This window comes from Centrocercus urophasianus, unplaced genomic scaffold, assembly GCF_019232065.1.
Source record: "Centrocercus urophasianus isolate 14NV4802_14NV808 unplaced genomic scaffold, USGS_Curo_1.0 seq_1364, whole genome shotgun sequence".
Lineage (NCBI taxonomy): Eukaryota > Metazoa > Chordata > Aves > Galliformes > Phasianidae > Centrocercus > Centrocercus urophasianus.
This window is the reverse complement of record NW_024884547.1, coordinates 1-56037: the sequence shown is the minus strand read 5'-3', so window position 1 is coordinate 56037 and position 56037 is coordinate 1. Positions and strand designations below refer to the sequence as shown.

Below are 56037 nucleotides of genomic sequence, written 5' to 3'. Positions count from 1 at the left end.
CCCTTTCCCTTTCCCTTTTCCTTTCCCTTCCCCTACCATAGCTACCATAGCTACCATAGCTTGCACACTCAGGACAGGACATACCAGTGGCAATTTCAGTTTCATAACAACTGATGTCAAGCCATCCAACCATAGACCCACCCTGGTCTAGACACAGCCACACTTCTACCAGAGCCTCAAATAGTCTTCGCAGATTTGTGGTTTTATTCGTGTTCTATGCTGCCCAAAGAAAGACCAATCGCAGAAATCCTGTCAATACAAAGCTAATGTATCAAAATTTTGTAGAGGAAATTAAATAAACAGGTGAATAACTTTTGAAATGTGGCTGGATCACTAGAAATCTTACAGCTTATTAAAATGCATTCTGGTGGAAATATCCACCTAGTACATCTCTTTAAGTCACAGTGCCTGAGTGTTACCATGGAATCTTCCATGTAACCTGTGCAGCTCCATTAGAACTGTCTTCTGAACGGGCAAGTAAGGTTCATGGTTATCTCAGATTATAGACTTCCAAAAAGTGGGTGAGTTAAATGGTGTTAAAATCTGGTAACTTTAAAATGATACTTAACTTGATATCAGTTTGGGTGAAATGCCAATAAATACAACATAAAAATATATATAACATACGACAAATAAGTTGAAAAGATATGGCAGAAAAAAAACACAAATAAAACATTTTAAACTGCCTTACATTTTAAAGCACTCCCTGAATGAGCCAGCTCGCTCTTTAGCAGACAGGTCAGTCTTCTGGATTCCTTTCTTAATGCTAGCTTTATGTCTCATGTTATATTCATCAGAGAATACCTCTTCACTGTAGGACTCTATCCTCAGGAAGCATCCCTCCTTCAGTAAAGCATGTTAGATGTTAAAATCCATTTCCCCTTCTAATCTTCCAACTGACCCAGACAAATCTATAATTTATTATTTTTCCTGCTCTCTAGGAAATAAGCTTGTCACGACTCCAGGTGAGGCCTCACAATCAAATAGTTACCCTCCGCCAGAAAGACTGTTTCCACTCTGTCTCATTTGATCTTTGATAGAGCCAATTTGTAAAGCTAACCTACAAAAATAACCATTTTTCTTCCTAAATTAGTTGTCTGATGTTTTTCTTGCTTAACTGGCTTATTAGATATTGTCAAGAGTGCAGCACATTACCAGCACCAGGGAGAGAACAAGAATGCTTCTTTCACCAGCTGCTTGCCAGTTGAACTTGCAAAGCTGAAATGAAGTCTTGTCCTCAGTAATGAAAATGAAGAAAATGAAGATGCCTCCTCATTAGCCTAATTTGACAGCTATTAATTCCTTGTCCCAACTGCTCTGTCCTCTCCTATTATAGTTATTTGAGAAAGTCATTGTATTTCAAATGAAAAATATTCTGTGCTGGGACTTTTTGTATTAACAAATGCACTTGCTACAGTCATCATAAACTGAACAACACTAGGTGCAACAAAACACAGACATTATGAGGTGAGAAGAAAGAGATTTAGGGTGACCCTTCTCCTAAGCATCCCATAACTGCAAGTAGTGCTGGATCATCAAATCCTTTGCATCTATTCTGGAGTGCGTACCAATTTTTTAAAACACTAAAATACTAAACATCTACATGTATATTTGAATACGAAAGTACGGCAATTTTCTTTTCAAAAACGCTTTCCACTTTCTCTTATTGGAGTAAAAGGTAAGTTGAGCCACTTAGGCATCTCAGTATGGATTAAAGGTCCTAAATTTAACCTCCCAAATTTGTGAATCCTGGCCATAAGCCACTCTATACCTGCTTAGATATATTACTGACCCTTCAAGGTCAATAATATATCTGTCCATCATGTTTCTCAGACAGCTGCAACTACTCCAAAGAAAGGTCACCTCAATTTACAGTTCAGAGCCTTCTCTCCTTCACCAGAGCAAATTCTAGTGTGCATAACACACATTGTGAACATAAACAAGGAAGATCATATTAACTTTCATTTATATTGCTTTTTTTCCTCATGCAGCTGGCAAATGTCCTTTGACTCTGTGTGGTTACATTTTCAGATGAATGATTTTCAAGGAGGTTGTATTGAAATTGAATGTGCCACAATTTCAAATGTACATCAGCTTTATAGTCCATTATTTAGTTTGAGCTGGTAACTTCAAAGCAACACCATCAAAAGATGGCACGTACGAGACCCAAGCAACTACTGCTGCCATCCCTTCCCACCCCATGCTCTTTTCCTAATATGGCAGTTATTTAAAAAAAAAAAAAAAAAAAAAAATCTTATTATATAGTATCAAAGCAGAAGGATCTTCAACTATTTTACAACATACGTTGTTAAGGCACATCAAAGCAAAGCGTCTGCGTTTTATGCCAGCTTGATACTAATGTAAATAAATATTTTAATATATTTGAAAATTTTGAGCGTTAACTGACCCTGTTCCAAACTCATTTGTTATATATAATATAAAAAGATATATAGAACTGGTTTTTTTTAAAAAAAAATTATACTATACAATTTCTGAAGGATTGAGGACAAAAATGCCATTAGCCATGTTCAGACTAAGGCCACAGCAAAGTTCCAGTCATGTTACAGTATACAGATATGTATGTTGAGCCACTCCAATTGACATCTGTCGAATGACAGATGTATAAATGGCACATATTGCTCATAATGCTGAGATTTCTTTTTTCCTCCCTCCCTTCTTTCCTTCTCTCTCTCTCTCTCTCTTTCTTTCATTCTTTCTTTCCTTCTTTCTTTCTTTCTTTCTTTCTAACCATCAATTTATATTCCAGATCAGAATCTTACAGTACATAATACTGGCATATTGATTAAATATGTTCCCAGTTTTATTTCTTATATATATCTACAGCAAAGCTTTGCTATGCTTTTCTGGCAACTGGACAAATCTTACAAAGCCAGAGAAAGCTCGTTATCCAAGCCAAAACTCAATACCTCCCTTTTGCTAAATATTGGGATTCCTCTGAAACTCTTACTTGCTACTGCAGATAGGAACATGAACAGCTGAATAAAAAACAAGTTCACAGCAGTCATACGCTGTGAACATGAATATGGGAGCAGTCTGACATAAATGTTGCCAGATGCCAGTTTCTCTAAAGGAGCCAAAAACAGCAGCTCGGGATTCATAGGTTGAAGGCAGCTCCACCTCCACCATTCCTAAGAAGCTGCAGTTGCTGAAAAGACAGCATTCCAGAAAAAAAGTGTAAGCTCTCACTAAAAAAATCAGTTTGCACTTTGTCTTGTGGCTGGATATACTGCACACAGCTTTATTGATCAGACAGGCAAACACAACTACATATCTGTAAAAGAACTAGAACTTGTGTAGAGAAGAAGGAAATGGGCATTAAAACTTCCTTGTTTTAAACAGGGAAGTGAAAAATAAGATATGGTCCAGAAAGAGGACAGCAAATGATCTCTCTGATTGAAATATGTAGCGTGTAAACAAGTACAGCCATCATGCTGCAACAGGTATGGCTCCTTCCTATGTCCTTCATCATTTCCTCTAGAAATTTTGTGCATTCCTTCACTTACTTTAATTACAAACTTTATATGTACTATGCATAGAACTACTTGAAGGAGAGAGTAACTTTCACTTGAGCAAAGTTCATGGAGATCATAAAGGAATGGAAGGAAAGGGAAACAATCTAAAATGACACTGAAGTCAAATATTTTCCTTTAGAGGACCTACATCAAAGCAGGATCTGCACCACAGCCAAATGCTCAGCTCTCAGAAGTAGGAGGCTATATCCTACCCATTTCCCATGCTCATATAAAACACTTAATCTGGCTTTGCAAGGAGAATAAATCACTGACAGTTTTAGACTTTTTAGGTAGTGACCGAGTTTTCCTGCTGGCAGTTCCAGTTAATTTTACTCTTACTGGAATTTCTAGAAGGGAGTAAAGCCCTGTCACAGCTGCCAGCTCACATCAGCTGCAAGTGCTGTGACTCCACAGCATTGCAACCATCTTTCCAGGCATGCACTGTGTCCCAGAGTTCAGCTAATGCCACAGTATGTGCAGCTGCTAGTGGAGGCAATTCTGCTCCTCACATCCTGCAAAGCACACCCAGAGTGCAGAAATAAAAGCAAAGTAGGGCATGTAGTACAGCAAGATTTCTGAAGTATGCTGTCTATATCCCACCTCTGTCCTCAAAGCCCACCTCAGCAGTGCTTATCCTTCTCAAAATTAGGATTAAGCAGTGAAAAGGCTAAGGGGAGTACAAGGGAGGGGGAAATGTCTGCAATGGAAACAGGAGTTAAAAAGAGGATTTGTCTGTCAGCAGAGCAAGAAAAGGGGAGGAGCTGGTGAAGGGACTGCCATCACTCACGGCCTAGCAAAAGGCAAGGAGAGCAAGACTGCAAAGAACTGGAGCCAATGCATAAGCTTAGCACCTGAGAAAAGGACACGTGGGACATTCCAGCAACCTTGCTGAGCCTGGGTGAGCACTTCTGGCACAAATCAGCATTTTTCTGAAATGTGACATGCAGAACGAGGCTCTCCTGAGGAACTGTGCCTCCCTCTATGAGGGGGTTTTGTACAAGCTGACCACAATCCCTCGGTTTTATAAGCTGATATGCAGATTTGTTACCAATGTGCATTAAAAGAAATAACATCCTAAAAATTGTACCACAAGATCAAGGATTATATTTTAATTAATATATAATTATAATATAATTTATATTATAATTATCAGAATTGTCATAGCCCCTGTACACAAATCCATTATTAGACTATTGCCTAGTTCAAGATGGCTTGCATGTATTAGAAAACTGACTAACTGAGAAATAAGAATACAGAATTCATGCAAAGAAAGATATTTTTTCTATTTCGCTAATGATTTTTGAAACAAGGGTATTCAGTGCTACTCTCACAGGTACTACTGTTTCCCCTGAGTGGTGAACTCATCACACAAAGGCAGCCAGGAGCTGCTGCCCATCAGACAGAAGTCACTGAAAGAAGCAGGCTCTCCCATACCTATTATGCTCACTGTCTTTTGGTTTTCAAATGTTACAGGCATGACAATTCTCTGGTCTTTGCCAGGACATCCTTACTTGAATGTCCTGTAAACTCTCATTTCTGAAATGAAGTTTCAATATCAATGCATGATACAGGTGCATGAGAAGCTGAAACCTCTCTATCCACATATGCAAAAGCGTAAGTATTGTAGAAAACATGGAAAAACAAATTTTGAAGCATTATATTTCATCAACAGAACAGAGACGTACAGAGCAATGAATGGACCAGTCTGTCTATGGCAAAAAATAACTATGGTATAAAAGCAAATAAAAAGCTTAGTTTTCATTGCTATCCAGAACAACACTTTTTGTTCTTTGAGTCACATTCTTTTCTGTATAACGAAAAAGAGATCTGAAACAGGCTCCTTTTTTCTTTTTGATATTAATATTCAGGATATTATATTATAATATAAAATATATATTATTTATTCATTACTGAGAAAAGCAGTAACAACAAAATTATGACCTGGCGAATCAGTCACCCAGTTGCAGTTAAGCTGAAATGTATCTGCTGCTTCATTCAGCTAACATTCAAGATAAAGTATCAGCTTATCTTCAAATTTAACAACTATCTAGTTTCGCCAGAAAACATCAAATTTTAAAAGTATTTCTCCTTTCTCCCTTGAATTAAAAAAAATCTACTAGAGTATAATTCCAGTCCATTATTTCAGTAAAACATTACAACAAATCTCATTTAAGTTGTTTTTTTTTTTCCTCATTCATTCTTCCTTTGTAACTCTTCTCTTGTCAGTAATTCATCCTTATTCTCTGATGTATTCAGTGTAATATTTCATCATGCACAGTTTCTTATCAGTAGATCACTAATAGCACAACTGGCTATGGAGGAAAAAAAAAAAAAAAAGAAGAAAAAAAAAAGTATGAGTAAAATAAATTTTAAAAGTTAAATTTACCAGCCCTTCTGGCTGTGATCTTGGAGCCATGCCGCAGCAATCGAATGCACACTTCCTTGTTACAGTGGTTAACCATCCGCAAATGAATGCTTCTCTTGGTTTGGATTTTTACAAGGCATTTCACCATTTTGGCTATGAATCCCTCTTCTCAAAGTCTTGTAGAGACTCTACTCATACTGCCTTCAACCTTTCATTGAACTTCCTCCGTGTTTCAAAAGACCAATGCAAGTCCCTCTCAATGAATCAAATGACAGGCTTCTAACATGGCCAACAAAAATATCCCAGCAGGGAACAGAACGAGGGGTTATTTTTAAACACTTCTAAATACAACTTGTAACGTACAATACAAACTTCCACAGAGTCCATCTCAGTTAGCAGTTGCTGGTGTAACAGCTGAATCACACACACAAGTATAAAAATATCCAAGGCATCAAAACATTTTGCAAAGAAACAAAGGGCCAGCATTTAGGGTCTGTTTTCATAGAACAAAATGACACTGCAGCCATTATTTTTTCTAAAAGCTTTAATTTGGCAGCTGGTGTCAATTCCTCACTGCTGCCTGGAAAGTACTTGCAGAAAATATATAGTTAGAAAGGGAAAAAAAGAGCTGTGCTTACAGGCCTTAGTTTTAGGGGAACTGATGTGACGAAAACAAGGCTAGCACCAAAGCTGACCTCTCCGTGAATAAACAAAAAGAGAAAAATCCTAAACTTAGGGAAAACATTACTCTCTGCATGTGTGCTTCGGTTCTCCGTTGTGGGCAACTACCGAACTCTGCATATTCACCAGCTATATGCAGTGCTTCAGAAGGCTGGCAATTTCTGTGTCCTGTGCAGCATACGTGGGTTCCTAAAAAAGGCATGACACATAGATGATCACTGCTGACCATTCGCTCCAGCTGGAAGCTGGAATGCAACCACACACACATCATCACACTGTCCTCATGGGAGAGGGGCTCTGACTGGATTCATCAGCACCACAGAGAGGACTGTATGACAGGACATAGTCTCTCGCTTTTTAGAATACCTGTCTCTAATATTTACGACATGTGCTGCCCAAGCCTGTGATCTGGCATTCCTGTTCTCTCTGCACTACAAAATCAATGACATGCTTGCAAATATGTGGGAAAGAAAGGGGGAAAGGGAAACATCTTACAGTAAGCACCTTAAACTATGCAAATTTATAAATATGTTACAAAAGAAAGATGGCAGAGCTAATTATCTGTTGTACAGAATAGGAATTGTTGGCTTGAAACAAAAGTTTCACTTGTGAAAAAGCTGGTTTTGGACCTGTAAGGGCTAAACTGCATGGCCAGAGAACTGTAAATCCAAGTTAGTTTGTTGACCGTAGATATAATGACGAATGTGCTCATCCCCTGCTCTACAGGCATAGTGTGAACAGATAGTTAAAATTATTTTTATTCTACGAGCATATTTTAAGATTTATGGGGACTATTGCATTAGGGACTATTTTTTCATGTGCTCTGGTACACAGAATTAACACACCCAGACAACCATGCATACACAGCTGCTGTGTGCTCATTCCCATACACGTTTATCAGATGCAACAAAAACTCCATTTTTTCAAAATCAGATATTTTTGATGCCAGACAATTGCCACCAATTCAGTATCTCTTGCACTCCAATGATACAACAGTAACTTCAGTAAAAACATGTAGTAGCTGTACGTTTTAAAGTAGCAGTGAGTATCAGTGACATATTCCTTTTTGACAGACAGCTACTAGTACAGAATAAAGGAAAGGATAAGGGCTATTCACACACAGTACAGATGCCCACTGACATATAACTTTCATATGAAAATAGAATCTTTTAAAAAATCACCCAGCTCAGTGAGCATATCTTAAAAAGTGTGGAAACATCTGGGGAAGAAAATACTAAGGAGTGTGGATTTTAAATAGAAGGAATTTAGAATGAGTCTCTCCCATCAGTTGTCTTTTTTCAGAAACACAGCAGAAGGTACACCAACCAGCAGAATGACTGGATGACATTACTTTACTTTGATTGCTTCCATAGCAAAAGTCATTAAGAAAACAATTTATGTATGAAACCTGAGCACATACGTATCAAATGGCTTAGAAGCTTTCATCGGTTAGCAAAACCAGACATCTGAGAGATGGAGAAATTAACGTGTAATGGAGATATTAATTACTTTATTTTTTTTACTCAGATAGGCAAGTCTTGCTTGCATCTGATGCCAGGGAATCTGAAGAAAACAACCACCCCCTGCAAAATAATTGCCAAGTCATCAGGACAGGAACTAATCTGCATTACCAGATCAGACAGCGAAAGAAGGTATCCACACAACTGCTATAGCAATTAGCAAAAGAAATCTAACATGTTCAACTGCATGTGAAAAAAAATTCTACAGGGAAAGGACCATAGGATGTAATAAGAGCGTTCAGAACGGCTGAATTTGGCTTTCTATGACAAAGATAAATTCCAGAAACACACTTCTAAATACTGCAAAACCAGTATAATGAACTGACTTTAGAAGAAGATCTTCAAAATTTAAAAGGTAGAAATGACCTCCATAAGCATATCTGATTGTCATTCACATAAAATTTGGTTCCATGCAACACGCTTCTATGCAGGACGGTCATTCTATGATTAATCATGGTCCCTCTTTCCTCCTTCTGAGTCAGACAGGACATTAGCACAAGAGTAATGGAAAAAGATGAAGAATTTTAAGTGGTATACACAAAAAACAGAATAGACCTGCAAAACTCATGTCTTGAGAACTTCAGATTAGTTTTCTGAAGACAGACATACCAAACTGGAGAAGGGAAGAATGTGCTGCAAGGGTCACACAGAAGAATAGAAAAACTAGTGGAAAATGTTCAGGATATACCCAGGAACACATGCACACAGAAAAGAAAAAGAAAAAAAAAAGAACTATTACTATTCTTTCTGTAGAGAGTTCGTTATCTTACAATGCCTAACCAAATGTCCATTAGAATCTACTGGAACTAGGTTAAAGAGGACAGGATGTAATTATGATAACGTAAAATATTTGTAGTCATTATCGGAACGTAAACTATGAAAATATTCATCTGTAGAAATCCCATTTTGCTTTAGTTTCTCTCCCAAATCCAAAGAAATCTTGAGAAAATCATGACATAGAAGTGATGCTTGTGATGCATAAGTAGGGAAAATGCATTAGCTCTCATTTATTTCAGCAGCAAGTCTAGCCTGCAAACTACCACCAACATACTTTTTTAAACAAATCCCTTTATTTTTTCAGGGATGTCAGTGAAAACAGTTTTATTGACTTACAAATTACAAACTTCCAGTTAGTTCCCAGTAATGTAAAAATGAGGTAAAAAAAAAACTGACATGGGCAGAAGTCTTCTGTTTGTGCATGACATACATCATCCTCACTCTTGTAGCTCTTCTTAAACCCACTAGCTAAGACACCCCAATTTGGATGAGCTTGTCATCTGACAGTGACTGTAACTTCAGTGAGACATCAACTCCCGCTCCTGAATCCTATCTCTGAAACACACTGACATTTGGGTGCCAGTTTCTCTCACAGAAGCCAAATGCCACTTATAACATAACTACCAGCTACTTACATCTAAAAGGCAGATACTCGGAGCTTTCACCAGTTTTCCACTGGCACACTTGCTGTCTAAGTTGATAAGTACTGGATTGACTGGTGGTCAATCTATCAGGTAACTCATCTAAATAACTATACTTTTAAAGAGCAAAAAAATACTTTTAAGTTCAAATAAAAAATACCTAGTTCAAATCTGGAAGTTAAATTTGTAATTGGACACCTGTATACAGCCCTTAAGGGCTGGGTGAAGAATTAGATCTTGAGGAATGAGGTAAAAACAGGAAAACTCATTTTTGCTGCCATTCTAACAAATTTCTGTTTTCAAATCCCCTTGTCTAAATGTCAAGTGCTAAAATAAATACTAAACTGTTATCACAGACACCCTTTACTTTAATTCCCATGAATAGTAGTCATTTATGAACATGATTAGTCAGCATACGTTTTTTTACCCGAAGATGAAATTTCATATGGGAGAATAGATAGGCTGTTGTTGTGGTTTTTTTCATATTTGGTTGCAATATGGGTTTTTACATTTGAAAAGATTATGCTAAGGCTGTTTAAAATCCCCTACAGACTGCTAGCACAATCTCTGATTGCTTTGTTCCTTAGCAACATGAATAATTGACAAAAAAAATTCCCTCTCACCTGGCAGTTTCTATTAGTTCAGTTTTGAACCTCTCCAACAGCTTTAGGAAGAAAAGGTGCTTTCTCAAGCCAGCAATTAAAAAGGATAACACTATGATCACCATTTTTTCTGGCCACATATTTTGCTTGCAATATCCAAAGCTGACATAAAATTAAGAATAAGCAAGTTTTGCTCAGTTAGAAGAGAAAAATTGTATTGTTCCGAGTCTGTCCAAGGCATGAACTGCCAGAGCACTGTGGGCAGCCTTCCTGATGAGTTGCCTGCCCCTGCATACACAGCGTTAGTGCAGCAACACATGAAGGTCTTGGCAATCAGCAGCTTGAATGTAGGTTTAGCATCAGACCTTGCAGAGGTACGAGTGTGGGTCCTGGAGGCTGCATAAGCCAGCCTATACAGCCTGGAGACGGCTGACCTGCCCTATAGCCAGCTCTGACATGGCTACTCTGTGCTCAGCAGCATCTACAAGCACTTTGGAAAAGAGACTATCAGATTGTCTGCCCCCACTTCAGGCCCCACCATCCAAAGAGTTGCCAAGGTTGTTTGACATGTGTTATGCACTAAAAACAGTTTGCCAGTGCAGTTATGTCAGCCCCAGAGCTGGCCGCCCTTTCTCTCCCAGCCTATAAGATCCTGCTCCTCCCTTGCCTTTGGCACAGCACCTTGCCTGGACCACTCTGATGAATTTCTTAAAGGCTGAGCCAGCAAGAATTGGGACACTGAACTGTTATCATTAACTTTTTAACTCCTTGTACTAATTCACTCCAAGGTGATTAGTGCTGGTGAAAGGGAGATGGTGGAACACACAGCAAAAAGATGCACACGAACACTGTGTGTCGAGAGGAGAGCTGGTGTATATGTCTGAGCTGCAAGATCAGCTTAGACTGGAATTTGATATGCCCCAAGCCTTCTGCAGGAATATACTGTACAAGAGCTGAGTACCATTACTTGGCAGCTAGTAGTATTAGACTATACATATTACATTTACAGGAAATCCATGAACAAATATTTCTTTTGAACTGTAATAATAACAACAATCTGCTCATCTAAAAGGAAACATGACTGTCTAGCATATGTAACGTATGTGTTTGAAGCATATCTGCACTCTCCAGTGAGCATATAGTAGTAAATGTAGTCAGCAGTTTCCAAAAACGGATTGCATTGCTTAGAGTAATAAGTAAAGCAGCAGGCTGTTGTAACTCTGCAATAGTGGGAACTGAACAGCAGGAAGGGAGGCGCTAGTTGATTTGTGGCTGCCAGAAAGTTAATGCCTGTAAGAAACAGGTATTTCACAGCAGAGGTAAATAAATAGTTGATAAAATTAGCTACCTGCCACACAGCTATTACTACTAATTATTATAATCTAAGTATACAGACAATTAAGTCATGCTATTTATACAACATTCTGTGCATAAACACCAAACAACAAAGAAAACAGGATTTCACGACACATATACAATGACATTCAAAACGTACTCCCAAGAAAATGAATACAGTTACAAAAGATCAGCTGTTCCCTGTTTCCTGTTAATTAAGTACAACAAATTAGCAATAAAGGTTTCATTTCCCAGCTTCTGATTCTATTAGCTCGCTACGTCTTAAATAAGAAACATTTTTGTTTAGTTGGCTACCTTTTTATGATGAACAATCAATTATCCTCATTTAAACTGACCAAGATGTTCACATCATTATTTGTAACGACTGCATCTCAGAAAGATAGGTATTTAATGCAATTACTTAATTTACATTCTTCTGTTTCATAATTCCAAGAAAAAAAAAAAGATAAATAGAACATTTAATGGTAGTAACTTTCCTCAGAAAGTATTCTGCACAAGGCTTGTGGACAGTTCTTTGAGCTAGTGATCATTCCTCAACGAAATATACAGAGCTTCAATGGTGCATTCCTAGTAGAAATCATTAAAATTTTTCCTAAGTCAGTAACAAACCAAGATGTTTTTCTGTGTATTTTCTAATAAATATTGGTAATGTTTGCCAGGAATCAGGAAACTGTCTCACCTTCATCTAAAGGAACCTCCTCCTCCTCACATGGAGAAGGAATAAGGGGCTGCAAAGGTTCCATATTAATTATGAGTTGCTTGTTCAGAGAGGGAGAGCTGCGACTCTGCGTAACGCTGGTTCTAAAAGAACAGGGAGAATAGGGTCAGTTTATTCACAAGAAAAAACAACTAGAGTCAAACAAATGTATGTCATTTCAAAATAATTTTGCAAAAATTATGGTAGGGCTTGAGATAACATAACAAGCTCTTCACAATGAACGCTGCTTTGGCCCATCTTATGTTGCACCCTTTGCAGACAAACTTTCCAACATCAGAAGCATAAGAAATGTTTTCGAGCTCTGTGCAGCCATGTTGCTCCTCTCTGCACCACATGGCAGATATGAGTATTTGGCTTCAAGGAAGGCAGAGAGGATATAAATCATTTTGCTGATATCGTTACGTTGCCTCTGGGACTGAGTGAAGGACTTCTTATGGACTGAGCACTGCAAACTAAAGAATACAGCAACAACTCCTTGTAGTTAACATATAAACAGAGATTTCATTCTTAAGCACTGCAAACACTGCCTCTAGACCATGTCTTCAGCTGCGCAGCTGGGTTTTCTTTCTTGTTTTACTTGCCTCTAACAGATTTTCCTAATAGCGAGTGTTGAACTTACTCAGGAAATTTTAAGGAATTTTGTTGATTTGCTTCAGCCACATAGTTCACTACTATAACACCACATCACTGAGAAAATAAAATGATCCTTCAGAATAAATTATCTAGGGCCTACATGTTACAGGCCTGAACCAAGAGCTGAGGCATTACGTTTTAAAACATTTATTTTTGACAGAAGCAAAGATGAAATTAAAGAGAATTCTCTCGAATCTTTGACTTCAAATGGTATATAGATTTGCATTTAGCATAGCCTAGTAATACTGTTCATGTTGTGTTCTCTCCATCCATTCTCAGTTTTCTCTAAATTAGGTTCTGACTCAAAACTGCAGGTGAAAGTTAAGGGAGCAAACCCAAGAGCAGAGCTGAAGTTTCATAAGTACATTTCAAGTTCAAAAAAGACAACTTAAAATGATACACAGATGAACAAACTGAGTAAAACATGTATGGGAAACAAAGAGAAGGGACTGCATGTCACTGAGAGTTTTTGCAAACTAAGGACACAGATGTCCTGTTTTAAGTCACATTACATGTCACTAAATATTCTGTGTGGATAAAAAAGACTTCTTGTTCAATTACTATGATTTTCCTCTCATTAACATACACCCAAAGCAATATTTGTCCTCAATTGCATTACAAAGAGCAGTCTTTAAGAACTACTTAATCTAAATTTTCACTATCCAGAGAAGTTTTCCACTGACATGACTGTTACCTATAATCACTGCAGCCCATACACCTCTGCAGGCTTGTTATCTATCTACTTGATCTTTGTGCTTGTTGAAACAAGCTATGAATCAATTCCGAAAATGGGAACTGTGCCTGCTAACACTTATAAAGTTCCTATTCAGTGCTTATTCACAGAGATTCCTCCTTCAAGAATGCCCTGAAGGCAAATCCTACTACTACTACTACTACTGCTGCTAATAATAATAATAATAATAATAAATTGAAATTAAATTGTTCAGTGTGTATTTGTCAGAAAAAAAAAACTGCCACTGTATTAATGCTTTATGACTACACGTTCCAGCAGACTTTCAGTCTACAATTTTTAAATGTAATATCCAAATACAACATTCTACAGGAGCCACCTAAAATTTCTTTCTCTCTAGACATGAAAAGAGGGAGGGAGACATAAAGAGAGAAAGAGAGACAACATAAAGGAAGAAAAAAATTATTTCTTTATACCTACAATCACACAATTTCCTCCAGCTGTTTTGCATCTAAAAAAAAGTCATTTTCAGGCTCAAAATCCAAACTTTTTTTTTTTTTTTTTGGTGAACTGAAACTATTATAGTCTATGATTTTACTTCTCTATTAAAAGGTCAAGCTATACATCGTTCTTCCCCATTTCAAGACCTGCATCATAAAAAAACTTCACATCACTAGGCTTTTTCTTATTCAGTCTAAAAAGCTGAATTTGAAGGTACCATAATATTCTAAATGCAATCAATTGTAGGATGATAATCATAAGAAAATACACGCTCATATTTGTGGGTGTTAAGTCTGTGTGGCATTGCACTGTAACTATTCCCAGTCTGATTTGTTTCTTTCTTTACATTGGAAGTTTCAACAATGCACTCCTTATAACACTGAAAGCAAATAAAAATGTAAGATAAAAATAATTTTACTTTAAAATCTTTTTATCCTACACAAAAAAAAGATCCTGCAGAAAGTAGGCAACAAGGTACTTCCTTATCTGAGTAGCTAATTTAATTTAAAATTCATTTTCGTGTGCACATATTCTATCCCAAGGTTGGACTTGTATTCTGATATTCTGCTTTCTGTGTTCCCAGATAACACTGTCTAGGATATCATCTACAGGTTTTTTAAATGTGATCTGCAAAAACATATATAAAACATATCTGCATGGGCTTAATATTTGTTCCATATTAGGGCTAGGCAGCATATTATATCTTCTGCAAACATACTTCTATACTTCAACAAAAACAATCCACTTTCCTCTCAAGTGTACATGGAGCTTCCATATTCAAATGTATTTTTAAAAGGCCTCCCCAAACCCTGACAAAAAAAAAAACCACAAACACAGTCAAAATAAGGATATAGCTGCAGAATATTCAGAAAATTAAGAATTTTAAAAAGTTTTTAAATAGCATTATAGTCTCTTTTCTCCTGTGACATATGATAGAAAATGACAAAATGGTTTTAAGCAGCACCAGGAGAGGTTTAGGAAGGGTTTCTTCACAGAAATGTTTTGCCAAGCTCCTTTCCACCATCTCCTGGTTATCTGGAGAGGTCCCAGAGGATTGGAGGCTTGCCAGCGTGACTCCTATCTACAAGAAGGGCTGTAAGGAGGATCTGGGGAACTACAGGCCTGTCAGCCTGACCTCGGTACAAGGGAAAGTTACGAAGCAAATCATCTTGGGTGAGATTGCACAGCATGTGTATGGCATCCAGGGGATCAGGTCCATGAAAGGGTTCATGAAAGAAAGGTCCTGCTTGACCAACCTCATCTCCTTCTACAACTGGGTGATAAGGGAAACCAACTGGTAGATAAGGGAAAGGCTGTTGATGTAGTCTACCCAAATTTCAGCAAAGCCTTTGATATGGTCTCTCACAGTATTCTCGTGGGGAAACTGGCTGTCTGTGGCCTGGACAAGTATATCATTGTTTTGGTAAGGAACTGCCTAGAGGGCCGTGTTCAGTAGGTAGTAATTAATGGAGTTAAATCCACCTGGTGACCCATTACAAGTGGTGTCCCCCAGGAGTCAATACTGGTACCCATCTTATTTAATATCTTTATTGATGACCTGGATAAGGGCATTCAGTGCACCCTCAGTAAATCTGCAGATGACACCAAGTTGGGAGGTAGTGTCGATGTGCCTGAGGGTAGGAAGGCCTTAAGGGGGATATGGACAGGCTAGATAGCTGAGCTGAGCCCAGTGGAGTGAAGTTCAACAAGTGCCATGTCCTGCATTTTGGCCACAATAACCCCATGCAGTCCTATAGTCTTGGGGATGAGCGGGTGGATGACTGTAAAGAGGAAAAGGACCTGGGGGTGTTGGTTGACGCTCAGCTGAACATGAGTTGACAGTGTGTGCAGGTGGCCAAGAGGGCCAATGCCACCCTGGCCTGCATTAGAAATAGTGTGGCCAGCAGGAGCAGGGAGGTGATCATCCCCTGTACTCAGCGCTGGTGAGGGTGCACCTCAAGTATTGTGTTCAGTTTTAGGCCCCTCACTACAAGAAAGACATTGAGGCCCTGGAACGTGTCCAGAGAAGGGCAACGAAACTGGTGAGGGGTCTGGAGCACAAGTCTTATGAGGAGCGGCTGAGGGAGCTGGGATTGTTCAGTCTGGAGAAGAGGAGGCTCAGGGGAGATCTCATCATTCTCCAGCTTCCGGAAGGGAAGCTGTGGTGAGAAGGGGGTCACCTTCTTCTCCCAGGCAACAAATAGGACCTGAGGAAATGTCCACAAGTTGTGCCGGGGGAGATTTAGATTAGATATAAGGAAACGCATTTTCTCTCCAAGAGTAGTCAGGCACTGGAATGGTGGTGGAGTCACCGTCCCCGGCAGTGTTCAAGATGCATCTGAATGAGGTGCTATGAGATATGGTTTAGTAGCTAAGCAGGTAGGAATGGTGATAGGAGGACAGCTGGACTAGCTGATCTTGTAGAACCTTTCCAGCCTTGTGATTCTGTGATTCTGTGATCAAGGTACTGGAACAGGCTTTCCATTTATGTGGTGTTCCTGAAGAGATTTTAAGAGATATGTGGATGTGGAACTACCATGTCATGAGATTCACTAGGTAAAGATCGTTGGACTTGATGATCTTGAAGGTCTTTTCCAACCTAGATGATTCTATGAAATCTGATTTTCTTGCTAGCCTCTTCTCTTCAGAAAGAATTTGTTATCTTTAATTAGGTTTTGACTATTTACATTGTCAGGGCAATAAGTGATGAACACTAAAAAGAATTAGTTTGCTCATAAAGTCCAGATGATTACTTCTAACAAATCAACTTTTCTTTTCTTAAAGAATGAACATTCTTTAAGCTTACTGGACTATGAAAGAGCTATTAAGTATACCTTTAAATATTCCCATATGTGTAAACGAAACAGAATCTTTTGAAACTGGAAAAGAATGGGGAAATAAATGACATTGTACTTATCTGTCAAAATCATGTAAGAAGATTCCATGTCCAAACACAGAAAATAATACAAGCTAATTATCTAGCCAATTAAAGCTAGCTTCAAAGCAGCACAAATTAGCTTCCCTTGTGTAGGAGACAATACACAACTGTCAAAATTTTCTGTCACAGCCAACACTCATTTCCAAATGTCTCAGCATGGAGGTTCAGAATAACAGTCACTACACCCCACAGAAGAGAAAAGAGAATGTCTCTGCAGAGTGCAGAAATTCTCTTTTGTCCTCAAACTGTAATATTAAATGTCTAGACATACCTGTGAACTTCCGGAGGTTCCCTCTGGATTTTAGAGCTTGCCTCCACCACCTCTTTGGCTACTTTTCCACTGCATTAAAATATGTATTATATATTCAAGCAAATAAATACTAAGATGAGCTCATTATATGACAAGAACTATACATGCATGAATAATTTACGTATTTTTTAAAAAAGAAAATGAAAAAAAAAAAAATGTCTAAAATTGAAAATTCTGCTGATAAATTATCTGTAAAGCTACTGAAGAAAAAGTAGCCTCTTGTAATTGAATGTTATGTGTTACTTAGACCAATCCAGTAATACAGCCCTTTTCCAAAGCTGTCCAGCAACACTGCTCTATATTGAACATGATCTATGATAGCCATGCATCCTTGTTTCTTAGAAGCTACACCAAAACAGGGACCCCATTACGGTGGAACTGCTCTTTGACAAGTCAATACAAACTAATTTTAATCCTGGCCTGAAGTAGGTTTGAAAAGGTCCTCAGGAAGAAAAAGTTTTCAATTTGCCAAAAGTAATAACTGTATTTTTGTTTGTTTTTTAACTTTCTAAAATAGTTTAACAAGAAAAAGAAATAGGAAGCACCCACCTGTAACGAAATCTGCTGCCTTTAAAAAATATTTTGCTGCTGGACATGGTCTTAATCTGGCTGGATTTTGCATACCTTGATGAAAAAGAACAAAGACTGTTATATTTTCAGCACTGAAGAAACTGGATATGCAAAACTGAACAAGTTCATTTACAATTTGTGCTATTTTTATATAACAAAGTAGTACGCAATAATTTGACTTACCAACATTTTTTAGACCTATAAATGGATTTGTATATGAAGTGCCACACAAAACAATTCAAACAGTGCAGAATAACTGAACATAAAGTGAGAGATTACCTGGGTAGGAAAACATAAAAATGAAATGCAAACGCTGCATCTCTGAGGACTCATTCTTAAGACAAAAGAAAGACTGCAATAAGCCAACAACCCCTAGGCCAATTTTACTCTAAGAGAAGACAATATGGCTATCATTTCCACTTTTCCACTGATCAAACAAATAAAGAATGCAGAAGCAGTATATTTGTCTCTAAAAACAGGTGCATTTATGGTGTCTCTATGCTGTCAACTTTAAGGAGTTTGCGCTCTTCCATAACCATAAAGTATGTAGCAAACTTTTATCTCAACAATCAGAGACCTACAACAATCACGGAAGAGTAGAACCTCAGGCATGCTATTTCTTTGATGTACGGTGGCTTCAAAATGGCAAACTGATTTCGTTTTAGTCTCTCATTCTCAGATCCCAGAGGACAATATTCTATGGCTTGTAAGTAGTTGAAAATAATCACAACCATTAACTGAGAGCCTGGACTGAGTCATAACTAAAACAATTTTTCGTCGTAGAGATGAATTAGCAGCTTTATTGTAGTACCTCATATTTCTGGCATTCCCACTGAATATATTAATTGAATTAGAAGGATACATTATCAGTATCAAAATATAAGAAGGAATCTCCTCCAAAATAAAGCAAGTTATTAACGTTCATGGTAGAAGATACATTCTTCCTGTGCAGTTATGGGTAAGAGTAAGGATACACCCTTACACCATCCTCTTTGTGTTACTATGTCCCTTACAAAGAAAGTTTTTTAATAAAAATAATAATGCAATAGTATAAGAAGAGACTAAGTGGCAGAAAAAACTACCCACCCAAAAGGAAGCGTTTCTAAACAAAAGTTCAATACCATATCCACCCAACATCACCTTTCAGTTTCTAAACACTTTGTAATACTGGCTTCTAATAAACATGCATTTTAATAATAAAATTCTCTAACAAGCATTCTCAGAACATGCATATTTTTTGTTTTCATTTTGAATTCTGATAATGAAACAGAACATTTCATTTTGAATAATCTTCTAGTGATGCACATATTCTTTTCATTTTAGCATAGATGAAGACTGCAGTTTTACTTACTTATAAAAAGCCTGGTTCTCCACCCCACACTTCCAAAGATGCTTGCAGGCTGCTGGTGTTGAGGTATGGAATGTCAGTACAGCCTTTTTCTATATGCAAGAAAAAGAAGACAAATAAAACAAACAAACTTTTGAAATCTGAAAAAAATGAAGCATTCATACCTAATGGCTATCAGGAATAATCAGATAAACTGAAGACCAAGTTTTCCTGTGTATCCTCCATCTATAGTTCACTAAAAGAAATATATACCATATGTGGCTGGTAATCAAACTACTTGGGCAAATTTTTCAGAAATAAAAAGGAACGCTCTGAAGTGGTAGAGAAGAACATATATATAGGTGACTTCTGAGATAAATCTCTCCTGACAGCCGTCAGCCCAAAATCAAAGTCTTTCTGTTTAATATTCCACTATTATACAGTTGCTGCACTGCTTAACCACCTACTTCTCCCCTGTTCACTATGTCCTATCACCAAATCCTTCTTGCTACCATTCAAACAGCTCCTGCTACTTCAGGTATTGCTTCCTTCCACCATTTTCTTCACTCAGACTGCATCCAAAGCCATAATACTGGGCTAAATCACTCTGCCCATGGGAAAGCACTGGTTAGAGCATGTTGCAGGGAAAATTGCCACAATTTTAATTGTAAGAGTCCAATGATAGTACTCTAATTAAGAAAGATTTCATCCTATCTAGCTGAGCAAAATTTGAGAAAGTGATCCTAAAAAGATGAAAATATTTTTCTCTGATCCAGGATTCAATACCCATGAGGGTTCATGCTTTAGAGTAGGCAGGTAGAGCTTTAGTGTTATAAAACCCATTAAAACTTGGCTACACAGACAATCAAAACCAGCCACAATCAACTCAGCACTGCCTGCAGGTTAAGTAAGAAACATCTCAATCCCTTGCAAATAAGACACTCTTCTGACAATCAACAATATTCACATTCATTTGCATTCCATTTTAGAAAATATATATTTATAATTATCATCATTCTTCATAGAAGTTTAAGTTTGGTTAAGAATGATATTTAAGTCGACTCTAAATCAAATACAGAATTCCTGTAAAAATATTAAACCTGACCTCTTTCTGAGCTCCAAACACATAAAAAGTCTTCCCTTCAAATTTCAGCTTATAGACATCACACCTAGAAAGAGAAAAATGATTTACTGTAGACAACAAACTGAACTGCAGGTAAGAAAATTTGCACGCAGGCCTCACTGATTCACAAACATCAAGGAGGCTTTAAATAGACAAAAGCTTCAGGAGAGGCCTTTAGCATAAAATCTTCACCATAAAACATTCAGCATAAAAGTATGTAATATACTGATTTCTTGTAGAGTAGGGAAAATAAGCAAAGTATTTGTTTTACAACCCTGTGCACCTGCAAAAAATTCATTTGGGATGTTGGAAAAGAAACAGGGTTGACAGCACTTATTTCTGGATCTTGTGTGTTGCTATCCTGTGTTATAATTTAACCCAGGTTCAAAGCACTAGATATGGAATAATGCTGCACTGCATTAAGACAATACAATTATCTCTGAATTAAATTGCAACTGAAATTTTATCATTACCAGAGCAGAGATGAAAACACTGTAGCTTCTCAAACTTCCCTGAAGACTTTGGATGATGCAGAATTGAAATGGGAATGACTCTGGAGGTAAGGAGGATGCTATTCCAGAAATTTTCTAAAAAGTATTTTACTTTAACATTTATCAATAGCAACAAAAAAGTCCAATTTCAGTAGAAGGATAGAAAGATTCAACACCAATGTAATTTGGCAGGCAGGTTACAAAGATGCAATATGCTTTAGAACCTTATACAGAAATCAGTCAGATCCTGAATTGAAAATTGTGCATGAAATAAACATCTGTAAGCAAAAATAAGACAGTAAGTCAAAGGCAAACCAGGAATCCAAAGACACTTTTGTTGAGCCAGTGCACTAATACAATATATTACCAATACCTTACTGTGACAATAATTTACAGAACCAATCTCTTTTCAAAAACCCAGCACAAACTAAAGCATACAGTATATTTTGCTACTTTTTATTATCATACTCTTTTGGCATGTCTACCATAAATAATGTCCTCTGTAATGAATAGTTGTCAGTCTTCAAAATCTATTGAGATTTTTGGAACAAGATCAGTAAGATCAGAAGACAAGGAAATATCAAATATGAATTTGGATTTTTACTGAGTGGTGTGAACATCCGCTAATACCAGTGAAAGCTACTGAGCTCTAGGTTTTATAAACGAAAAGTACAAGCATCACACTGTATCTAGATCAATCCCAACAGATCAACCTTCCAATAGGCAGCATAACATTGAGACAACTTCATGAATTTTCATCTATCAATATTTTATTTTGTTTCCATGCCAATGGGCTAAATGAATACACAAAAATCTTCAAAAAGTCACCTTCCCTTGCATGGAAACAAGAAAAATAAAGCACTCAAGCTCAATTCTCATGATGGATATAAGCCTCGCAAAAGATACTCTCTCCTTCTGTCATAGAATGGCACTACAGATATCAGGACACGATGCCAAAAGCACATGCCACTTAAACATTCTTACTAGAGCAACCTGATAGTAACCCTAGGGAAACTACAACATGAATCCAGGGTCGCAAATGCTGAGTATTTGACAAACATCTCCAGAGCTGCATAGAGAAATGTGTGTTACATGTACAACTACACTGACTTTAAACCCCTGAGGATTTATTATTATTCAGCTCTCAGGGAGATTTCTATAGGTGTAGGAGAGCCCATCTTTATGTAAACAGCTGCCTCACCATTTCCTCATCTCCCTCCCATCTCCTTCCCACAAGAAAGGCTGAGAGTGCTTCTAAGTTTCTGATGTTGGCACCAGTTTAGCAACTGGACCAAAATGAGATTCATGAACTTCTCAGCATGCCTGTACACACTCTGCACCACACTGCTGAGAGTACAGACATCTCCTGTTGCCTCGTTTGGAGAAGCTCAGTTTTCTCTCTCCCTTAAACACGGCTGAGGCTGCAAAACTAAGTCAAATATGTTAAAGGAAAGAGGTGGGGGACTGGGGGAGAAGAAGTGAAAAGGAGGAAAAAGAAGGGGGAAAAAAGACCCTCCCTTAAGGAAAGAAAAAAAAAAAAAAAAATTAAAAAAAGAGGGAAGGACAAAGCAAAAAGAGAAAGTCCAGTTCTGGGGCCTCCAGTGCAAGAAGAAGAACATCGAGCTGCTGGAGCACATCCAGAGGAGGGCCATGAAGATGATCAGAGGGCTGGAGCACATCCCCTGTCAGGACAGGCTGAGAGAGCTGGGGCTTTTCAGCCTAAAGAGAAGACTGCAGAGGGACTTTATAGCAGCCTTCCAGTACCTGAAAGGGGCCTACAGGAAAGCTGGGGAGGGACTTTTTACAAGAGCATGTAGTACAGGATGAGGGGAAATAATTTTAAACTAGAAGAGGGTAGATTGAGACTACATATCTGCTTATCAAGTACTGTTTTTGAATTGAAGGAAGTTAATTGAATGAGGAAACAATCAGATTTTTAAGAGCATATAAAAACCATATAAAAGCACAGGTGGACTTTTGTAAACTTTTCCAGACATCTCTGTCAATATGCTTCACTGGTGATTTACAGCAGAGCTGAAAAATCAGCTTACTCATTTTAGCATTTTTACATTACGTTGACTAATGTGCTGTGTTAAATCATTTTCATTGGAGGAAGAACAAAATCAAATTATTCTGCTTTTTATTAGAGGTCCTCTAAAAAAGGAAACATGATGAGGCAAGAGAAGAAATATCCAAGTGGTTCACCTTAAATATACAGGTGAAAATAATGGAAAGAAAGGAAGACACAGGTGAAAAGAAGAATCTTCCATATTAATGCACTCTTACATGCTTACCATTTTAACAAATGAATGCGTTTGTTCCCCTGGAAAACTACAAATCCTGCAGCTGTGAATCCTAAAAACGTAGTTGTTCCTGTTGAGTCCTTGAAAGAGAAAAAAGAAATATAATTTGCCTTTATCCAGTGAGACATCTGTTACTAATGCAGAAGTTATAATTACATTATAGGCTACCTGTATTTTATTTTCCTTTTCAAAATAAAATGTCTTCCAAGTCGTACACTTCAAAGCAACAAATACTTAATAAAAATAGAGGTGAAACAAGTCTCATATATGCCTACATGTTTAACAGACTAACAGAATTTCTCATGTGATGGTACTTTTAAAAAACAACATTTATTAAAGTAAGCAAGTACTCTCGAATATAAACCAGAATATTTAGTAGCCTTTAAGTTTATGAAATGCCATTAAAAAAAAAAAAAAATTACTTACATAATAGAAGTTCTGCCCTATCTTTTCTGAGCGAAGAATCGAGTAAGTTTGGTATTAACTCGAGTTTCTGCCCATCCCAAGTCCCAGACCCTTACCTTGTTAAAGTATATTGGGTTTATTGTGCCTTATGCTCAATCAATCAGGAAGATAAGAATAATCAGAAACTAATTTGTTTCTTGAGAAAGAGCTGAACAACTGCAAGGAACATCTTGCAAGGGGCCACCGTGCATTGTATCTTTCTTCCAGAAGTCTAAAAACTTTTCCATCACTTCAGGCCATGAACTCCTGCATGTTCCCACTTTATAAGTCCTGCTACATAGAGAGAAGGTGCTGAATGAATTCTCATTCTGTCCTAAGTGCCAGCATGAGGCATCCTCTGAAAACTACAGCTTTGAACTAAAGTTTACAATGTCACTGACTTCACTCATCTCTGAATCAGACCTGTATTTCACACAAGAACAACACTCCAAGCATAGTATATATGAAATCTGAAGCAGCTTTATGTTAGAGGTAACTGCTTGAGGGCACTCATCATCAAAGCAGCCAAATGGGCAGCAGTGCACATTTCTGCTCCTTAACCAAATTAGACAGTATACAAGGTGGACTACAATCAAAGACAGCAATTAAAAAATGAAGCAGCAAACATTAAAAATTAACAGACTGTAGAGTATGCGGATAAAACCAAGTAATTAAAAATGTAGGTGTAAGGGACGATCAGAACTGGAAGTCGCCTTCCATAAAGAACCACAAAACAATCACTTAATTTGCTGTTCTTCGTAAGACTTACATATTTCGATGGTATTTGAAAAACTATTCTGACAAGGTCTAATAACTTGCTTCAACTTCTGGACAACAGTAAGCCTGAATCTTGTAATTCCTGGCAAGCAAGTATTTAATACCTGAGCATCTATGAAACCTTTGCAGTAAGTGCAAAGAAACTATCAAGCATAGTCATAGTTTCTGACTTGACACTACTATATCGTCCTGCCAGTCGGGTTCTTCTGCAGAGACCTTTTCTTTCGTTGTTGCATGGATTCAAATGTACTTCGGCTTAAATGCAGTACTAGGGATAAGTTATTTTATAACTGACTCCCTGTTTATATCTAAAAAAATAAATAAAAATATATAGATCTAAATAAATTCAATTAATGGCTTTTTATTAAATGTTATTAGTTTAAAAAAAAAAAAAAAAAAAAAAAAAAAAACAAAAAAAACTTGTTACCTTGCAAGGATGAGGATCAACACCATAAGTTTCTAATGAATGTGCTTTCAGGAGCAGCTTAAATTCAGAAACAGCTGGGCTCTGACCTCTGGAAAGAAAAACTCTTTATCAAATACAATTTCAACAACGTTCAGTTTATAATGTAAAGATATAAAACTTCAATGTCACTTCTGGAACTGACCTACCCAATCCTTCATCTTTTCAGGAAAATTCTCTTAACACTTGTTGGATACAAGCACATTATGCAGTTAACCAGACTCATCCAACATCTTGCAGATATCTCTTGTTTTTTGATACACATCAAAAGAAGCACATCACTCTGAATATTAAGGAAGCTTCAGCATCTTTTTTCCACAAACTTTTTCTCCCAAACTTGTCTAAAAGGACTGTCCAGATTAACAAACATTCCTTCCAGCACAGGGCATAAACACAGCAATCATATTACGGTTCACTCAGCACACCTAATTATAGCAGTGCTTGTTACCACCGTGATAGTTTAGAATCTGTCAGCATTTCCATTATATGCCCCTATTTTTAGGATATCTAGAAGCAATTGTCAAAGCCTCAAACATGGCATGCAAACTTGATTTATGAAGTTTTATTGTTTTGTTTTAGTTCCTCTAAGTCATGTTACTCTCAGCCCAAGTGCTGTTATGACAGTGAGCCGTTCTGAGCATTATTCTGTTCAGATATTTGTATGACTAAAGAACTTGACTCTGACAGATATACAGTTTTATGACAAGCACTGCTCAGGACCTTTAGAAAGCTAGGCCTCATAAATCCTTCTCATACGCATTATCCCAGAAATGGAGCACTGACAATCCTTCAAGAAACACAAGAATGGTCATACTTAATCGTACCTCTCCACTTTGACTCCCATTCTCACTCTTTTTCCTGTGCCACAAAGGAATGAGCACAGACAAACATTCAGTGCAATGATGTAGAATAATTTCCCTTGTAGCAGTTTCTGCCATCCCTAGAACAACTGAAAATTAAAAGACTCTGACATACAAGTTTCAGCAACCAGCCCAAAATTCATCTGAACTCTGAAGATGATTCCAGCATACTTACGGATATCAAATCCTATTTTGAATCTACCACATTAACGCCCTGTGGCGATATCAGTATAATCAACTTTTGTTGTTAAAAGGTTTTAACTCATTCTCATCTGGACTCCACTGTCTTTTAATTCCCAATACGGCTTTTGGACCTACTTGATACTACAATACTTGCATTTTATTTATTTATTTAGTTATATTAAAAAACCACCAAAATTAAAGAATTGCATTTCTCCTTCCTTCACCAATATCTAATAGAGAAGAGCATGTATCAAAGGGAACATGAAAAACTGGAAATGTGCATATGTACAGCTACATATTTAAAATAACAGCATGAAAGTAACAAACAAAATCAAACACGCTTATTTTGCCCAATTACCTTTTTGATGGTTCCATTAGACATTTCCTGTTCCTTTTCAATACCAATAAATCATAATTGTTGAGCGCTGATAGAGCAAGTTTTTTCATGTACCTACCAACTGCAAAGAATGGAAGTAATTAACTAAATCTAATTTACTTAAATTGCTTGTGCTGCATAGGGAGAAGTCAAACAAATGAAAGACCTGATTGCTGATCAGAAGCTAAGCCTTACAGAAAAATAATACCTTATAAAACCAATTTTTTCATAACTTCCTTTACTGACACAAAGGAAAGTAGTCATGATAAATGTACAAGGAAAGTAGAAGTGATAAATAATTAGAAATACTGTGATTTGTGCATTTGAGTTGTTTGGATCTGGCATTTCCAGAAGTGAAAAAAGCACTACTACCTTGCAATCATTATTACAGCAAGAAGACACACTAATAAACAGAATTATCATGCTCTCACCTAGTCTTCGGAACTATGCTATCTTTCTGCATGTCAGGTGGAAAGAGCTGCAGAGCTGTGTTACTTGAAAAAAAGGAGACAAAATTTACAAGTTTGATGCTATCAGATTACAGGCAAATAAAATGGCTATTGTGGGCAGCTTTAAGAGAACAGCACAAAGCAGAAGAGATCTGTGAAATATGAAATGAAAAATAAATTCCTGGCTCATCTTTTACCAAGGGAATAATATTCAACCTTCATAATATGCTTTTCACTTGTAACTTAGTAATGAAACTTTCTTTAATAAATAAAAAGCTATCTGTAGCAAATGCTATCAGCAAACAAAAGCCAGCCTTTAATGTTAATCACTAATTTCACAATAGATACACCTTTTATTGGCTTTGCTAAAAAGCCTTTAAAGTTTCTATTCAAAACAAACAACCTCTCACATTAAAAACCAGGGTCCTGCGGGAGTGGCCTCTGTGAAAGCAGAGCCCAGCAGATGCCCCATGTTAGAATAGAGCCAGCTCCAGTTGCTCCCAAAGACACCCACTACTGCCAGAGCTGAGCCATGACTGATGCTTGGGTGTGCCTCTGGGAAAGGAGATTTAAGGAAAGGAAAAACTGCTGCAACACAGCAGCTGGAAAAGAGAATGAGAAATGTGAGGCAAAAGCCCTACAGCCCCAGGGTCAGTGCAGGGGAAGGGTAAGAGGAGCCCCAGGCTCCTTGCAGCCCAGGAGAGGCCCACAGAGGAGCAGTTTGTTCCCTGCAGCCCATAGGCACTATGTGGAGCAGATCTCCACATGCAGACATAGAGGAGCCCGCGGGACAGCAGTCAGTGCAGCCTGTATGAGGGGATGCAGCCCATGATGTAAAGGAAAGGAAAAGTAAAGGAAAGTAAAGTCACTCCTTTTGACCTTATGTGATTACCTCAGCTTAGTCAATATATATTCAATACTGAACTGAAGATGAATCCCATTTTTGTATGTCACAACCATTCTAGAAGCCAGCTCCCTCAAGGCAAAGTTTTTCAGCAGGACCAGTAACATATTACAAAGAAAATCTTCAGTAGAAATGAATAAATAATAAATAAGAAAAATAAAGAAATAAAATAAGAAATATCTGTAAAATTAGTCCTCCACAGCTATTAGCAATGAATTAATTATTCATGCCAGGAATCAATCAATCAATCAAAGAGTTCCTAATAAAATTTTTATCAAACAATTTAGTAAGACTGAGAAGTCTGCAGCAGGCTTTATTTTTAACTTTAGGCTCATGAGGATTGCACACAAGAGGATGCACAATATCTGTTTATTCCCCAGAGAGCCCCCAGCCCTGAAGCATTTCAAAGACCAGGATGCACACCAGGGAATACTTTCAAGATTGTCAAATGATATATTTGCTTTGTTGACTGATTCTAGAATTTTCTCCCCTTAATATCTTTCATTTGAGGTGACCTGATGCCCATGATCAAGCATCAATTCCTTTCAATAAATGGAGATTATATAGCAATAACAGCAAAAAGCATTTTCAATGTCATTCTCAGTGCCATTTTGACTGACCCTTGTTGAGTCATTTTATTTGTGTTCTGTGATTTCTCTTACTGATTTATGAAGTGCTTTGAAACGCTGTTAACCTACTTTAATACATCACTGTTAATAAAAAGTAAAACTGTTCTGCACCCTTTGTTTCATTTCTTGTTTATCAAAGTTACCAGCTGGAGAATACAGTGGATTCACAGTACTTGTGCATGCCCCATGAAGAAACCATTTCTGGATGTTTATGGTTTGAAGGGTTTTGAAAGGTAATTAATTCACAGAATTAAATCTGTACATAACAATTTAGCTTCAAGAAATGCTTCCTATACCTCTCTTTACAAACTTGGAAAAAAACAAAGAAAAAACCTAAAGTCATAAAACTTTAAATAACTTGGTTCAGCCTCCACCAAATATCCTTTGCCTTGCCTCAGAATATCCTTCACTGCAGTCTCAGGAGAGACAACACTGACTATTTAAGTGATGATGCCCACCTATGAAATCCTGTCCTTGCTATATCCCAGATCCTGCACAAAGCATCCTCCAGCAGAACAAGGGCTGGATTTCCTTTAGAGAAGCCTGAATTTTGCATAAAGAAATTATGCTTTTAGTTATGTCATATACTGATTTCAGAGCTACCTACCACAAGGCGAAGATTTTCTGTTACTTTAAACCTACAAGTGATTGAGCCTCTAACAGTTATAGAATTATAGCGCTAAAAATCCTGAGTAGTTCTACTTTTGATCTATGCTCAGAAGATTTTAGCAGACATCAGAGATGCTTTTCATACAGTCTGTCTGCTAATACTTTGGACACAGTGAAGATGCTAAGAACTGACTGGTATTAAAACATGACTTAAATTTACTAAAATTCACCTATGCAACCTGGCTCTACCCCTTTTTGACCTCATTTTAAGGGCTGACAGCCACTGAGGAAGGATCTTTTGCTGGAGAGCCCTCCTTCGTGCAGTCTTCCTGTGAGCCTAGATTTCTGAATTTGGGTGAGCATCTTTCTGTCTCTCTCTTTTTTTTTTTTTTTTTTTCTTTTTTTTTTTTTTTTTTTATGTAACACCTTCTCACTGTGCATATCCAAGACTGATCCTGCTGCCTTCACACCCAGATAAAGAAGTTGTGGAGAGGCAGGTCAGAAGCGGATGAAGAAATTCCTATAGTTTGGGAATTCCTATGTACAGCTGAATACATGAGTAGGCTAAATGTGGAATCTGAATCAAAATCTCACCATGAGAATGGAAAGAACTAGCTTAGTAAAGAAAACAACAACACTGGTGGAGCAGAGTTATGACTGCTATTTCCAAGAGAAAAATAAAAAGAGGAGGGAGAAGCACCTACACGATACCGGTATTACAGTAATACGAACTACGTTTTTCAATTAAAATAAACTATACCTCCTATTGAATTTCTGGAATTCTCACCAAAAACAGAAAAATGACATGGATTGATCATGTTTTGTTTTTTCACTGACTCAGAAAGACCTTTAGGAAGAGATAAGAGAGGAAAAATATATCTGGTTTGTCTGTGAAGAATCACCCTTTAGATTACTTCTGTGACTACATCTTCCAAAAGGTGTAAACTTGCTCCTCACCATAATGCTTCTGGAAATATTCTCTATGCCATGAAAACACCAAGGTGAAAAGCAGTATCTCACTCCTACCAGTGCGTCCAGAACACAGGTAATGCTTGTTAATCTTAGTTGTTTTTAACCACATTTTGATAATTAAAGAGAACAGTTTTGAGAAGCAAAGCTCTGAGGAATGCAGCATACACATCATTCTTCAGGACAAGGACTAGGTAATCAGAGGAGCATGATGTTTACAGCTTCTAAACAATGATCAATAAGTATCAAAATACTTCTAATCAATATCACATTCATTGCCTGAATCTGTGGGCAGGGCTTAGAGGAGCAAAATCCCTCCCACTGTGAGAGAAATGCAAAGTCAAGATCACCTGATGAGACTGAATACGTCTATGGGACCAGATTACAGACACTTCAGAGTCCTGAAGAATCACAGAATCACTGAAGTTAGAAAAGACTTCTAAGATCATCCAGTCCAACTGTCCAGTATTTCCCACTAAATCATGTCCCTCAGTACAACATCAAAATGTTTCTGACCTCCAGGGTCAGTGATTCCACCACCTCTCTGTGCAGCCTGTTTCAGCGTCTGACCACTCTCTTGGAGAAACATTTACTAACATCCAACCCAAATCTCCCCTCATGCAACTTGATGCCATTCCCTCTAATCTTATCACTAGTTACGTGGGAGAAGTGGCCAACACCCACCTTCAGGTAGTTGTAGAAAGCGATAAGGTCTCCCCAGAGCCTCCTCTTCTACAGACTGAACAATCCCTGCTCCCTTAGCTGCTCCACATCAGGCTTGTGCTCCAGACCCCTCACTAGCATTGTTGCCATTCCCTGGACATGCTCCAGGGCCTCAGGGTCTTTCTTGTATTAAAGGGCCCAAAAGTGAACACAGTACTCAAGGTACAGCCTCAACAGTTCTGAGTACAGAGGGATGATGACTTCCCTGCTCCTGCTGGCAACACTATTTCTGATATAAGCCAGAATACCATTGGTGTTCTTGACCACCTGGACACACTTCTGGCTCATGCTCAGCCACATGTCCGCCAGTTCCCCCAAGTTCGTCTCCTCTACACAGTCTTCCAAGCACTCTGCTCCAGGCCTGTAGCGTTGCCTGGGGTTTTGGTGGCCAAAGTACAGGATCCGGCACTTGGTCTTGTTGAACTTCACTCCACTGGCCTCAGCCCAGCTATCCAGCCTGTCTAGATCACTCTGTAGAGTCTTCCTGCCCCAAGGCAGATCAACACTTCCTCCCAACTTGGTGTCATCTGCAGATTTACTGAGGGTGCACTTAATGCTGTCATCCAGGTCATCAATAAAGATGTTGAAGATGATAGGCCCCAGCACCAACCCCCCAGGAACACTACTTCTGATCAGTTGCCATTCACCACCATTCTCTGGGCCTGGCTGTCCAGCCGGCTCTTCACCCAGCAAAGTGTATCTGTCTAAAGCCACAGGCTGCCAGCTTCTCCAGAAAAATAGTGTGGGGGACGGTGTCAGAGGCTCCGCTGAAGTCTAGGTAGACTATATCAATGGCCCTTCCCTCATCCACCAGTCAGGTCACTAGATCATAGAAGGAGAACAGATTGGTCAAGCAGGACCTGCCTTTCTTGAACGCACGCTGTCTGGGCCTGATCCCCCAGTTATCCCACAAGTGCCATGTGATCTTCCTTAAGATGATCTGCTCCACAATCTTCCCTGGCACTGAGGTCAGGCTGACAGGCCTATCGTTCCCCAGATCCTCCTTACAATCCTTCTTGTAGATGGGAGTCATAATGGCAAACCTCCAATCCTCTGAGACCTTTCCAGTTTACCAGGAACACTGATCGATGATGGAAAGAAGCTCGACTATTACCTCTGCCAGCTCCCTAAACACCCTCGGGTGGTTCCCATCTGGCCCAATAGGACTTGTGGAAGTTCAGTTGGAGTAGTATGTCTCTACTGTTTCCACTTGAATAGTAAGGGATTTATTCTGCTTCTTATTCGAGACTTCCAGGTCAAGGGATAGAGTACCCTGAGGATAACTGGTCTGAATTTTAAAGACAGATATAAAGAAGGCATTGAGAAACTCAGCCTTTTCCTTATCCTCAGTGGCCATGGTCCCTGCCCATCCAGTAAAGAATGGAGATTCTCCTTAGCCCTCCTTTTACTGTTAGTACATATGCTAAACAGCAAGTCTCGCGAGGCACCTCCCCTGGTAGGCTCTCTTATCAGCTGCAGAAGGAAATTATTTTCTATACACTCTAGAAATATCCCAGACTGCTTCTTCCGTGCTGCATTGTAATTCCAGCATATATCAAGCAAGTTGAAGTCTCCCATGAGAACAAGGGCTGGCGATTGCGCAGATTCTTCTGGCTGCTAATAAAATGCCTCATCTGTCTCTTCATCCTGTTTAGGTGAACTACAACTGATGCCTACCAGGTTGTCTGCCTTGTTGGTCCTCCTCCTCATAATCCTTACCTGTAGACATTCAACTTAATCATTCCCTGCCACAAGCACAACAATGCCAAAACACTCTCTAATCTAAAGAGCGATGTCACCATCCCTCCTTCCTTTCTTACCCCTTCTAAAGAGCTTCTATACATTTATTGTAGTACTCCAGTCTTGGGAGTGATTCCACCATGTTTCCATAACTGCAAGTCATAGCCTGGCACACACTGGTGTTCAGCTCCTCCTCTTTGTTGCCTATGTTGTGCACATTGGTGTAGATGCATAAGCTGAGCCCCTTGCCTCACCCCTAGTCATGTCACTATTCTCTTAGGCTCACCTCTAGCAGGCCTAGTTTTATCCCCTTCCCCCTTTATATCTAGTTTTAAAGCCCTCTCAACAAACCCTGCCAGCTCCTGGGCTAGGGTCCATTTCCCAATTTGAGGCAGGTGAGACCCATCAGCAGACATCAGGCCTGGCATCCAGTAAACTGTCCCACAGTTTAAAAAAAAAAAAAAAAAAAATACAATTCTTGTATTAAATTACCTCCTCCTGCTCAGTGATGGCATAGAGGGGGTCCACCACCGTTTGCAAAGTATCAACAATGCTGTCTTTCTTGCAAATTTGGGAGAGAGTTTCTCCACCAATCTATCTCCTGGTTGCACTCTCTGATACTCCTTAATCTCTACACCTCCCCCTTGAGCTCCATTACTAAACTGAGCAGATGATCTACCTGCCCACACTTTATGCAGGTGGAATCCCTGCCACCCTTCACCAGCACCAACAGGCTCAGGCACTCACTGCAGCCAGAGACTTGATCCACCACGCTTTTACGCAGGCACTCCATCTCAGTTGCCACATTCTTTCTTGCCAGAGCTTTCTGCCTAGTGGAGACCATGGTCTGATTTGTTGTCCATGATGCAGCCAGGTCTCCTGAGAGGACAGTGATGCTCTGCCTCCTCACCTGTCCTGTTCAGACTGCCCACGCAAACTGCCATGCCACACTCTTCTGACGCGCCATGTCATTTATGCCTGTCCTGTATGCTCCGGTCCCCAATGGCAGTTTTATACAGACAGAGTGATCCTGCCACTGCTCCTGCCTCCACCCCTGTAATTTCAGAATGCCACTGCCATGCAGAGGACATTAGCACCCAGCACTGAATGAAATGGTCAGTGTAATTGCTAAACCACTCTCCAACATATTCAAAAAGTCATGGCTGTCAGGCAAAGCCCACAGTGATTGGAAAAGAGAAAGGCTGATCAATACTTCTATTTCTAGCTGGAGGCTCATGACAAGTGGTGTCCCAAAAGGGGGTCAGTGTTGGGAATGGTGCCTGTCATCATCTTTATCAACAGCCTAGAGAATGAGATCAAGCGCAGTCTCAGCACTCTACAGTTGATGCACCAGAAGGATGGGTTGCCATTCGGAGGGATCTGGACAAGCTTGAAAAGTGGGCATGTGACACCCTAATGAGATTCAACAGCACCAAGTACAAGGTGTTGAACTGGAGTTGGGACAACCCGATGTGTACACACTGGGAGAAGAATGTTCCTTTACTCTCACAATCCATTCCATGCAACTTGACAAATCAAGTGCACTTTCTTGGAGTTCAGGTTCTAAACTGTCAAGACATACAAATGCAATACATTGGCATACACATCCATTCTTTTCCAATAACTCATTAATATGCTAATGTCCCTTTGGGCATGTGCAGAAGATAGCTTTGGGGGTCTTTACTCCCTTACTTCATCCTCATTTTTCTGTCATCAGCTTCCTCTCTGTGCCTCTTGGCTGACCTTTTAGCTGTTTTCCCCCAGATTAGCAAATTTCCATCACTTGTTATGCAATAATGAGCAGCTTTCTATCTTGGTACACTATAACTCAAAACAGTTTATATGAAGAAGTCATCCCTGCAAATAGTGAATGCAAAGATGAAAGAATTATGTTGTGACTTCAGTACTTCATTGAAGTAAGGCTCATTCTGAAAAATGTGACCGTCCACATACCAAGCAAAGATAACTGGAAAGTTTTAGAAGTAGCACACATTAATTCCTCTTTGCTATATTAATATATTGGTCCGTAAGCTAATATATCAATCCTTATTGCTACATCAATCCTTCCTTTTCTTTTGAGTACTTAAAACAGGAGAAGCAAACAGGAGAGAGACCGACTTTTCAAACAGGCAGACAGTAATAGGGCAAGGAGGAATGATTTTGAAGAAGAGTTTTAGATTAGATGTCAAAGGGAATTTTTTTACTCAGATATTAAGGAGGCACTGGAACAGGTTACACAGAGAAGCTGCGGTTGCCCCATACATGCAAGCATTCAAGGCCAGGTTGAACGGGGCCCTGGCAGCCTGATCTAGTGACTAGCAACCTTGCCTATGGCTGGGAGTTGTAACTGGATACTCTTCAAGGTCCCTTCCAACCCAAGCCATCCTATGAAAATTCTATGTATCTATGAAACACACATTCTGGCCATCTCTCTAATTCAGTCAAATTACCACTGCTAAGAATTATGGAGTGGAAAAAACACCAGGAAAATGCAGCTAAACAGAAACAATGTTTTCTACCCACTAAAACATAAAGAATAGCATGTTAAAACCAGACTGCTACATTAGAAAGAACCCGATAATTTTGTATTTGCTGTAGCATGTGCCAATATATATAGCCTGATGATGAATACAAGTGCATACACTAGGAAATAAAGCGAGCTACCACAGGGTATCAAGGCTGAATCTGAAATGGCATTCAGAATAGCCCCAGCTGTAATGTAGGTGGACCTTGAGCTGGCATGACAATCTGTGAACTCTGTCTACCTATCCTCCTCCCCCTCCTCAACTCTCTCAAGTCCTTGATTACACTTTGCATAGATGAGAACTACAAAGATTTTGGCTACTTGAGCATGTAAGTCAGCTGCTCCTAAGCCCAAATACTCTTCTTTCCCAGAATCCTTCCCCATCTATGTAAATGGCAACAGATTCCAATTTCCCAGATAACTGGCTTCTATCTTCTGTGGTATGGCAGCAAGTACTGGTGCATTACATATGTCATTTTGATTGGATTCCTCTCATCCGTATGAGGCCACTGGATACAAATGTGATTAGGATGGTACAAGAAGCTAAATGTAATGTGTCGATGAGTGTGGTAGCAGCACTAAACACATAAAGGCAGATAATATGTACTTCTAATTGAAAGAAGCTTTTAAATGTCATATAAAATCCACTTTGGTCCAGATGTACTAAACAGGAATTCAGTTTTAGGTCTTTTTTAATATATTTAATAATATGCAAAAAGTTGCTTTAATCTTGGATTAAGCAATATTAGCACTTACAAAGAAAATCATTTTCTAGCAATCCTTGGCAAGTTTCCTAAGACAAGCTCCCAGGATACACTCCGTAGTAATAATTGTAGTTAAGCTTGCCAATAACTCCACTGGCAGCTCCATGTCTGCATGAGAGCTGGAGAGCAGATGAGTGCAGATCAGGAAACTCTATGAATGGTTTCAAGCTATGGCAGGGGAGATTCAGGCTGGACATTGGGAAGTATTACTTTTCAGAAAGGGTGGTCAGGCACTGGAATGGACTGCCCAGGGAGGTGGTGGAGTCACCGAGCCTGGGTGTGTTCAAGGAAAGACTGGATGTTGTGTTGAGGGACATGGTTTAGTGAGAGCTATTGGGAATAGGTGAACGGTTGGACTGGATGATCTTTCAGGTCTTTTCCAACCTTGGTGATTCTATGATTCTATGATAATCTTCATACCAGTATGAGCACCAAAGGTAACTGATGCGATGATGAATGGAATAAAAAAAGAATTAGAGCAGACAAGTTAAGTTAAAAATCCTTAAGTCAGCAATGTGTAGTCACAATATAGATTATGTAGATATTACACACCTTTCAAAACAAATTTAAACAAAACTTTTCATTTATCTTTCATCAAAAGCAAGCATTAGTTTGTTAATCTGGTTTTCATGAAAATATTACCCTTTAGTTTAAAAGTTTAAATTTCTTATATAGGAAGATACTTAAAGATAGTAAGGATAGTTATTAACAAAACATGTCAGTGATTTCATGCCCTCAGAGGAAATCTCTTCCTCTTCCAAAAGATTTTCTTCCACATAAAACTTTTGCAGAATCTAGAAAATGTCACACATTGGAGTGAATAGCCAAGTAGCGGTCAAGTACCCTGAGCCTGTATTAACATCAGCAACTCCAAGTAATGATAAACTATTTGAATTTACCTATGAAACTGGCCTGAGAAATAGCTACTTGAATTGGTTCATAATTTAATTGGCAAAATTATGTGTCCTTAGGGCTTCTTACATAATACACTCATTTAAGTTACATGACTTTGTATTTCACATCAGAAGCAGTTATCAGGTGGGATACAAAAAAAATCTTCAGTCTCAACTTCTAAGTACTTTCATCACATACCTTTCATATGAAAAGAGGAGAAAATAAACATAATTTCAACAAACAGATGTTCCCTTCTGCAGATTATATATGAATCTTGTCTTTGGAATTATCTGGATTTCAGGTCTGATCTCAGGAAACTATGGTTGATAGGTACTCTTCAAAAGACAGGGAATTTATCAGAGTTATAAATACTCTATTTTAAGACAGAAGATTTGGGACAGAATAAATTTGTATCTTGGAGAAGAGAGAAGGCACTGTAAATGTAGTAAAAACATCTGAAGTTTTTATCCATCTTTTAAAACAAATGACGCACTTGTAACAACACTGAAGTACATGTGGAAGAAGAAACTGACAACAGGTATGTGATATATATATGACCTCCATTTACTTGTAAGAGAAGCCTGTAAAATCCACTAGCAAGAATCAAAACAGTGCCAGGAACTAAATTTGCTTAAGCAACTTTGTGGAAAAAGTACAACTGTTTTGGGCACAGTCATAAAATTATTAATATGCTAAAAACAGCTCTGAAATTCCAGAGATCAAGACTGCCTGAGTGATCTTCTCAAATTAAAATAAATAAATAAATAAAAATCTTAGTATCCCTGCTTTAGGCTTGAAGAAATGATCTTTGGCTTAACATCTCTCTCCTCTATCAAAAAAATTTCATGATTCTGCCCAAGTTCACTTGATGGGTTACATTTTTTTGTGGTTTCATTTTTTTCCCTCCTAGATCTACACAGTATTCTTTATCATAATTTTGTCAAGGTGGGATTTTTTTGGTCATCAGAAATAAAGTACAGCTTTATACACTGAAGATTGTACAGTGTGTAAAATATCTCTAATACTGTAAAATACTCTAATACTTAGAACTGCATGTGTAATTCCATGTACTTTTCTTTGAAAGACAAGCAAAAAATAAAAGATGTTTTTTATTTGGATTGTTTCAGTGATGTGATTTACAATGCAGCCTCATAAATACTTGCACTAGTCTAGCTAAAATATTAAATGAGTAAACTGGAGACATTCATAAGCATCTGCTTCACTTGAAATATATATTGATCTACTCATTGAATATCTTGTTTTTATGGCCAAAATCTCTTCCAATCTGTTAAAACTGATGGGCGAGCAGAAATGCAAGTAGCTATGAATTCTGTAGCTGCACTGTTATATCCATACCCAAACATATAGCAATCAAATCAACTTCAAATCCTTCAAGAATAAGTGCCCACTTCTCATCCTAATGTGAACATATACTCATCATTCTAAGCTGCTATGCCATAAGACCATTATCTCTCTTTCTCTCAGCAGTACATCGTGTTTCAAAAGAGGCCTTACTTGGAATGAGAATATGACATCATGGCACTTGTTTGCCCATTCACTGTAAAGATCAATTAAATTATTACTGTTCCTCTCCTTTTCTCAATGAGAATAACTAATTACAACTCACAAGACAAAGAATCACAGCACAATAAATTTTTTTCACACATTTGTTTATCCATCATGTTTATAATTTTTGCAACCAGGTGAAGAAGATGGTCATAAGAAAGCCTGCATTTTGCTAAAATCTAGTGATGTTTTCATAGGCAAACAGAGCATGAAATAAAAGTACCATGTCATACATCTGTCATACATCTTTTTAGCTAATAAGAACAAGACTTCTAAGTGACACCAAAAAGTCATAAGTAATTGGCAGCTGTCACAGCATTACTGGCTGTTTCCCAGACATTCCTCTCACTATTCTCATGTGACTTTCAAAAGGCAAATTCTTTCAGCATGTAGTAAGACCTTGAGAATGAGGATGCTGAGATAGGATTCAATTAAGAACTGGCACCCTCCAAGCCACAGGGCTTTGGTTACACAGAAGAGATGGATTCCATAGTTTTTGCTTACATGTGTGAAAAAAATGAAAGGACAGATTCATCTGCAGTGATGTCACTCAGAAATAACTCTTTCAAAGTTAGCTAAATGGAAACTGGATTAAAATGGCTTTGTCTCTTCTGTTCTCCCATTCCTTAACATGTGACTTAAGTGCCTTTTAAATATAAGGCCTGTGAACCTCCTTCAGCATTTCTAACAATACTCACTGAGAAGCAAAATACTAATTTCATTAAAAAAATTCTACTGAATGCAATGAAACACATGTGCTGATAAACAAGAAATAGAAGCTTGACAACTCAGTGTTTTTTCTAATAATCTTTTTATAGTTAAGATACTAGAATCTGATTATCTAGCACTAGATCTTTCTATATATAGTTCATTATATGACAGATATGTTTTATTCATTTGTAATCCTAGAATAGAGATCCAAGGAATTAAATATTATGAAAAAGGTAAAACTTTTATGTGACAGCTGAGTGCTTGATGTAAGAAAGGGTTATCAATTTTTGGAATACAGAGCTAAAGATGCAAATTGCCAGGACCAAGCAGCAGCTATGCACACAGCCCTCAAACTGTCTTTGCAGCCAGGCAAATATATAAAGAACACTGTGAGCTGATAATAAGAAAAAAAAATGGTCAGGAAGGAGAGGAAGTGAGAAGAAAACTGCTTCTGGCATCTAGAAAGAGCTGTAAGCCACTAAGTCTAACATTAATAGTGTACAGATTGGCAAAACCTACTACAGAGAATTACCAACACAGACAGAAATGAGATGTAAGGTGAGTTCTGCTATAAATCAAAGTTCTGCCTCAAACACTTCCTCTTTGAAGAAATCAGCAGGAAACTGAACTGATACAATTTGCCTGAATTTCCAAAAGGCTATAATTAATGGTGTTCCTTGCCAAGACTAATGAAATTCAAGGGATATTCTCACAAGCAGCAACAGGGGGACCAGAGCGCAGGAATGGACCACAGCAGAATCCTAGACAGACCTGAGTGAAGGCTTGTAATGATCACTGTCACAGGATGAGGAATACTATTCTAATCAGAACAGGGGATTTATAAATGAGCTAAAAGTGAGCCTGATTATTCATGATAGAGTGACCAGCAGGTAAATTTATGATGCATGGGCAGAATTATGTACAAGAGAAAAACACAGCTGAAAAAAATACATCTCTTCCCAAGGCTGCTAAATACAAAAGCCATCAGCTCCCTCTAACAAGTCTTCTTTTCTCTCTCCTAACTTTAAATAAAAGACTAGACTATTCCTGCCAAATGGATCAAAATATTCCCAATTGCACCATGGCTGAAATGATGAAATACCTTGGTTTTTAAAAGTTGAATTCAGCATTTGGAAACCTCCAGCTATCATGTGGACTAGTGCTTAAAGTAAGATAAATTGGTTTTGTTTTTAAACAGTATTTCTCTGGATCTGTGTAAACTTCAGCCTAAACTAATCTAAAAATATCCCCATAGCTGCACTATTTAAAATATTGTTTAAAATATTGTTATATAAAATATAAAAGAAATATAAACAAAACACATAAGTTTAAGAAAGAAAAAAGGGGAAGCACATTAATTCTGGCACACTCATCAGTAATTTTACCTTATGATTGAACAACATATATATGATAGACTTCTGAAAAAAACAAACGCTTTTCATTTTCAACTCCTCTGAAAATAGGGGATATTTTCCCTTTTTTTGTTGGGGAGGGAGACTTGATGATTCACAATCTTCTTTTTGTTAAACAAGATAGGCATGTTTCAAGGAAGTGCAATGAACTTCATCATCTTTGAATAAAAATTATCCTCTTAATTTAATTGTTTGATTTTATTTAATTTTCTGCACTTCCTATTCTTCTCATGGTTCTCAGAGGAATATTCTCCACCATGCAAAATGATGAGTAATTTCTGACACTGTCACCATGCATGCTATTCACTGACAATCCTGACCTGGGGACAGTTGCACAAAGCACTGCTACTACTCTTCTGCAATACAATACTTGTGGGATATATTCAACTTTGAAACCTAGAGAGAGATCAACCCATCTTTATTCCTTCCTCCTTCTCACACAATTGAGAGTTTAGGACAGAAAAAGTTGGTGTATACTGAATCTAAAATCTAACCTCCTTTTTTTTTTTTTTTTTTTTTTTTTTTTGCACAAAACTATTTTAAACACATTTCTGTATAAATCATATCTTTGTTAACAAAACCTACAGTTCCATTGCAATCAATATCAATCCTGAATTCTGTAATGCATTACATTTAGATATTTCACACCCAAAGACGAGACAGTCTTCCACGTACTTCTGATCCCAAACTGAAAAATGTCATTCTGTTAATCAACTACAGCACACATGATGTGAGCTACTCCCATAACCAGACCCCTCTTTCAAGCAAATGCAGTCTAAATTACCACCACACATGTGGGAAACAGCTAGGATTAATGGAGGTTATTAGAAAAAGAAAACCCACTAAGCAGAAACTGAATTTTCAAATTCAGCATATTAAACAGGAAGAAAGAAACCCTCCTGGGTTAATACACGCAATGTAGAAACAGATAAAATAATCCTTAGCTGACTTTACAGAGCAGCACTCTAAATTACCTGAATTCGGTTTTATGTATTTCAGCTATTTTCTTCTCAAGCTTATGTGACTGTTTGGGAAAAATCTTGAAGTCATTCATATAATTCTCTGGGTGTTCATCAGGATCGTAATCACCAAGTTCAGCTAAATAGATTCAAAACACAAAATAGAACAGAAAAATTAAATTGCAAAGTTAGAAGAGAAAGTCTATAAATAGTGTAATTCAGGGACTGTAAGAATGAAGCATCTCTGAAGAAATGCTACTTTGAAGAACTTGTAGCTAGCTGAAACTACAATCACCGAGTTTCAAGCAAATTTCATGTTTTATTTATTGCAGCAGTAATTAGCAATCTTAAAATACCATCTTTGGCAGAACATAGGGTCGTTAAAGAAGATATAGGAAACCCTCCCTGTTTTACTACTTACCATTCTCCTACTAGGCAGAACAAAAACAGTGTATTCCAGACCATGCTGTTTTCTTCGCCAATTTATCCCCACTTGTCTGTACCATTATTTAAAGGTGACCCTTTAAATAATAGACAGTATCCGATTCTCCTTCTAAAAGATGATCACTTAGATATTTAAGTGAGACATTTGGTTTCTGTTTTTCTAGATAAGTCTCTTTTAATACGGTCTAGACTTGATCTTGTTTTGGATAAGCAGCTTCATGATGAATGAAAAGATTCATTCAGATTAAGGTAGAATGAAGGGCACTTGCACACGTATGAAGTCCCTAATTAGGCATGTAGCTAACTACCTTATTTAGTGCATTCCAAGATATATATATATCAATTCTGTCTTTGGTAACTGAAAAGGAGAAAGTAAGAGATTAAAAAAAAAAAAAAAAAAAAAAGGAGGTCTTTCTCCTTGAATTGTGTCTACTCCTTTGTCAAGGATTTCACAAATCAGTTGCAAGGGACCTCTGGAGATCATCTAGTCCAACCCCCTGCTAAAGCAGGTTTTCTACAGGCGAATTTTGACTATCTCCAGAGAAGATGACTCCATGACTTCACTAGGTAGCCTTCTACAGTGCTCTGGCACCCTTAAAGAAGTTTTTTTTTCCTCATGTTTTCTCATCCCAGCATTACACAAATGAAATGACAGTCTTTTCCACAAGAAAATACACTGAATAGAAACTTTTCCTGCTTAGTTCCACTAGTATAGACTATGTTTACATTCAGGATAGCAAAAGAACAGAATTTTGCTTTCTTTGTAATGGCAGTCTAATACCAATGACATACTTTCTAACTCTAACTCTAAGGCAATCAGCTAGTGGGGTTTCAAGTTTGTTTGTTTGTTTTGTTTTGCTTTTTGTAGTTTTTGTGTGTGGTTCGTTAGTTAGTTTTGTTGGTGCTTTGTTGTTGTTGTTGTCATAAGTCCTGTGTGTCATAAGCTGGCTACAAGCTGAATTACTTAAACATTTTAAAACCGACACAAATGCAGAGAAAAAAAAAAAATACAGGTTAAAAAAAAAAAAAAAGTTATTGCTATTCTCATCACCAATCTCACACAATTTTGCATTTCTCTTTATATTGATTACTTGTAAGAGTTATGAATTATTTCTCACAAATCTTCTGCTTGTACTTACCTTGGACTATACAGGCACCCAGGTAGGCAGCATCAGAAAAACAACACAGCAAACGGCCATGGAAAATATCCCTTTTTATTTGCTGGTTTATAATGTATCTTAAATTTTTAAAAAAAAAAAAAAAAAAAAAAAAAGCAAATAATGTTGTATTTTTCTATAGCAGATTAAACTGAAACCATCTGTGCAGCTATTCTGAATCGTTCTCTTGCAACTTGAAATGTCAGGAAAAGGTAATGAGAAACCACGGGCAAAACTAGGTCTTAAACAAAAGATTTTTTCTCATGAAAAATGAAATAATGGCAGCCGAAGTAACAAATTCCCACTAACAGAAAGCATGAAGAGTATTTGATTAGAAATGTACAGCTCAAATGTACTGCAATGCTCATTAGCAATGTGAAATAAATTACACTATTTCAGATTTTCTTGAGCAAACCCTCTCTCATTAAATACAGCTTCACACACCATATTGGCCACGATGGGAACAATTACTTCCTCTGCCTTTCTTAAACCTGTGAGGGATCCTCACAGACATTTTGAGGCACCACACTCCCTGGGCAGTGCACGGAGCCGCAGAGACCTGCCTGAGGGAAACTGCCAGTTCCCTTCCTCTTAGGACTTGCTCCTCATAGAGCAGTACTGATGAGAGGAAATGGCTCATTCCAGTTGTCCCCTCTCTCCTGCCACAGGGCAGGATGATTTAGAACAGCAATAGGAGAGGTGTGGCTGGCAGGCCTTCTCTTTCCCTTCTGCTTTCCATCCTCCAGAGCAATCTCCCAGGCCTGCTTGGCAGAGGCCCAGCATGCAGCCTAGCTGTGCACCCACAGCCACTTCCCCACTCACGTCCCTAATTACAGCTGCACCACATAGCAGTTTCACCCCATGGAAAACACAACATGTGAGTGTTGTTTTAGCCAGAAAAAGTCAAACAACTCTATGGTTTTAGCAGTGTCAGTGGATTCAGCTTATCCTCAGCAGGTCCGCTGATGCAGGGAGTCCTGTCCAAGTTTAAGCTATGGCATAGCCACTAAAAATGCACTTTACAAATAACACTGATCTCAAGAACATTTCAACCAAGTTGCTTGGTTCTGTGTGTACTATGAATTCCTGTACCATGCAGCTTAGGTGAAGACAGGAAAGGCGAGATAAATTTGCCTCCTTTCCTTAGACTGTTACTAAATGCTACATAAAAACAGGACTATCGCAAAGAAAAGCAACTTGTTTTCAATGTGAACACATCCTTTCACTGTACTAAAGCATTACAAACTTCTGCTGAAAACTTGCTCTTCAAGGCTCTTTACTGCAACACCTGTTTTTCCCCTGTAGTCTCCACTCAGTAGCTAACCTGTTTTACTTCCATAATTTGGCACAGCTTGATTGTACATAGTTCTGAAGAGAATATACTTGCAACATGGTGAACCAATGGCATCAGTGAGATGCAGTAAAAATTTTTGATTCGCAAGGAGAGTTTACTGAAAAACACTGAAACATACACTCATTTAGATACCAAACAGAACCTTAGCAAATGAGTGTCTCTATATTCTTGTTCTAAATTTCTTCTAAGTTTTGCCAAGGTGAGTCATCAAGTTGCAGTTCTCTAAAGAGCTACCATTAACTTGAGGCCAAACTGTATTTCCCCTTTTAAGAAATGCTGAAAAAGCCACCTAGGATTTCACAGCATGTCTTGCTAGTCTGTCATAAGGTCAACAGGTATCCAAAGACACTACACATTGATGGTTTCTGAGTTTAAAAATTACTACAAAGAGTTAAGAAAGCAAGCAGGATTGTGGAAAAGCATATTAACCTGTTTCTTCCAATTCACACATTCAGACATAAAGCTGAGATAAGAACTGTGAATCTGAATCTCAGAATTGCACCAGGTACATCTCTCCTGCAGGATGGATGGTAAGAAATACCATCAAAAATAAGTATTTTGTAATTTAAAAGAAGAAAAATTAAGCTTTCCAAGAAATTATTTCCTCTGTAACAGGATCATGTACCAATACAGTCAAATTTGAGCCATCCATCACCATTATCTTCAAAGCTAAGGGAGAATGGAAAATCCTTCGGAATTTACTCAAAGCACGTATTCAAGAGTCAAAACTCGCTCTCAATTCCTCCATTTAATACAATGCAACAAAATAAGTTAGATTCCTGAACTGAGATGACAGGAATTCCCTCTCTCCCCCATAGACAGCAGTTTTATTTCCAAAATACACATACATTAATTTAGTGTAATTTAAAACAAGTTTCTTTAATACAAGGAGTTTGAGTCACTGTGATATTACACTGGCACTTAGGATGAAAGATGAGAGCAGCAGCAACAGAAACCCCACAGAAAGAGGCCAAAAAACTCATTTCTATGCATTCCACTAAAATTCCATGAAGATGAACATGGGTGTTTGGGTGGGAGTGTGCATACATGTGGCATTTATAAGAAAACAGAATAAAAAAATCACTGACTATTGCAAATTGGGCGGGATCATCAGAATCATCAGGAACAACTTCTAGCTCCATATGGAACCTCACAGTATTCAAACCCTGTGCCTGAGAACACTGTCCAAACACTTTATTTGACTCCAACAGACTTGGTGCCATGACCACTGCTCTGAGAAGCCCATTTCAGTGCCCAACTTGCTCCTCAAGTGAGGAGTGGCACAGCTGACACAGCTCCATGCTGTTCCCTTGGTCCCTGTCGCTGTTACAGAGAGCAGAGCTCAGCGCTGCCCTGTGAGGAGCTGCAGCCATCATCAAGCCTCCCTTCAGCCTGCACTGCTCTGGGCTGAACACACCCAAGGACCTCAGCTGTTCCTCACACACTTTGCCCTCAGACTCTTCACCATCTTTGTAGCCTTCCTATGGATGCTCTCTCATAGTTTTATGCCCTTCTCCTATTTTGGCACTCAAAGCTGCACCCAGTGCTGTAGGTGAGGCTGCATAGCACAGAGCAGAGCAGACAGCCCCTCCCCATCCCCGATGGCAGTGCAGGACCTGCTGCACCCCAGGTAGTTGGCCATTTGGGCTGCCAGGGCACACTGCTGCCTCATGTGCAACTTGCCAGAACACCCAGATCCTCATTCCACAGCAGTGCTTACTCTCACTCTGTAAATACATCCAGGGTTATGCCACCTCTGGTGCAGAATTCAGCATCTGCACTTTTTAAATTCCATCCATGGTGATTGCTCAGCCTTCTGATCTGTCAAGAACTCTCTGCAATGCCTCTCTAGCCTCAAGGGACTAAACAGCTCCTTGTGAGAATACAAGAAAAACTATTCAGAACAGCAGCTGTGGAGCAAGATAAACAGCAGCTCCTCACAATCCGGTGTCATACACAAACTTACTTACTTACTTCAACTCTTGCACCCTAATCATTTATAAAAATATTGAAGAGAATTGTCCCTAAAATGGAGCCCTTGTAGATTACCACAAGTGTATGGCCACCAGCCTGATGGAATCCCATTCACTATAAACATTGTGAACATTATAAACAGACACTGAGTCTGACCCACCAGCCAATTGTTTACCTACCATGTTATGTTTTTGTCTAGCTCTACAGTGGACATTTTGTCCACAAGAAGACCATGAGAGACAGTATCAAAAGCTTTGCTGAAATTCAAAAAGATTACATCAACCAGTTTGCCTTGGTGAACTATATCAGTAATCTTGTGTAAAAAGAAACTAAGTTCATTAAACAGGACTTTCCTCCTGTGAACCCATATTGGCTGTGACAAAAGACTGCACTGCCTTTCAGGTGTTTTTTAACAGCTTCCAGTTTAATCTTCTCCATACTTTTGCAGAGGCTAAAGTGAGACACATAAGGCTTAACTTTAGGGAAAGGAACATGGGCCTCAGAACTAATTCTTCCCTGTCCTGGGATTATAGAGCTGAACTCAAACAGTCGTGTAGGCTAGCTTCTGTCACAGAAGTGGTCCATAAATCCTATTGATCTGTTTTTAAAATGTGTAATTCCTAGCACTTGCTTGTCTGAAGAAGTAGCTCTGTTTATATTTTCCCATAAATGAAAGGGGGTTTGTTTTTGCAATGTTTCAATTGTTTTGGAACCAGGATCTGTTAAATTGTTCACTTGTCTTCCTACTTCATTTCACACACATTCTCACTACATGAAGAATTTTTAAAACAAGAATACTACATTTTTTTCTGCCACTAAATTTCCATGCTACTGTGCTGTTGCATGCTTTTGACCACTAAAATCCAGGTAAAAAAACTAGTTGTGCCCTGACATTTTTCAGAAACTTTAATCAAATGGTTCTATACTGCACTTTCAGAGAATGATTTGACTCCTAGAACAAAAGCCATTTAAAAGACAGAAGGTAGCAGTCAAAGGGAAAAAGCAGCACAGATCGCAGTTCCCAATAAAGACTGGAAAAATTGTTGGCTGGGACACCGGGAAAGCATCTGAGCTCAGAAAAAGGGCAGGGAAAAATACTAATGTCCATGCAGATTATAAATGCCTTTTTTTTCAGAGATCACCCACAGAGCAAACTGCAATGGATACTGTTCATCTTCTTCGGGCATAGCAGCTAGGACAGTTTAGAACAAAACCTAGACATTGTGGAGTTCTCCTGAAAGGCAATAAATGCACTTTGGACTGAAAGTCAAAGTTGTGAGCTTTGCAAGAATTTGTCTCAACCTCAGACGTTTTCTATAATCTTCATAAAGTAATATATGTCCAAGGTCAGCAAACAGCTAACTACTTACTTCAGTAAGGCTTATGTACGTATTTAAAATTGCCTACACTCAACAGATTCAAATAACTTACAGATTCAATCTGTTTTTTGCTGCTTCTTGTCTTTCCACCACTATGTTTTTGCAAGCTTTAGCACAATTTATAGCCTAATTTACAGTCCTGACTAAGAACTAAGGCTTACCAGCAAGCCAATAAACTTATGCTTCTAGAATTTATGTTCACAATCGTCTATCATCCAATAACCTCACTTCCATCTATTATCTGTTTGCAATAAATATGACTCAACTCTAAGCCAAGTTCTTTCTGGAGCTGTGGATGCAGAGTCAGTAACGCCTATTCTTGTTTTCAGGTATCATGTTTCCAACTGTTTAATTGTTACCTGTTTATGCACCCATTTAAGACATTCAATGAAGCAAGAAAGCTTTCCCACAATTACAAGCTGTGGTTTGTTTACTTTGTGTTTTTTTATCATGTGTTTAAAGTGCTTCACTCATTCTATTACAGTAACAAGCATTTCACCCAGAGCTGCCACAACCTTCCCTGCCAGTAGACATGGGTGTCTAGAGAGACACCACAAAGTTTCAAAAAATCTAGTCTCAGTAATGTCCGGCTTTGACTGTTCTGCTCTTTCCCAAGCTACACTGAATACTCAGGCGCAGAGAGCAGAGTGCAAAGGCTTTGTTTATTCCTGGACTGGGTGCCCTCCTCACACAGCAGAGTTTTATGAGTTCTTTATGTACACCAGCCAGGACAATAATTTTGCATCCTGTCTTCTACAGTTGATGGTATCAGTTATGCTGCTTGAAGTCTAGTTTCATGACAAAGTATATGAATCTAACCTAAGCACTAATTACTACATGCTAGTATCTAATACTACAACTAAGAGATATCTGTTATTTGCTTTACAATTCCACCTAGATAGTAGGGCTAATAGTAAAAAATACATATTCTCTAAAGAAATGTATTATTTGCCTACTTACAAATATTTGTGAAGTATTTTGATAGCTTAAAGAAAAGCAATCATTCAATTCACTGTTTATTAAACACATTTTCATATTTGACAGATAGCTCCTGGACTCAGCACAAATAGTCTCTGAAATTATCAATTCAGTGTGCAGAAGCAGCCAAAAAACAAAAAAACAAAAACTGAGAGACATTGAGAAAAATACTGAGAACGAGACAGAAGGACATTGTGCAGTTTCTTTAAGTCTTGGTGTAATCATACCTTAAATGCTATACCACCTCTTCTCTGCATTTCACAGAAGACACAGCTGAGTTTGATAAAGAGAACAACTAAAACAAGTGAGAGGATAGAGCTCCCCTTACAGGGAGAGTTGAGGGGGGAACGAAATTGAGTCTTACGACACAATGAAGGCAGTGGGAAGAGTGAATGAAGAGCTGCTAATTACCAAATCCTCCAGTAACAGAGCTCAGAGACATCAGTACAATCAGAGGGTTGTTTAAGGTATATGAAAGAAAGTACCTTACACAACGAGTGAACTGACAAAAAAAGCTGCCGAGACAAACAGTGCTATCCAGTCCAAAAAATAAATTGTAAGGCAAATGTGCAAGTAACAACTCCAAAAAAAAAAATCATCAAAATGAAGAGGCAGGCATGTAATTGTTAAAATTTCTAAAAGCACAACTGAAGATACCTAATGGAAGTGAATTTTTATGGGTAGAAAAAGATCATGACTTTGCATTCTTGTTTTTATGGAAAGATGTGACAATTTTATTCAAAACACTTACAAAATGTCCGTATTAATAAGCACATCACAGTAATGTACAGCAGCTGCCCTTTCAATTCACCTAATTAGCCATAACCCAAATCCTAGTAGAGAAATGAGAAACTAGGAACATTGTCATCATGCCTTAAAAACATGATCTTTGCGTTCGGACATGAGAAATATCAGTCTATCCCCTTTCACACAGAAAATGCCAATTGTATGATCCACCCACAAATATCTAACAGCAAAAGTAGCAGGAGCTACCTTGTTAATTTATTTCTGTAAGTGACTGTCAACAGTTTACAGGCTGATTTGGCCCAGTTCTGTGACTAGCAGGGCAGACAGACCCGTGGATCTGCACCCTGGAAAGGAAAAAGGGTAGAGAGATGGGCCCAAAACAATACAGCTGCAATGATCTGAAGAGAAACAAATTATTTTACTAAATAAGATTGGAATGCCAAGGCCTTTTACCTGTTCCTCCTGAGCAGAAATGGTAACAGAGCAGCGAACAGTCCTCTGGGGGATGTAGTAGTTGTTGTCTTCTGGGACAGGTACCTGGACCTGGAGCATTAACTCTTTAACTACCAGTGGACTACATGATTTTATGATGTGGAATACCAATAACCAAACATCATAAAATCATGACAGTGCTTAACTGTCTTTTCCATTAACAAGCATCTCTAGGAAGAATCACTAACCTTTTTGCATGCTCCGAGGGATGTTGTTCTAACGCTAAAAATGCAGCACCATTCCTGGTAAAAAAAGCCTCAGAGAAGGTCTCAACCAATAGTATCACCTTCTATAAATAAATAAATATGGAAAAAAAGTGATGATGACTACCACATGGATCTAGCAATAAATGGGCTTGTCCTGGCTTTAGACCTGGTCAGGGTCTGCATTACTACACATGATCTTTCCTTGGGAAAAGGAAAAAGCTTGAAACATTACTGTTTAGCCAACTGTTTGACAACACAGGTTATGTGGGAAACAATTAAAGAACAAAGGAATGGGAAGAAACAGTTTACACCTTCATTTTGAATAGCAGATTAATAAAAGCCTCAATACAACACAGGAATAGATTCTTTTCTGATGCAGAGCTGCATCTTCTCAGTTCTCTTGCATTTCCCTAAGAGTCATAAGAGGAACTCTGAACCTCCCAGCTCTGCTTGAACCATGGGCACAAGCTTCACCAAAAAAATCCAGAAGTCTAATGGATTAATTTTCTTGTTTATTTTTTCCACCCTGAATGCTAGCTGCAAGCTCTTACTAACAACTCATTCACTTTTAAGACTATGGTATTTCACTGAGAGTCCAATATTACCAAAGCCATAAACTCATTGGATAACTGCTAACATGGATTCCACAAAGCCAAAACAGACAAGTGCATTTGCAGAAGCTTTGGAATAGCTACCATTACAATGTGTATTGTGTATTGTATTCAGCTGTCTCAGAATAGCTGAGAAGGGCAATCAGAGCATTTAGAGCGTTTAGAGTTATTCCTAAATTATATCAGGAACAGTTTTCTGCAAAACAGGTCTACCCAATATTAGCTCATTTTTTGAAGGATTAGTTTATTGCAAGACTTTAAACTTGCAAATATGTAGTTCGATACTCAAATACCACAGAAGCATTAATGGCCACTTTTGGAGGGAAATGTGCCAGGCTTTTCCAGCAAAAAGCAGCATCAAGTATAGCTGATTGCAACAGGGCTAGTTAAGCCCTGCATGCATGCAGCAGTACTGTTCTTCCTCAGTTAGACCAGCTCACTCAGGGCTCTTTAATTTGCCATGTTTACATCCCCACAGTCTTTGCTATTTTATATAATTTCCAGTAAAGCATTTTTCATCTGCTTCTCTTCTACCAAGTACCTATAACACTGTTTTATGACAGCCTAGTGATTGAAGAACTGCTTGGATTAGGAAGCATGGATTACGAAAAAAGTGCCTGATGACAGCTAGTAGCAATAATCCATCTTTGGTTAATTCCACGAGCTACTAACCCATGACCTGTTTTTTCTACAATAATCATGGATTATTGTTGATACCGTATTATCTGCAGCATTTTAGATCAATCCCTTGGGACCTCAGATGACTTCATATTTTCTCATTTTAATTATGCATACACAGTATAATGTAAGGATTTAGAGATAACAAGGCATGAGTCCTTGGGCTACTTTATTATATAAGAAAGAAAAAACAGATTTATTTATTATCTAAACAAGAAAAGAAGTAAACAGTAAAAATCTGCGCCCATGTGCAATGGGTCCTGGGACCCATCTGTTCACACTCCCTTGTGTGTTCACAATCTGTTCACATGCAACATCTCATGCTTACACAGCTGTGGACCCTCCCAAGGCTCTGACTTGTGATCAAAGAATAGTGAAGAGTAGCACAGAGCAAAAACATCTGCGCTTTACAGAAAGAGCACTGGGATGCTGTTTGTACAGCAGATTGAATGGCCTTCATAGTTACAACTTCCTTTCACAGCAATTTTACATTTTTGCATGTCAAGCCAGAAGAATAATCTTAACCCTTACGGTGAACCCTGTTTGCTCTCTCCATGAAGATTCTCATGCTGTATGCAAAAACAACCGACATGCAGTGCAGTAAAAGATAAAAAGATGCAAAATAAAGAGTAAAGAAAATTAACAATACTACAAGTCTATGTATCAAGTCCACCCAGCCCCGTGGAGAGTAAGTCAGAAAACAGGTTGCAGAGTAGATGCTGATTTAATGAGAAAGAAATAGAACCTATGTTTTATGGGTATGTGTGGCAGGAAACAAGCAAGATGTGAGAGCCTTATTATACTGCTTATATACTTATATTATACTGCTTATTATACTGCTATTGCCTAATTAAAAAAACTGTAGTTATTAATCTCAGTTAGGGATATTAAGTGAAGTCAGTTAAATGTTATTTTCAAAAACTGAGGTGTTTTGATCTGAGTCCATTTTGTCCATAATACTGTCAGATCATCTGTAAGAAAACTACGGATTTATCATTCAGAAAAGTCTGAGGTCACTAGATACTACCTGAGACAGAAGTCAAACTCAGAAAGATTGTCCATAATGCAGAGACCCCCCCCCCACTCTTATCACTATGTATGGTGATGATAGATATGTATATATAATACTTATCACTCAAGTATTTCTATTTAAAAGGTTACACAAACTATTCAAAAACCTACATTTGCTGTTTGCATTGCAATCTGCTAAGCCTCCAGTGCAACTGAAATTAATTTCAGAGACACACTCAATTGTGGCATTAACCAACTGCAGAATACACAGTGATCAAGGACCACACAGAACCTCAGTGTCCAGGAATACGTTGAAACTTTATTCCAAGTTCACAGAATTTCTTATTTAGCACGGCTTTATCTCAAAGTGCTTAAACATCCTGCAGCACACATTGATTTTATTCCAAAAGCATGGAAGTTATCATTAATTAAAAAGAGGGAAGATGAAAGAAAGCAAGTAGAATGGTATAATGTGACTAACAGTATTCACACATGTCCTGAACAGTGGAACTAAATGTAATGACAGGCAACTGCATGGTTCAGTGCTTTTCCCGGGGCATTCCCAGTCTCCGAATATGTGGTGCACGTACTTTCAGATTCTTCCAGCTTTTTTTCCCATATATTATAGACAGAGAAGTGACTTCAGCTAGGTTAATTTTCTAAAAACATCTCCTACAGAGCAGTAAAACAACAGAATACCTCAAGGATTACAGTCCATCCTACCCAAGGCAGGTGAGAAATGAAGCAGCAGTAATCCAAGGAAGAGAATATTCAATTTTCTTTGCACTAGAAATGTCTGAAACTCTTTACTTCATACTGTCTTCACAGAAATTATACACTTTATTCCATACACACAGTTTCATGTGCCAAATATATGATTTTTATATCAAATACAGCTCTTTTAACCTGCTGTACATCTCCCTGATGTCTCTAAGATACTTCATTGAAGATTTACCCATATATGGCTTTTGCAAAGAATATATTGACAACAATTCACTTGGGGTATTTAGAAATGGTTAATTAATATTCTGGATAAAACAGTAATGTGAAAATGTGATAGGATAAGTCCCACTGTCTTTTAATTTCTTCACCTAAGTGGGGACTGTGGCACCCATCAGATTTCTGAAGCAAGAGAACTGCCCTGTGGTACATTTAGGCATGTACAGAAAGAGAAATGTAAATGCACGATTTTACTGTGACTCATCTGACCATAAATACAGTTATGAAGTTCAGCAGCTTTTAAGTCAAGGAGTGGCAATATTACTAATTTATTTTGAGATCATCTTAAGCACACGCTGCAAAGAACACGTGATAAGGGCAGAGGTCATAAAATTACAAACAACCCCTGCCACAAAAAAACATGCTGAACAGATCATCAGCCATCCAGGTTTCATAATTGCCCTCTGTCAAATATTAATTGGCATTCTTCTTCTTGTATTTCACTTGTCATTGTAATTAAGAAGAAGAAAAAAAAACAAAAAACTCCAATCAATTTAGAGCATTATCTTGAATTTGACTTCCTCCTTTAATCAATGAAGCAGACTCTCAGTGCTAACTTACAAGACTTTACACTTTACTTGCCGATTTCATGAGCACTTTCATACCTTGTTATTGTGTAAGAGACCTGGGCAGATAACAAACAAAACTATCTAAACAGCAACAGCAGGAAACTAGAAAGCTGATCAGATACACAAATGCATCATGCGCAGTAGGAGAATATACAAAAAAAAGATTATTTCTCTGTTTTAAGACAATCTAGTACCTCATTAGTAATACTCTAACAAAAGATCAAAAAACATTTTTCAAACAACATATTGACTTCAAATTGGTTTTTAAACTATTCTAGCAAAGACTAAAACATACTGACAGCACAATATACATCAGTGAGCTAATTCAAGGTGCTTTGTGTTTTGATGAAACTTCTCCTGAGTGAGCATCCAAGTCCTAGAAAGTGTAAACTATGTCTCATGAAAAGTAAAATATTCATTCAAGGGCAAACATTAACAAATACTGAAAATTCCTTGACTTCCTGGTTTACAACCTGTTCCCTCAGCTAAATGTGATTCGAGATAAATAGTTGTAATACGAACAGGATGTTCCAGCTGCTCTATACAAATTGTAAATTTACCATTCAGGAGAATGCAAGCTGTTCCTGAAACTTTAACTGCAAGATCAAGGATAATGGGTTCACTGCTATTCACAAAGTGACTTGTGAACACAAGAATTTGCAAGCGTTGGCGAAAGTGTCAGTGGAAATCCCAAAACAACAAGTGCTTCATTGCTCTGTACTTCTATAACACACACTAGTTAGCGGTGCGACCTGCTATCAACATGATAAGGGAGACATACAGTCCTGCACAGCTGATGCAGAGGTCAAAAAAGCTGCCACCTCTTTTCCTCAATAACTTTCTTGAAAAATATGCAGAGTCACGGAATATTTACTAAGGCTAGAAGAAAGGACAGAAATCCCATTCAGTAAGTGCAGTTGAATTGTTGCACGGGTGTATCTCCAAAGCATTGGAAAATTCTATATACGCAACAAAACTTCTAACATAGCCATACATTAAAACTAAATATAAATATTTATATATTTATTAAACTAAATATAAATATTTTTCAATTCTACATCAGTTTTCTAAAGAATGTTGGTTCACAGTTTAAAAATACCATAGGGTTTTTGGTTCTAATGAACAGACACTTCAAATGGAAAAAAACAAACAAAAACAGAAAAAGTTTCAAAGTTCCTGTTGAAAGAGAAATGTTATTGAATTAAACTCACAGCTTGTTTCAGACACATACAAAAGAAAACCTAAGAAACAAAAAGAAACTTATTCCAGTCCAAAATCCTTCCATGCAGAAATTAGCGTAATATTTGCCAACCACTGATCACTGCTTCTCTTTCAGAAAGTTTTTTTACCAGCATCACTACTTCTCTGTATGTTAGGAAAAGTCCCTTTAAGATACTTTTAAAAGTCCCCAGGTATACAATAAATAAAAAAAAGATTACCAATAGTGCAAGCAGTGCATTTCAGCACAATGAGAACCCTAGTCTACCCAACAAGCTGTCTTAGTTTGAACTTGTAAAAGAATTCACATTAAATGCACAGAAAAAATAATACCTGGTGAGCTCTTCTTTAATCTTCAAGGGTTCATGAGGGTAGAATTTCACTCTAAAGCACATGGTATATGGTGGATGAGCTGAAAAATCATAAAGAAAAAGCATGAGAACAGTAGCAAATAACATTGCCTTAGCCGCTCTGAAAAAGTGGCCTCCAAGAGTCCTACAAAGAAGCCTGTATGAAGGTTAGCTCTGAAGAATCAGGCAGGGAATTAAAAAAAATAAAATAAAATAAAATAAATGCACATTAAAAGAACAAAGTAAATGACAAAGACAAAAGGATGTGCAAAATGCAAGCAATCTACGCAAATCAATTTATACATGGTTTTGCACTTGACAAGCAGTACCAGAAAAAAAAAAAAAAAATTTGAACTGCTCTTTATTTTTATTTTTCTTTTTTTTTTTTTTTTCTTTTGGCAATTTATGAACAGGAAGAATTTTTATCTAGTTACAGTAAGGTATGAAGATGTTATGAATAATTGTTTTTTCTGGCAATGATAATGCTAAGATAACAAAAATAGAAGGAAACATTAATTAACTTTAGCTAAGGAAGTTAGAGAAAGAATTGTTTCTGTTTTCAGTACTTAATAAGACCCCATTATCTACTTCTATCACATCAGCCACGGGCCTTAAATACATTTTATACGCTTAGAGAGAAAGGCAGAGAGAAAGAAAGGGAGGGAGGGAGAAAGGAAGGGAGGGAGAAACAGTAAGAGAGAGAAGGAGAGAAAAAAGAGAAAGAGAGAAAGAGAAAGAGAAAGAAAGAGAGAAAGGGAGAGAGAGAGAGAGAGAGAGAGAAAGAAAGGAAGGAAGGAAGGAAGGAAGGAAGGAAGGAAGGAAGGAAGGAAGGAA

At 38.0% G+C, this 56037-nt stretch overlaps 1 protein-coding gene across 1 annotated transcript; it reads right to left on the bottom strand.

Annotated features, from left to right (window-relative positions):
- Positions 1–12154: 12154 nt before the first annotated feature.
- On the bottom strand, positions 12155–55265 carry LOC122157425 (FERM domain-containing protein 3-like; the record flags this gene model as incomplete). Its single annotated transcript, XM_042813062.1, has 10 exons — positions 12155–12276; positions 17228–17296; positions 17816–17890; positions 19188–19276; positions 20269–20332; positions 23072–23160; positions 24729–24816; positions 41052–41175; positions 42620–42717; positions 55187–55265. Coding segments are annotated over 10 exons (897 nt in total), but the record flags the coding sequence as incomplete, so codon positions are not given.
- Between the last annotated feature and the right edge of the window lie 772 nt (positions 55266–56037).